At 35.4% G+C, this 72,089-nt stretch overlaps 1 protein-coding gene across 1 annotated transcript; it reads left to right on the forward strand.

The window, feature by feature from the left end:
• Nucleotides 1-9,643: 9,643 nt before the first annotated feature.
• LOC145681490 (uncharacterized) lies at nucleotides 9,644-31,029 on the forward strand. The gene is made up of 2 exons (XM_081753140.1): nucleotides 9,644-9,839; nucleotides 30,565-31,029. The coding sequence occupies exons 1-2, from the start codon at nucleotides 9,810-9,812 to the stop codon at nucleotides 30,868-30,870; spliced, it is 336 nt and encodes a 111-aa protein (XP_081609266.1). The 5' UTR covers nucleotides 9,644-9,809; the 3' UTR covers nucleotides 30,871-31,029.
• The last annotated feature ends 41,060 nt before the right edge of the window (nucleotides 31,030-72,089 follow it).

The raw sequence follows: 72,089 nt of genomic DNA on the forward strand, positions 1-72,089 counted from the left end.
GATGTAGGGTTCTGTCTGAGTGCAGGTCTTTGACTCGAAATTCCTAGGGCAAAGTAAGCCCATGATGGTTTGTCATTGCCTTCCATAGAATGATGATGACTAAGTTAATGAATGAGTATGCGCTATTTAAAAAAATAATCAACATCACAACCACTAGAAAAGTCTCAACCTGGGAATTGGATTGACTTTCTGACTAGGAATATATATATTAATATTTCCATCAAATTATCGGAAATTTTCCGTTCTTACTTTCTCCAAAGAAGCCAATATTGAGGTTTGTAGAGGTTATTGAAGCCTTTGCAAGTAGCTACCCACCGATAACTTCACTCAAAACGTGTGAATGCAGAGGTGAAAATATTACATGGATCAAGAGAGAATTCAATGTATTATATGAACCTTGAAAATCCCATCTTTTACAAGATATTAATATTATGTACTTTTAATGTTTTACTAAGGATAGTGTAGCCAATAATTTTCTACATATTTTATGTTTCTTCTTCCTACAATATTGTAATAAAAGTCCAAAAACTCAATTTTTCACTTCTGTTCTGAGACATTTCGTCGAATTTCCCTTTTTTTCCCTTTCGGAAAATGTAAATTTCCTCAATTTTCACACAATAAAAACAACTATTTAAATATATTTTTAACGAGGTATGGTTTATATCTCTATTGTGTTTACAACCTGTATTATAATCAGTAGGTCTCCACGAAAACTTTTGGCGTTGGAAATGGGCTATCCAATATGGCGGCCATAGTGACTAAACCCGACCTGAGATTTTTTGGACTTTCTCTGAGCTACTGAATAGAGTATCATGATCATTTTAGAAAAGGTTTCGGCTTGCTTTTTTTTTTTTTTTTTTTTTTTGAATGTTCGGGTTTTGCTCTTTTTTAGTCTAATTGCACTGAACTATATCCCTATTAATTCATCATTTTTCACTTCCTGTTTATGTTCATTGCTTGAATATAACTAGCTTGCTGTAGAATAATTCAATCTTCTGCGGTATTTATATGTAGCTTTAGTGGTTATAAATATATTTTTAAGTTTTTAAGCGCTAGAATGTGCTCTATTGCACTTCCTAGACTCCACTTTGTCTTTGTAAGACCCTATTGCATTTAATTGTTATTTACGAGTTCGCAGATAACTATACTTGTATTTACTTTTAGAGTTTTACACTCTTTTTTTTTTTAAAAAAAATGTTCTAAGTAAAGAATTATATTTTCGGCGTTGGGCTTTTAGTTTTTGTTTATCTTCTTTAGTCCATCAGATCAGTTTATCATTTCCATTTCATTCCCTGTATTCGAAGATTAACATTGATTGTCCATTTGTTTGTTACAGAGCGGACCTAGGGCGGACTCTCGAGGGTGGGCAGGTGAAAGGTTCTCAACTTTCTTTTTCATTGATATTTTGTAGCACTGATACCTATGATGCTGGGTGGGGGCGAACGACCCTTCCCCCTCTTATCCCCCTATAGTTTGTTATTGTCTGATACTGGCATTGAAGTCTCTCATGATACCTTTACGTGAGAATTTCTGTTTGTTTCTGTTATAGTCCATCAGATCAGTTGTTCATTTCCTCTTGTACGTGAGAATTTCTTGTAATTTCCGTAGAGAATATTTAAATATATTCACCTCAAAGTTATTATTCTTACTTGACATGTTTTAGTGAGTGTAGTCTCTATTTATCACCATATGCTTCATTTTACCATCAACTTCAAAACGATATCGAGCATGCTATTAGAAATTTTCTACATGTTCTTTTGTTCTGACCCTATATTGTCATTTTACGATCTTCTAAATTCCACATTCAAATAGCTGTTTACGTCTTTCCTATAATAGTGTTTTATAATTATCTTTAATTTTAGAGACGTTACTTTGTTCGATATATACCTGTATAATTCAGAAGAATTGCACAGGTTTCTCAATGTTCACACCACACTAGTTGTTTTCGCTAAGATATGTCTCTACTAACATCACAGTGTTCTTCGGAATTCCAAATTCTTCCAAAATATTATTGTATTATTTTTTTCTACCGAACTTCAGATTTTCTTAAGGTGGTTGTAAAGATGTGTCTGTAGTCAATGAATAACAGTATTTTTCTCCTACCTTTCTAATGTATTTCTAACGGAGTAACAAACATTTATAATAATTCAATTAAATACAAGAGATGAACATTGAAACTCCTTACGGACAATTTCAATCAATAATTAGATATTAATCCATGCATTCGTGTCATATTTTCTAACATTCGTTGTTGCAAAAGTATTATTTTAGAGGACATGTTATCAGGTCGCACATAAAAGTATTATCAATAATGAATGAAACACATTAAATCCAAAAGAAATACATGGATTATACTCTGAAAATTGATTCAAATTACCTTTGAGTGAAGTGTCAACATTCATATCTTGAATTTGATTGTGCACAATCGTGAACGTTGTTGCCCCGAATGTAGCAAACAGTATTAAAAACATTAGCAGAAACGTGCTACCATCTATTTGCAACGAAAGTGACTTTACACTCACCTTAAAATCAATGAACACTTGCCACGTTTTCTCTAATACCTGTCAGACATGGAATATTTGACCAAAATTAATCGATTATGTCTGAAGAGAGGTGTACCCATGGCGGAATTGTCCACCGGGTACGGACCCGCACCCTCAAAACTTCGAAACTCAAAATATATTTGTACACTTTCTTAATAAAACTATATTGTTTAGCAGAGAAATACTTGATAGATTAAAAGTTTGACCTTACCTATCATGTTTTTTTTTTTTTTGGTTAGTGAGGAAGAGACAATATTGGTTCACTAGGAGAGTTGAAGTTTATGATAAACGATTTTCATCCTCCTGCCTCTCAGAGGGTTACGCCCTCTCTTTGGCATGCGATTCTTATACATAAAATAGGCACAAGGAAAGGTAGGTGATGGGCTAGGAGATATTCTTTATTAACTGCTGAAGTGGAACATCTATTAAAGGGGTTGTGAACTCATCATCATTTAATTTTATGTTATCGTTTTACAATTATTTTAATTTATGCTGAAATAGATAATACATAGTGTAACAATAACTGTAAGATTAAATAATTATATAGTGCAAAAGGAGAAATATGAAATAAATGCAAAAGAAGAAAAGAAAACAAACATGTTTAATCATCAGTGCAACAAAATCAAAAATATAGAGTAGGTGCAACATGTGGCCAATGAAATTATGAGAAGTGAAAATGAGATGAAGTGCTAGCACGTCACAAACATAAATGTGTTAATCAGACAGATGAAGGGTTATATCTTCCGTCCCGGGGTGACTCGGGACTAATGAACACAGTGGAAAGCCCTTGTTAATGGTGAGGCTCTTCGTGCAATAATGGAAAAAGATGAGGAATGTGATCGGCAATGAAATAAATGTTGTAGATTTCTCGTTCGTCCGGAGTCAAGTGTGTGCTGTTGATATATAGAGATATAAATATGTTTAATGGTGAAAGTATGAACCGGTAGGTGGAGTCTGTGAGAGCATCGGAGTGAAGAATATCTAAAAAGAGCGGATGACCTGTGTTTATCCGAGAGGTGATATATCTAATACGGAGGTCTGCAAGTTGTTCTGTAATTTTCGGAAACGAGATATATTCATAGGTGAGCCATGTGGGATATGGCCCCAAGTTGTTCCAGTGAGTCGGCGTAAGAGATTCAATCGATTTTTAGCCTTAGCTGTTAAGACTCTTCAGGTGGGCGTTCCAGGTGAGCTTAGAATCGAAGACCACGCCTAAGTAGGTGACAGTGGGTCTAGGATGGATAAGATATCCATCAATAGTGACTCGGAGAAGAGTTGGGTTCCTGTGAACTCTGGAACGTCTTTTAGGTGGTAAGAACACTACTGCTTGTGTTTTTTCTTCGTTGATAGTCAGATGCCACTTCTTACACCAGGTGATGAAATTATTGAGTGTAGTTTGAAGAGCAGTATTAAGTTGATGTACAGTTTTGCCAAGAGCGAGGAAAGCAGTATCTTCTGCATATTGAAAAGTGAATACATTGTGCGGAGTTGAAGGTATGTCGGAAGTATAAAGTATATACAGTAAGGGGCTAAGTGCTGATCCCTGAGGAACTCCAGTAAACGGAAATACAGGCCAAGAGAGCACATTACCAACAGTGACATAAGCAATACGATTTGTAAGAAAAGAGTGAATGAGCCTCAAATAGCACACGGGGAGGTTGAACGACTGAAGTTTTTGAATTAGTCCATAATGCCAAACCTTATCAAAAGCCTTTTCTAAATATATCATCTGTTCTATTTCTTTTCTGATAAAAATAATCTAATTTTATAATTTTTTGTGAGAATATAGATGTCAGTACTTAAAAATTACGTATAGTTTTTTTTTTTCGGCTGTAAAATAACTGCAGCCTTCAATACTATATAAACATAGCATATTGTATTACTCCCCTCCCCTCCAAAAACAATCTTGGACTCCGCCGAACAAACATTTCACGGTGTGCGCTTGTATCTCAAGGTACTGTAATGATTTCTAATTACACCTGGGTTATCCGTACTACAAGAATTTCCTAAGCTTATCCCAACTTTTTATTATAACAAATTAAAGATAATGAACTTAAGTTGTTCAAAGAGATTAGAGAACAACTTAAACACAATAAAGAACGTTGTTCAAACAGATTAGTGAACAACTTAAACACAATAAAGAAAGTTGTTCAAACAGATTAGTGAACAACTTAAACACAAAAAAGAAAATTGTTCAAACAGATTAGTGAACAACTTAAACACAGTTAAGGAAGTTGTTCAAACAGAATAGTGAACAACTTAAACGCAATAAAGAAAGTTGTTCAAACATATTAGTGAACAACTTAAACATAGTTAAGAAAGTTGTTCAAAGAGATTAGTGAACAACTTAAAGACAACAGAGAACAATAAAAAAATGTAAAAAAAAAAAAACTGAACAAGGTAGTATCTGCAAAATGGTGGGATTTTTCGTGTAATCTATAAATTTGGATGTTGACGTCATAAACTGCTCATCTAAGTTAGTGATCCATAAGACAAGAAACAGTTATCAACTTATTTAATAGTGCTTTGTAGATACTACCTTCCTTATCTTATACAGTTGGACCTCGATAACTTGAATTCCTTGATAACTCGAACTTTACTACATTTCCTTGAACTCTCCATAACACTCAGTGGTAAAATAACCTCTATAAGTCAAATGTTTAAAAATTACAACCTCGGTAAGTCAACTTTTAAGGGTTTCATGATCATATTAGAAACCTCGGTAACTCGAACTTTCGTATCTCAGAACCTCTACTAGCCGAAGTTTACCTCTATAATTAGAATTTCTCTTGTTGTGACCTCGATAACTCGTAGCTATAGCTTTATGCTTTTACATAATCGTCATTGTTGCTAGTGCTATCATTGTTGATAATGTGAACTGTAATTGTGTTTTATTCATGTGTAGACATAAATGCCTCCCGCCCTAGTATTGAAGTTTTACTAGCCATATTATTTAATTCATGGAACTTCCACAACTTTCTAGTTCTAGAAGTTGAACGAATAAAACTTTGAGTTATAGAGATTATATAATCTTTTAATGAGGAACAAGGAACCTCGGTACCTGGAATTTTTGTTGTGGCCACTTTGATAACTCGAACCTTGGTTACTCGATAACTCGATTTTTTCCCTTCAACTTCGAATTATCGAGGTCCCACTGTACATTGTTAATATAAGTTATTCACTGGGGATAACCTTAGCGCACAGCCTTAAGAATTTCTACTTTGTGCTACACTCAGCAGATTAGTCTATGAATCTCCTTAGATTAAGATGATCCTTGGTTTGATCCCAGGGCATACGATTTTCTACCGCATACCATTGTGTCTGTGGGTTAACTTAAAAGTTCACCCACCATTTCATATTCCATTAATTATTTCATTATTTTTCAGTGTCATAAATCACGCGTCTCTTTTAAGCATGACTTTGAAACGTAAAACTAAAGATTTCATGTTTTTTATTGAAGATGTTCCTCTGGCCTCAAAATTGTTCACATGGAACTAAATCTTACCAGCTCTTTCAATTTTATAATAGCGGATTTAATCTCTAATAGCGTCGGTTCTTCAATCCGTAATTCAACTGTGTGTATTTCATTACTCATTTCCTTATTATACGTATTTAAGTTATCGAACCGACCATTTTCATCTGTGTGAAATGTTTCCGGGCAGGATAGACGAGGATGTTTCTTTTCTTTTCTTTCTTTTTCTTTCTTTCTTTCTTTCTTTCTTTCTTTCTTTTTTCTTTCTTTATTTTTTCTTTTCTTTTTTTTGCAATTAACTCTGTGTAAATATCAGTTATGCGGTTTGGAACAGATCACTATTTTTTGCTTTTTCTTTTCTTCTTTCTTCTTTTTTGTATTTTTAAAAATATTTTCCTCAACGTTATATTTCACAAGTACTTACTTCTTGTATCTGAAGCTAGCCTCTCTTTTCCGCCCATTCACTCGCTGCTACATTCGTGATCGAAACACTTGTACGTACTTACACTGAGAAAAATCCGTTCTCCGGACAGTGGTATATTGTATATAAAAATATACGGAATTATCTTGCTTACTATAGAAATCAGCACGGAGCATACGTTATCCATATGCTACATAGGCACTGTCCTTAGTTGTTACATCATGCCGTTGCACAGTGGTGCCCACCCCCCTCCTATCCATGACGCATTCCCCTCAATTGTCTATCCGTAGGTGTTCTTCCATGAAAAAAAAAAAAAATCTTTTCGATTAATTTTTACACTCCCTCAAACATATTTATATAGATTTTCAACCCCCCCCAAATATTTTAATGACGCAATTTGCGTTATAGCCCCCCTTTGTGGGCACCCCTGCCGTTGCAGGATGTCTGGTATCTAACAGTCTTCCTTATATTAAATACATGTATGCATGTTACCTTTGTCAGCTATATGTTATATACGTCCATTTGTTATCGATCCTGACCGCCTATATTGTTTCATACGGAAAGTACATACAGGTGGAACATTTATACAGATACTATTATAAAACAAGCGTTTTCAGTTATACGTTTGCTGTACGTTTGCAGCCCAAAAACTACAGAATTTACAAATGTAACATAGGATTTTACGTACACCACATATAATTCTTTTCTCAGTGTAATACTTCCTAAACCTCACATATTCTATACTTTCCCCCACTGCTCGTTTCACAGTGTTGGAAATGTTTTCTTACGTTTCGAAACAACGATTATTGATTATTATCTTCATTTTAATTATGGCCTACGCCCTTAGTCTTCAATAATCAACTTTTTTCACTAACGGCTTCCAAAGTTTACTGTTTTGTAGGTCTATTTAGCCAGAGGATTTGGCCCGCTGTACATTACCGATTACTTGGGGCGATATAGCTAATACACCTTAAACACTTATATACCTGTTGTTTTTTATTTAAGTTAAAACATACGCTTATAATTTAACCCTAGGAACGCCAAGGTATTTTGGCTTCCATTAAAAACTAATGGCTGTGGTCCTCAGAGCCCCCTCCCAGGTGTACCTAGAGTTAATTAAAAATAAAAAAAAAAACTTCATAAGTAAGATTCTTGGGCAGCGAAACATCATCAAATTGGACGATGATTAAATTTATTATACTTTACATTGAATATTAATTGAAAACATCGAACTATAAAACCAATTTAAAGGTAGATAAATTTACAAATACGAATGAATAATCCACTGATAGTGTACACAGGGTGTTTCAAAACAACACCGACAACGTTTGGGAGGTGATTCTTGACAACAAGATAAGACATAGACCTACCCGGGTACACAAATGCTTCCTTTCGGAGTTATAGGCTGCCGAAATCACGAAAAATTGAACATTAAAGGTAAATAGCTCCAAAACTATGGGACCTACCGAAGTCGGGTCAAAACTTCACTTAGGAACTAGCATGCGCTTTATCCAAATATCCATGTTTCAGAATCCCGTGGTACTTCCGCAACAGTTTTTATAGAGGGAGTTTGGCTACTGGCATATAATTAGAAGTACTCACCAACTACCTCTATAAAAATTGTTGCGGAATTACCGCAGGACTCTGAAAGACGGATATTTGAATAGAGCACATTCTAGTTCCTAAATAAAATCTTGAACCGACTGTGGTAGGTCCCATAGTATTGGAGCTATAGACCTTTAGAGTTCATTTTTTTATGTTTTCGGCAGCCTATAACTCCGAAAGGAAGCATTTGTCCACCCAGGTTGGTCTATACTTTTCGTCTTATCTTGGTGGAATCACCTCCCAAACGTTGTCGGTGTTGTTTAGAAACACCCTGTATAAAAATTATTTAGTTATATTAAACTAAAATCAATCAAATAAAAACACAATTTTGGATTAGCTCTAACAACTTTACAATAATACATAATAGTCTTGAAATGTATATATATAAAGAAGAGAAAAGAAAAGAGAATCGTAATAATAAAATTACTTTATGTTATAGTCTTGACATTATATTGAAACAAGTTTCCTTGAAAATTACAAAATGCATACTAGAGTTTCCTGATATTTGGAACTAAATCTGGACCCAGTGTTTGAAGCAGGAGCAGGGGGGAAGGGGTTATAAGATTGTAAATCAACATAAGAAGCTTTTTATTAGTGCATTAGAACACAAGTTGTTAAAATGCATGTGTTTCTCAAACTCAGTTGTAAATTATCACCCTACCCTCTCCAAGTAACACCCCTAGTTTGAAGTTGAGGGAGAACATGACAGAACTTCTTTCTCACTTTTTAAAATGCTGTAGGGTGCATGCAACTCCGTCTTTTAGGTAACTTCATAAGGTAAACGTTAGGAAATAACTACGATGATGCCGTTCTCTCCGAGGAATCAATAACTGCTAAGGCAAAAGACCCATCAATTTTTCTGACCCATTTCGAACACTCATCTGGATTCAGTATTGAAACGAAGAAAAAGCATTTCAAGCAGATACGACTACATTTCCAATCCACCATGCTTTGTATACTTTAAACTCAATATAAATTTGTAAAAGGGGTCGCATTGTCTTAGTGGTATAGCGTTCACCTCTGGTGCATGAGGTCCTTGGTTCGATCCCAGTGAGTTTTGTGGTGGACTAAGACTGGTTTTCTCGGGGCTCTCCTATTTCTTCTCAATTTCTTGATTTTCAATTCATTTCTCATCATCACCAGTCTAGCCGGCATAATCGTGGGACGTAAAACTGAAAGATTTTAGATTTATAAATGACTCTAGTTCTTTGAACATTCCTCTGACTAGACTACGCAAGTGCCTAAAAGGCATACAGGCTCCTCCAGTCATAACGACCAGTTTAGACATTTATTTAGTATTTTAACAATTAGATGTATCAAGTGTCATAATCTAAAATTAGCTTTATAAGTTTTCACCATAGAGCTTGGAATTTTGAAATATATAGACCTTATGTACAACAACTCATCTTCCTTCTTGGAAGAAAACAGTTATTCTCAAACTTTTATGATTCATATATCATATAGCCTACGTATTTGGAAATTGCTGGGAATGTGAGTTCCCGTGACACACTGCTAACAATGGGAATAGAGATGCGTTATCAGTGAACATCCGAGAGCCCTCTGTGACATTTTCACATGAGTTATCCTCTTTTTCTCTTCTTTTATGTGAGTTTTCCCTTTTCTCTTTGCAACTGTTCGCCTTGACTGACATTCTGTTACCGCTTGTGAAAAATCAAAACTGAATTCATGAGTTGTTATAGAGAAGCTTTAGCTACTTGCCTTACTCAACGACGGTTCTTCTTCTTGCACGTTCTGTAGAAGCAACAAAATGGTGTTCTCTATTGATCTTGTCAAATTCGTAAGTATGCTTTTTTTTCACTATTATTTTTATATTAGGATCACGCTAGTGGACATTATGAGATTGTAATATTCTAACTCTCCGTTATTCCATACGGTAATTTTTGAACGAGAACGAATTTGTGAATTCTGTTTTCTGCAATAGACAGAGGATTATCTCGACCTAACATATTCACGGTAACAATGACTTTAAAGGTGACTATCCATTTCCTGTATCCGTATCCATTTCCTATATCCGTTTTTCCTGTATCCATTTCCCATATCCTATTTAAATGTGTGCTCCTGTGAAAATTTTTTGAGGTCAAAAATGGTTTTGAGCTTAATAACAGATTTCTTCCTTTTGGTTAAGCCTTAATAGAATATTGGTAAGATTAAAACTTCACATATTTTGCGCGTGAGAGAGTTATACATAGGGTTACAAAAATTTGTCACAAAATTTTGGGAGTATATTCTTCACACCAAAATAAGAAAAAAAGTTCATACCCCGTGTGCAAAGTGCCGCCAACTATAATCGGTCCGCTGTCACCTTTTGGCGGATAGCCGCCGAAGTGAAGGAAAAATGACTGTCGGCATCGTTCTGCTTTCGGTTCCAAGCGGAAAGCCATCGAAGCGGAAGCGAAGTGGCTGCTGTCGTCGTAAAGTTAGATGCCAGTTGTCGTTTTTCCGCCAGGAAGTTTTAGAGACTTTTCGACTATGACCGCTGCATGATTGTGAGAACTCGGTGAAAATGAAATGAAATCTTTGAGTTTTACGTCCCATGCTTATGCCGGTTAGGCTAAAGGAGACGGTGATGATGAGTAATGAATGAAATGTTGGAATGAAGAAAGTGGGAGGAAACGGAAAAATTCCGAGGAAACCCACGCACACGGTGTTTGTGAGAACTCGGTAAAGTTTGCTGTTAGGATATAAGAACAACAGCTGGCAGCACTGCGACTCAGAGACAGTTCAAGGCTTACAATACTATTTTCGTGACCGATCAGTAAGTACGCCAGAATTTTTTACAGGGGGGTGTTCAAAATAAAAGGGCTCTCAGAATAGTGATAAATTTTTTAAACAAATTAAAACAAGAAAACAGTATATTTTGTTACGCGGCTATTGCAATATTACTACTATTACTACTACTACTACTACTACTACTACTACTACTACTACTACTACTACTACTACTACTACTAATAATAATAATAATAATAATAATAATAATAATAATAATAATAATAATAATATCAGCTCTTCGCAGTGGTAGGATCAATAAAGTAAGTTCACACATTTGAGCATTTATATTTATTATTATTATTATTATTATTATTATTATTATTATTATTATTATTATTATTATTATTATTATTATTATTATTATTATTATTATTGTTATTATTAAACTAAGTAATACAATGAAACTCTCAAAACGGACATCGGTGGAAGCGATTATTTGTCCGTAAATGAGAGGTGTCCCTAAAAGAAAGGGTTCTCTCTCATAACACTACACCACACACATTTATGGCATGGAAGAATAAGAAAGTTTGTCCTCTTATGAAGGTGTCCACTATTGAGAGATACCCGTTGAGAGAGGTTTCATTGTATCAGGAATTAACCTCCACTATTTTACCCAGTAATTACATGTGAAGTGATTACATATGAATTATTGTAATTATTTTGCAAAATTCTGCTATTATTTCAATGTTTTCACCCCCAGCAAGTTTTAGTGGGTGATTTTGTTTTTCAAAATATTAATTGGGAAAAAATTCCCTCGTTCCATGCTGAAATCACATTCGTTTAGTAATTAATACTGTACATAGTTCCAATTTCATTATTTTAATATTCTAACCCTGTTGTTAACGTTAATTGTTGTAATATTATTTGATCTCTTTATCTACGTTCCTGCCCCTTCCTGGCTATGTTATTGATTCTGAATATCTTTCATAAGAAAATTGTTCATTGATTTAGTTGTTTCCCAGAAATCCAGTTTTTTCAATTTACAAATATTTTGTATCTTTCTGTTTTGTCTTCTTTAATATATCCTAATTTTAATAATCTCAGGTCTGATAGTGGTCTAGTCTCTTGTAAATAGTTGAAAAGTGACCAAAAATGGCCAAAAGCACACGAAAAAGAGACCAAAATCTCATCATGCCCCTTTTTTCCTTTGTCAATTTCTCCATCATCTCTCTCTTCGTTTGTTGTTTTGTTTCTTCTTTACTTCTTCTTTTTGAGCTTTCTCCTTTCTTAGGTTTTCAAAGTATGCTTTGTAGTTACGGTAAGCAGACTTAGCAGATGTAAAAAGCTTCTGAGTAAGTGGAACCAGTTCTGGTCTATTTCTGAATTTCTTCATTCCAGACATTATATTTAACTTCGCATTAAGAGTTCTCAAAAACGTGAAATATTCAAATTCATCACCTACTCTTAAGAAGAACATACAAGAAGCATAACACAATACGAACATGATGAACCATACAAACACACACACACACACACACAACGTTGAACGGAGCGTTAACTATTACGAGAGAAAACTAAAAGATTATTACGATAGAAGAAAGAATAGACACAGAATGGTTCTCAACCCCACCATGAGAGCTTAAGCATCCACCAACCGTCCACTGTGCTTTAGAAAGAATAAAAGCTGAAGTGAGAATAAAGTTGACTGTTTCACTTGTGGCAGCAAGTACTGAAGCTTTCCGAAGAGTAATGAGTAACAAGTTTTTGCTTTTTCCGTTGGTTTTTATATTTTTCTTAGAAAACTGCCAATGTAAAACGTAAATCACACGAAAAAGTCACTTTACCTCTGAAAAAAGTAACTTTTAATGACATTTTTTTTTTTTTAAAAAAAGTAACTTTTAGTGACCAACTTGAAAAAAGTAAATTTTAGTTTTAAAAAAACTGACTCGCTATGAGCCCTGTTCTGCTTAATGAATTTACGTGAATAAAAATATACTTTACAAAAAATTAAACTAGCGCCAAATGCGATCCTGCATAACACTAGACTCAGTCTAAAATATATATAATTCTTACTTCGATCGATCTCTTCATTTCTAAAAACGTTTTGAGTACACCCATCTAACGTCCGTCCGTTGATACACCACTTGTAGAACAGGCTCGAAACTAGCCACAGAGCTTTGGGGAGTCATGAATATGTTAGGAGGGGCCAAATCATTACAAATTCTCTTACAAATATCTAAATTGTGCATTTTGTATTGAGGTCTGGAGGGGACGTGAAAAATTTAGGGAGTCCCAGGCCCTCCCTAGCCCCCCTCTGGTTGCGAGCCTGTTGCAGAGTAGCACTTACACTGAATCTGGTATAGGCTTATTACTATATTGTCACACTTTTCCTTATTGAGGAGGAGGTAGGTGATGACCGCTCAAGACGTTGCCAATTTCAGTAATCTGCATCTGTCCATCAATCTCATTTCTCGGAAACGACCGCGGAGCAAAGGAGAGTAGGTATCAGCAGTCTGTTTTGTCAATTGTTTCGATGAAACACCGCCCGAAACAATGAGGTCATGTGGTTCTCGAAGCCGTACATGAAAACGAGGTCGCTTCGTATTTTGAGGTGAAATAAATAAATAAGAATATTGCCTTCTTTCCTAAACGCTAAACCTTTTTTAACCTATATGATACTGATTGATATAATTGGATTTGGGGGAGTATTCCTTTTCCATCCAGGGGTGTGTGTAAAGAAATTTGGATGGGTGTTAGGGAGGTGTTGGGGGGTGTAGATTACTCCCTGTCAGAGCCGTAGCTAAGGGGGGGCCAGCGGGGCGCCCGCACCGGGCGCTGATAGCAAGGGGGCGCCGAACGAGCGAGGAGAAAGAAAAAGTGGTGTTGGACATGAGTAAAATACGAGTCGCCCCCAGAAAGTATTGGCGCCCTATTAGATCAATATTGCTGTCGGTTATCAATGAAATACGCAGATTTCTTAAAAGTTTTCTTGCTCGCTTCGCTCGCAATCCAAAAGTTTAAATAAGTCATAAGTTTTTACTTATTACTTAAAGGGTTTATTATAGATGATTTCTTAATAACATGTGGTATACAAGGTCCCGAATAATGACTTATAGTGTATGCAGGACAGTGGCGTATTTACGATTTTGTTTCGGAGGCTTTGCTAACTTTCGGGTGGGGCTTTGCCTGAAAATGTGAAAATTCTGCAAGATATTTCATATACTTTACTATAATAAGTAAGATTTCGGGAGGGGGGTTAAGCCCGGAAGCCCCTTAAATACGCCACTGATGCAGGAGCATTTTTAAAATCAGAAAGAATCAAAGTCGTGTTCGGCATTTAACAGCGATGAGTTTGCTTGTTCAAAACTTTTTTTTTTCATCTACCCAATCGGATTAATCATGACGCACAGTGGGGCGAAAGCACTGAATTCTTGGCAAAAATAAGAATTCGCAATATGAAGCAGAAAATTGAAAGAAAACCAATTAGTTCGGTGTGTGCAGTGGCTACAATAATGTTATTTCGACATTATTTCATCAAAAACATAGTGTTTTACATCATAAAAGGAAATAGGTCTATTCCTTATATTCGCGCCTAAATTATATAGCAGATTATATGATTGGCATAAACAAACGCGTGGGCAATATGCTTTGATTTGGCAATTTACGATTGGCTTATATTCTTACGCATGAAAGGAAAAAGTGTACTTATTCATTTTACAACTGAAGAGTAATAAAATTGAAGAAAAGTTCTTGCTTCTCAAAATTATTTCAAACTTGTGGAGGATTCGTTATGACAATGAAGATGCAAGGACGCTTCAATACATAAAAATTATCTCATCACAAATTCTCGATATGGATATATTATCAGATATATTAAACATATTATGATTTACAAGCATCAGTAACTTGTTCAGTTTGTTTTATATATTGCATCGTGCATTACTTGAGCTCATTTCAGGGCTTGATTGGAACATTCTCAGTTGGAGCGAGCGGAGGCTCATTACAGTTGATTCCAATGTCACTTCTGTGCACGCATCACAAAAAAAAAAAAAAAAAAAAAAAAAACCTAAATTGATCAACACCAATTTTAACATGGTTCTACCTTATGGTCCATAGATTGTTTAGCATTGGCGTTTCAAAATGTCACCACCATTAATCAAATATATTTGACTAGAGTTTAGTTCTGTTGGTGAATGCCAGAGAAGTATGACTAGATGTTGGAAACAAGATGGGTCCTGGAGGCGAAACCCCCAACGAGGTCTGGGGGCAAAATTCTCAGAATCGACCTATATTCAACTTCGTCACTGCGTGCATGGGGATCACACGTCTAATAACCTAACACTTACTCTCACATTCATCCCAGCTAAATTCAAAAGCAGCAATGCATCCAGAATGCGGTTTTCTTCAAACATTTTCATGCGCTATACTTCCCAAAAGTGCAAATATGTGCAGGTTTTCTCTTTGCATACAGTAAGAACAATGTTTCCGCTACGGCATATTAAAAAATCACAGACATTCGTATATGCCATATTTTCTACTGAAATGCCATTCTATCGCTTGACGATAGTTTATATGCTTTCAGTATCACAGCATTTTCCAAATATGAAATTAAGTAGGAGATTATCATAGGGATATGATAATGATATTAGCATCATTGCAAATATGACTATTGACTACACATCACATCAACATTCTAAATATACAAAACGATACATACATGTCGGTCGTGTCACCATGTTTACCAGCCACTGAATATCTACACGCAATGTAGGAATAGTCGCATTCAAAGTCAATTTCCTATCTTCTGACGCTAAGCAGCGCCTCTCCGGCTTCGGCGGATAACCAAATTTACACGTCCCATGAGTTCATTGTAAACTGCTATCACTTCTTTTCCTGCACACTATCTTATGTGTACACTATTAAGCTTTTATTATAACAAATCATATCAAGTCAATCTTTTACTTCATTTTTCGAGTTTTTGCTGAGAATTGCCTGGTTTGGGCCCAGTGTGCGATGGTGAGAATGAAGGTATGAAAATGAGAAGAGTGAAGGGACATTCAAGCTGCTGTTTGCGCGGGAATATTAAAAATAAACGTAACGAAGGGGAACAATAACATTTTCGAACTTCAAGCAGTTGTAGAATAGGGGCTTATCCCAAGGAAGTTCGACTTTTTCAGACACTAGTCACTATCTATGATTTATTTTAAAATTCCATTGACATATCAAATGCTTCCAATTTGGAGGAATTTATTGGGTTCATTTTTTCATAAACTTTTTGTATCGCAGTATATTATTTTGTGCATACGTGTTTAGTTGTGTGATGTTTTTATCTATCTACATACACACATTCTTTATATATGTACGTGTTAGTGTATTAATTAATAATATGTTAATTAATATGTTAATAATAATATGTTAATTAATAATAAGTACCTTAAATTCGGAACTTTCATTCATTAAGAAATTAAGTACTAAATAATTACTATAATTTCAGACATATGTAGTAGCCAAAGTATATTTTGGATTTTAAGTACAAACATTGAACATATTCTTCATCTCCATCGATCAATATTTAGAAATTCACAAAGAAGGCTCCTTCTGAATTTCCATTACATTTCACAAAATATTTTTTACCGTAAAAAGATCGAAATTAAAATGCTATTGATGTCGTCACATACAGAATAAAATTAAATAGTTTACAATTATTACTGGCAATTAATACTATCACCCATTTCGAACGATTAAAAGAACATAGTCTAAATGTATTGAAATTTCATTTCTTATCGTTAGTACGAAACGTTGTAAATAGTAGTAACTTTTAGTAGTATTAGTAGTAACCAAAGGTAGTTTTAACAAGTTTAACAAAAAAGTCCAAAATAACACTCTTGAAAACAACTCTTATTTGAAAAAGGTACATAATGATCGCGTTTGGTTTTTGCGATGGTCTTCCCAAGAAGATTAATAAAAATTCAACTTAGCATAACAACAATAACAACAAAAGCTGTTTTGCTTATATATATATATATATATATATATATATATATATATAATGATTGGTAAGTAGAGTGTAGGGGCGCCGAATTCTACTTCGCCCCGGGCGCCGAAATCTCTAGCTACGGCTCTGCTCCCTGTGACCGATTATAGCAGAAGATGTTACTTTATTCGTTACTTGGCAAGAATGTCAAATATACTGCACAAAGCTTCCCCATAGAGTTAGGTTAAACTAGAAATACAAATCACTGAACAAAGCAACTTTTTTTTTTTTTTAACTAATAAATGTGTAACAGTTTCGCCAACTAACTAAACATATTGGCTTCATCAGACACTAACAAAGAACAGGGAGTTGCGTATAAATACAAGAAGATTCTTTTATACTTCCACGCAACTCCCTCTTGTTTGTTACACTGTCTGATAAAGACAATATGTCCAGTTAGTTGGCGAAGCTGTTAAACATTTATTAGTTTTAATTAAACTTTGCTTTCTTCAGTGATTTGTATTTCTAGTTTAAGTTATTGAAGATAGCAAAACTAGTATAAACCAGTTAGAATTAGGTTTCTTTGGCTAAGCTACGATAATTAGGTTTGATTTGTTTCGATTACCTTAGAGTTTCGGTTAAGAGGAGGCTATTAGGTTTTAGTTTCGTTTGATTAACATTCTTGAATACCTACAATGACGTAACTAACGGGGGGGGGCAAACGGGGCTTGTGCTCCGGGCTCCGGATTGAGGGGAGCAAAACTGAGCAAATATTTATTTTTACTATAAGACAGGGAAAGAAGTTTTAGCAAACTAATGGTCATAAAAAAATTACCTCAGAAACAGGATAACAACGACTCGCCGATCTTAGGATCATATCCATAGAGCATAAGTTACTTTCAAAGCTATCTTTTGAGGACAACTTTTGCAGTCAATAGAACCCACAAAGTTAAATTTCAGTTCCACCTTTTTGTGTTTTCGTTTAAGGTGGATCACTACCCGGAAGTCAGTATAAGCATTAGTTTATTGCCTTAACCAACGCGTAAAGAAATGGCACATATTATAAGTATTACACTATAAAATAGAGTTATGCGTCAGCTACAACTTGAGATACTATTTTCTGTGCTTATGTATTCTGTTAGCTAAAAAAGTAAAATATAAGAGGAAAACTTGATCAGTTTTAAGATGAGTACGCAAGATGGCGCTTGCTGTTAGATTTTGCTACTCCTGTGCTCAGTTTTACGAAATTTTTACTTACAAGCATAAATTATTTTACAAGTAGTTGTCTCATTACGAAACATGGATATTATATTACCGTTTCTCGTGTTATGTTTTACATTTTATCCAAATATTATTTTGTGTTTACGGAAATAGTTTTAGCGGCTGAATCTCATGCTTACGCAGGACGCCATAATGCTTCGTTGCCAAACTTACATGTGTACTGTTGCAGTCACAGTAGTAGGGCAATTCCTTGTTAGCGTTTGAAGTCCAGAGGCGGAACCTGTGAACTGTGACAAAACTATTACAAATAATAAAAGTGGAAAATGGGGAAACGGAAGGAATCATACACAAAAAAGAAGAATCCAACTCAAAGTAAAAGATCGAAGAGCCAAGGGAAGCGAAGAGAAAGGGAGAATAATTCGAAGAAACAGCTAAGCGCTTTTCAATTTTTAACTGTTTGTTTCCACGTAAATATTATACACACGTGTAATACGAAGATAGTTTATTTTGACGATCATTTTGAACGTTAAATATGCAATATGTGTTCTTTCATTTTCTTCTTTTCTTTTCTTTCTTTCTTTTTTCTGAAACTCATTTTGCTTAGGTAAAATATTATATCTTCTTGAAAATAATTTATATATGTTTTTGAGCTTTCATACATACCCGTTAGTGTCTGAACCCGTTAGTGGAAAATAGTAATTAATTCCACTTACTAGGGAAGGTCATGAGGTGTTACTCTGACTTCATTATGATACTATGCTCAGTCGTCTCCTTTTTACATATGAAACAATTAGGCAACCGGAGAAAACCTCGATCGCAAGCTTGTTCGAATTATGGACGTTAAAATTTGAAAATTGAACGGATTTTGAAAAAAGTTTGAAGAAATCATTTTTTAAGATACACGCTTCATTTTTGCTACTGGGGTGTTTTCTTGGATACCCGATGGAATGGTGAAGTCAAAATGTACGCATTTTGCAAGATAAGGGAACTTATTGGGGAAGGGATGAAGGGTAATGGCGTCTTACAACTTGCAATTGCACCCTATTTGGTACACCGGATAAATGGGCTAATAAAATTTATTTGAAACCAACTGTATTGTCATTCAAATGTCCTTTCTGTGTGGCCATCTAAACATTAAACAATGACATGTGTCTCCGAAACGCTTTGCCGCGGGACTAACTTCAACGCGACACTCAACCCAGCCGGCCTCTGTGCATTGTGGAAAAAATGAAATATTTCAGTTTAACATCCGATGATTATACCCTTTAGGCTAAAGAAGACGATGATTAAGGCAAGTGAATGATGATGGAAGAATTGATGGAATGAGAAGAAGGGAGGAAACAGGAGTACCCCGAGAAAACCCATGGACATGATGGTATCCATTGTGGAAGACGGTGTTTCAGTATTTCAACGCTAGCCATTTTTTTAAAATTTTCAACGGATTTCAATGGCGATTGTTTGAAAATAGTGACCAAACTTCAGACAATATTTTACGTATTTCGCGAGAAATGTGAACAAAAAACAAACAATCGGCTAGAGGTGATGTATTGAAACAGCGGTTTTCTCGAGAATAAAAGTCACCTAGTTCACAACTTTGAGCGCACATTCCCGTTAACCATTTTTTTCTTCTTTAAATTTTTTGGTCTATTTCCTCATTGAATATCTTAAAATATTTCCTGGAGTTTGACCAATATTTCCCAATAATACTGACATTCTAATAGCTGAAAACTAAGCACATGGCTAGCGATGATGTATTAGAACACCGTATTCTGCGATGCATAAGCATAGACCGACGGTGCGACAGTGCAAGCCTGTCTGGCGCTGCTCGAGCTGTTTGGACCTAGCTACAGAAGGGGAAGAACCAGGCCAGTAGTCAGTCCAAAAATGCGGGGGAGCGATAGAAGTTAGGGGGGGCAGATCCAACCATAGATCCAGGTTCATCACCATATTATTGTTCATTTGCAACCTTATCGTGAAAACTTTAGGGGAGCAGTAAAAATTTAGGGGAGCTCGGCCCCCTAGATCCCCAGGAATACGGGCCTGGGAAGGACCACAATATAGATAATCACAAGTTTAATTATGAATATCTTCATTGAATTTTGCACGCCTGGCAAACTGTTCCCAAGACAAATGTGATTGTTCAATTTGAAGGTGGCCACACAGGATAGTGATATTTGAATAACAATATAGTCGAATAGGAGTATCAAATACATTTTACTAGCCTATTGGCCCCAGGGGTAAAAGCAAAGGGGAATGCGCGGACGCCGTACCCCACCTCGAAAAAAAGTTAAGGCGTCCCCCAGTTCTGACACAAACTATAATGGGTATAGATAGGCAGGGGAACGGCGTGGCGTCATGCCGCTACCTACCGTCCTCCCATCCTTTCAGATCCACTTTTACCACTGGTTGGCCCAGTATGTCAAATGGGAGGCAATTTGCATGGTGTAAGATGCCATTACCCTTCACACCATTCCAAATAATTGCCCTTATCTTGCAAAATGCATACGTTTTGAACTTACTACTGTGTTGAGTATCCAGGAGAAATCCCTGATATCAAAACTGAAGCGTCTATCTCAAGAAATGGTTCTTCAAACTTTCTGCAAAATCTGTGCAATTTTGAAATTTTAACGCTCATAATTCGAATACGCTTGCGATCGAGGATTTCTCCGGTTGTCTAACTGTTTCATATGTAAAAAGGCGTCGACTGAGCATAATATCGAAACGAAGTCAGAGTAATATCCCGCGACCTTCTCTAGTAAGTATTTAAAAATTCATAAAACCGTAAAGGTTTATTTTTTTCTATAATGAAAAGAAAGTATTCAGACCCTATAGCTTCACTTGAGAAACGCAACCACTCATGTAGAAATCCTTTTTCTAGTCCGGAGTTGCAGTGACCCCGTGGTAGAGCATTGACATCTTGTATGCGGGGTCACTGGTTCGATCCCAGCTTAGCCAGGTGAGCTTTTTGGTAGACACACACCATGTGTGTGTGTGGATTTTCTCAGAGTTTCTCTTTGTGCTCCTACTTTCTCATTCTACCATTTAATTCATTCTTATCATCACCGTCTCGTTTAACCTATATGGCATAACCGAGAGACATGAATGTTTTTTTTTCTGTAACGTCCTATCATTGTGCTTCGAAGGAAAGATAGAAGGTGATGATAACAACGAATGAAATGGTTGAATGAAAGAAAGGGAGGGACCCGTAAGAAACTCCACTCATGGTTTCTTCACCACAAAGTTCACTTGGCGCGAGCTGAGATCCAGCCAAAAACCTGACCCACCAGAAGTGAGTGATCTATGTCTAGCTCTTATTGATCCAATATTCTGACGAATATTGTCCGTGAATTCCGATTTGTAAGTGATACGTTTACCGCTTGCGGTTTCAATATAAGAATAAGGAGCGGAGATGGAACCCATGCTTGGGACGCTGAATCTATATCAACAAATAATTTCTTGTTATCGCTTACCGTTTTGCTCTATGTAAATTGAAAATTTGATAAGGGGCAATGCAGAATGACTGGATGAAGTAGTTACAATCATTGGCATAAGTCACTGTTCAGTCTGTAATATTATCCACGCTGTACTCAGATTTCGGAATGTGTGTGCCAGAATGGTATCACGCCAGTTGATAGACGAACTGAAGCAACGATGGGTTGATGTGTCACGAGATTTTGCTACGCCGTAAATGAGAAGGTAGTGACTTTCAGAAGAGATTAGTTACTGGGTATGAAATATGGGTGCACTACTACATTCCGGAAGTAAGTAAGCGAGCATGCAATGGCAGTATCCATTATCGGACACAACCATCTACAGGGAAGTTAGTACTTTCTTCTGGGACCAAAAGGGTGACATTTTGGAGCGTTACAGCATAGGAAACGCATAGTAAATAATATCTTGTATTCCGATCGCCAAAAAGGTCCTAAACTTACTATACGACGTAATACGGACTTCTGAAAACAAATTTCCTCTATAACATAACAATACTCGGCCTCATACTACTGCCTGTGCAATGGCTGTGATCATTGAAAATCTTCATTTCTTCCTCCTTTCGTACCGAATCTCGCCTCAGTGGTGAAAGGCACTAAAGATAAAGAAGTTGCAATCTGATGAAGAGGTGCAACGATTGGTGTATGACTGATTGCATATCCAATAATAAAAAAAAAAAAAAGATCTTTAGAGCCATTGGGACACTTTGGAAGTAATGGGAAACTTATATTGAGCGTAAAGTGGATTATGTAGAAAAATGAAATTCATTTGTTCCATGCTCTGTCAATATTTTCCTTTTTTAAGTTTTAAAGGTTTTTTGAAACCTCGTAACACTAGAAAATTGTTGTTTCCGTAAGTACCGGATATGGAAGTGGAGATACGATTGTAACAACCGGTTCCAAGAACCTGAGAAATTTTAATAACCGGTTCGGACGAACTAGGTGAATGACACCATTGAGTAAAACAATAGACCCGTATGCTCTGTCAACGATCAGACTATGAGCGTACGCAGTGGAGGCAAGGGAACAATCGCTTTACCCTGCATTTTCGAAAGGTGTTTGGTTGTTTCAAAACGCTTTTACCCAGAAACACACATGAAGGAACATTATATTTGGTTACACATACTAAAATATTTAACATAAACCTATTTAATGTAGTCCACAAAGAAATACAATATGCCTGAATAATAACTGTTTTGCATCATGCGTTATGCGCATCAATGTATTTCAAATAGCGCCTTCGGCACCCTAACACCCGTGCTAATCGCGTAGTTTTACTCGCTGCGAGAATTTATGCAGAGTCATTCTGACGCGTGATTACTAAAGAGTTCGACTAATATATGTTTCCTGCAGTAGTCGGGCCTTTAGTATGACTCTAATCATACGTCAAAACGACTCTGCATAAAGCCCTATCTCAGTTTCCTTATTCAACCTGGATTGTGGAACCAATCTGTATGTAAGTAAGGAACCTAGTAAAAGTTGGTGATAGTTTTCATTTAACGTAGCCATGTTTGGCCCAGAAAACGCAGGAATTTTAGCCATAATGAATATCATCCCAGTAGCCACTCCAAAATTGTAGGGGGGCCCGGCAGAAGTTAGAGGGGGCTCGATCCAACAATATTATAGTTCATTTGCAAGCCTACGGTGAAAATTTTAGGGGGCCCGGCCCGCCTAGACCCCCCTGGATACGGGCCTGATGATTATACCATCTAAAGTAAAGTTACACTAAGACATTCAACTTACAAAATATATGCACTGGGGAACACAACTTACAAAATACCTGCACGGGAATACAACTGACAAAATACCACGCTTGAAGGAACTGAGTCTGTTTTGTTGAAATGATCGGATTTGTTTAATGGTTTTGTATTTGGATACTTAATTTTTATTTTGCATCTTTGAGACATCTAGTTATAGATAAACGTATATCTTTGTAATTTGCAAAGAAAAATTTTACCATGTTCCAACGTTTAGTTTTCGTTACCCCTAAATGCAGTTTGAGTCGAATTTTGACCCAAAAACGCTGGAATGTTAGCCATGATGTTTAAACCCCTAAAGTAAAGCTGCTCCAAGGATTGCAACTTCGCCTATAAAATAACATTTTTGAACCTACCTACCATACGTTTTGTCCTATCTACCTAGGTAATGATTTTGTATTTGTACACGTATCCTTAATCTGCACCGTAGAGGCATCTAATAAATAAATGTATAACGTTTAACTGCCGTTTTCTAAGAAACTATTACCATAGAAATGATATGATTTCCCCCTAAATGCAAATTGAGTTGCTCTTTGACCAAAAAACAAGGGGATTTTAGCCATGATATATTAAATCTCTAAAGTAGAGATAAGTTTTACACGAAGGATTACAACTAGGCGTATAAAACACCATTTTTGAGCGTACTGAGAGTCTGTTTTGTCCAAAAGACGAAATTTATGTAATGATTTTGTATTAGTATAGGCATTCTTAATCTGCACTGTAAAGACATCTAGTTTGAGAGATCCACATAACGTTTCATAAGTTAAAAATCACTTTTGATCAAAGAATATAATTAATTCATATTTTAAAGCAGGCAGTATTGAGTAAAATGGAAATAAAATCTCTCATTTCTCTTTGTTGTAAATCATGTATAAAATGCGGCCGTGTCTAAACACTTTTCTAACCGTAACTCATGTGGCAACATCGCATGTATCGCAATGAGCTCTGCCATCTAGTGAGAAAGTTTTACCCTAAAGGTGACTAGCGATCCAGCTTAACTTACATCGATTCAAGAGATTTGTAAAATGTCCGGGTATAATACTCGACGCAGCAGCTTGACTGTCATAATTAAGTATTCTATTCTAAACCGACAGACTCTTGATTCATTTTATACATATCCACTCTGACATAATTCCAAAGAACATTCTGATTTGCAGTTATTATGATAAGACTATAAGAATATGTCAAGCACGCTACTCTCAGATTATTTGGCAATCAAATACTAATTAGTTTGGTGCTTTATCTTGTACTAAAAATTAAATTATGTACTGCAATTTTGAAAGCAAGCTTCATCACTGAACAAAAAATGGAATAGGAGAATTACTGTGTGATGCCAATATTAGGTATAGTTAGGGAGCGTTTTGGCTTGGTTGGTCAGGAGGGGACGCTAAGGCGAGTTCCTGCCCTGGGCGACAACTAGCCTAGTTGGTTCGCTGAATACCTATCCCATACTTGTATTTTAGCCTACTGGTGTATATGAGGAAATCATCTTTCTGTTATCTTTGAAATAAATTGGAAATTTAATAACTTGAAGTTACTGATTTCCTCTTGAAATCTATTTAAATTTTGTTTACTTCGTCAAAATTATATTTTTTTAAATAAATAATATTCAATGTTCACTTTTTATTTATTTATTTTTCATAAAAAAGCAAGGGATACTTAAGTAAACGAGAAGAAGAAATTAATAAAACTAGATAAGTAAAATTCAAAGAAGAAAAATTAATTTCAAAGAAAAAGAGTTCTGATATAATCAATGAGTTTCAAAAATAATAATAATAAAAAAAAAGACAGTGTAGGTACCCAATACAGGGGCGTCGTTTGGGGAAGACAGGGACCAATTGTCATTCCTCAAGTTTGCGAAGTAAATATTTTTAATCTATCTATAGCGATCAATGTTAAAACCGGAACCGGTTGATTTATGCTTTTTCCTGTTAGAATAGAGAATTAAGAGGGGGGAAATGGTAGCTATTCTTAGAATGCTAAATTGATTCCAAAACAAAGCGCTTCTCACTACCTGTTACCATTTTTGGACAATGTAGATCAAGATTGAAAGCGGAAGTTGTTATAGATTTCTATATCTTCCAATTTTAGTAGAGAATTAAGGGTGGACATGAAATGTATTCTTGACACGCTTAATCAATTGCAGGAAATAGCTTCTCGCTGTCTATTACGATTTTTGATCTAATACTGCCCAACATTAAAACCGGAAGTTGTTGACTAATTTCTACCACTTCCGGTGGATGGATCACCTCCATCAACGAACTCGATTTCGAACATTTGACTCTCAACCTCCTGGCCAAAATTGATGGGGATCCATCAAATAATTCTAGAAATTTTGTCTCCCTGACGGACGGATGATCAAACCCACGTACAGACTGTGTAAATATACTGAATAAAGGAGTTTAGGTAAGCCAAGCTACTTAACAAGAAAAATGAAGATCAAATTAAGAAATCAAGTTGTGGGAAAAGTAAGCTAATTCTTACTTAGGAAATAAAATGACAAGACATAATAGATGCAAACAAGATGGAAGGAAGAAGGCTTCTGGAGGAAGAAAGAAAAAAGACTTCGGACTAGAAATATCGATATGAAACTGAAGGAAACGTTGATGAAAGAATGTGTCGTACGGACGTCGGATTCCAACGTGTGACACTATAAAGGAACATTGAAATTTGGATCCGATGAATAAAATATCAAAATGAAAGAGTATCGGAAATGGTAGAAGCAGATATAGGATTATTGGGCACATTATGAAAATTGGAGGAATGATGCTACAGGTTATGGAGAGAATAGTAGAAAATATTCAGAATGTAAGGCAGAGATTGTAATATACGAGCCAAATAATACGTACAAGATGAGGGAAGCAATCTTCAGAGAAGCAAAGAGTCTAGATTAGGATAGGGAAATTGGAAAGCTACTTTAAACAAATCGAGAGATTGCTTAGTCAAGAAGAAAGAGGAGGGTGTATTTGTGGTGGGAAGATTATTAGTTCTTTACTTCCTGTGGATAACTCCTCCAAACTACTCCTGAAACCGGAAACCGGAAGTGGTTAATTTCTGGCACTTTTCATTTGAATAGAGAGCTATCCTTAAAACACTGAATCTATTCCAGAAAAGGGCTCCTTGTTATCTTATCCTTTTTCGTTATACGTAGATCAAAATTGATACCGGAAATTATATTGGATTTTTTATCACTTCCAATTATAGTAGATAGTTAAGGAAGGAGATACAATACATTCTTGGGACGCCTGATGAATTGGAGGAAACATTTTTTTGCTATTTATTACCGCTTTTGCTCTATAGTGATCAACGTCGAAACGCGATATTATTTATTTCTAATAACTTTTAGTTTGAACATCACCTCCATAAACGTACTGGATCCCTAACTTTTAACCATTTATAATCTGGCCAAAATTGATGGTTATCCATCAAAGTACTTCTTCAGATTTTCATCTCCCGGGACATTATATAAAGGCATTAATAATTGGTAAATGTAACTCTTTAAAAAAAACAGAGAGAGAACACACCCACACTGAAAGTGTCACTGGATTCTGTATGGAAACAATTTAGTAACCTTACTCTGAAGTTTTCCAAATCGCTATCTATGCATTCAATAGTGTTCGTGCTGGGTAATCTCAAAATTCATTTTCCAAAATATCGTAAAGTTTATAATTGAGAAACAAAGAAGATTTTGACTTTTGTTCACATTGATTTCCTCGAAATCAACCAAGAAACGGTATACTAATTTCACCAAAGAATAAAGTGGTTAAACAATGAAGATTTCCATAATTTATATTTCTGTTTGAAAGTGTTGTACAATGTTTGTGTAATGCAGCTTCTGATACGTAGATAATAATACCTGATGTGCCCGTTCTTGGCATGGGAATAATACGCTTATAGAAAATATTTGATATATATATATATATATATATATATATATATATATATATATATATATATATATATATATATATATATATATTTGAATCCTCCTTCTCCCCTCCCTCCGTTAGGATGCATATTTGAATCTAAAAGAAATGATAAAAACTCACGACAACCTAAACGCTATGTTCCAATTTTTATTTTAAAATGATTTAACTGTTTTGTCGTTTTCAGCATTTTATAAATTAAAAAAACGGGAAATTATTGTAGAAAATGCTCTTTTTCCTCCCTTGGAAGTGAAATTTTCGAAAATGCTGGGCAGGTGTCAATGTATTTATTAATAAGAAGTTTGTGCTACGAATCTCTATCTCGAGGAGCTCGTGAGATTTCTATTTTTATACAATAAATTTTAGACCCACGCTATCCCCATATAGGATACGCATTCTAATGTAATTGACATGATAAAAATTCAGCTTGAGGCAAGTGTTATGTTCAAAAATTAATTTCGAACGGTTCCGCCGTTTTCGTGTGATAAAGAGCCAGCCAACGTCGATTTGAATGTCAGAATACAAATATAGAAATTGATCAATGTGAAATTTGCTATTACGCTTCTATACGTGTTCGCTAATTTTTAATGAGAAGTTTACATAGACAGCTCCATCTTAATAACTTGAGGGGCTCGTGAATTTTGAACCTTCTAACTCCCTTTAGAATACACATTTTAATAAAAATAACACGATATAAACTCAGTTCGAAGTAGTTACTAATTGTATTCAAAACTTCATTTCACACGGTTCAGCCGTTTTCTCGTGATGCGATTACAAACTAAATCAGTTTCATTTTTAAGTATGTTTTCTTTCTTACGTCGCGTTCAGCAGCGACGCCATACGAGACGTGGACCTACTGATTAACTCTTTCGCTACCACCTTGATTTCAGTATCCCAACCAAATGTGCCACCAACACTTTTGCAACATTTAGCCATTTGCAACAAACTAGCTACATCTAGCGAAAACCAAGCACACTACAGAAAATGACCAGGCCAACACTGCTTGCCACCAGAGTATAAAAGCTCTATACCTGCTAGAGGTCTGCACGGGCCGGAATTTCTTGCCCGGTCCGTGAATTTATAATGTGAGGCCCGATCTAAGTCCTAAATATGTTTTTAGGCCCGAGCCCGACCTGAGCTCGTGTGATAATCAATTGAGCCCGAAATTACAGAAACGTAATCATTAACGCAAAATTGTATTTTTATTTACAGCAATTACAAATTTAATTTTGCAGTTGTGCCTTAAAAGTTCTCCAGAAAGAACGGTCCAATAAATATCGTTGTTCAGTATATTTACAAAGTTAGGTTCGAGAAATATGGTTGTATATTTAAAAATTTACTGCCCGAGCCCGGCCCGTGCCAGAAGTGATATATGCTTTGTAGGCCATAGTCAGGCTCGGGCTTAGGGCCGAGGGCTCGGACCCAGCCCATGCAGACTTCTGCGTGCCATTTTACAGAGACTGTCTAGAATGAGAACTACCTCTTGACGCCAAATGGCGTCAATATCACACACCAATAGGTATGAATGACGTCATATGGCGTCAAGTGGTACCGAACGAGTTAACGTGGAATCCGAACCACATGAGCTCTCGCCGGGAATCGAACCCGGATCTCCTACCCCAAAGGCGGGTACGCTAACCACTTAGCTATGAAGGAGCTCTCATTTTTATGTAGAGTTTACCAAAACGTCTTTATATATTTGTTCTGTCCGTGTGTCCGTCCGGGAGAAAAAAAATCTCAAGAAGTACTTGATGTATAACCGTCAATTTTGGCCGGGATATAAAGGATCAAATGTTAGGAATCAAATTCGTTGATGAAGCTGATTCGTCCAGTTGAACGCAACATAAGGGCAATCAAAAATCGGTTCACCATTTATTCCTATGGTTATGTGTATCATACTTGCTTGATAGACTGCCCTAATTTCATATTTTGTCAGGGGTGGAGGAGGAGCAATTATTACTTTCTCTTTTTTATTACTTTATTAGTAAACAATTGATTAAAAAGTATGGACTTCTCAAACTTACAATCAATTGCCCCTGCTCTTCCCAAATGACGCCTCTGAACTACCCGCAATGCTGTTGGGATCAACAGATTAGTATAATGCTCAGGATGCAAAATGCTAGTTTGTCCGTGGGATACAAGGCCAAACTGAAACTAAATTATTTTCTACTCGATAAAGCTAAAGTCCTCCTCGATAAACAGACTTATGTGTCGGGTGGGGAGGATTGCTTGCGAAAGCAAAATTTAGAATTATGCCGGTAGTAGTAAACTGCCAGAAAAGCCACCTCTACCGAATTGGTCTAAATGGAGTAGCCAGACGAAGGCTGTTCTGGGAGAAGGCAGTTCTCCAGTAGCCATGATGACGGAAATCATAGTGATTGGTACGGCAACTTAGACATTATTCCTAGGTGTTGTCAGAGTGACGTGAACGGCTAGAATTCTGCAAGGTGGAAGGCAACGGGAAACCACTACTTTATTTTTTCCTAGTTTGCTGACATCAAAAAGAGAACGTTTATGTACAATGGTCTTTCACAGGTTAAAATATAGTTCCGGAGGTAAAATATCCTCTGATTTGCACCTCCGGGAGGTCTAGGAAATGACTTTATACAGGGTATGTCAAAACAACATCGACAACGTTTGGGAGGTGATTCCTGACACCAAGATAAGACAAAAAAGTATAGACCAACCTGGGTGCACAAATGCTTCCTTTCGGAGTTATAGGCTGTCGAAAACATGAACTTTAAAGGTCCATAGTTCCAGAACTATGGAACCTACCGTAGTAGGGTCAAGACTTCACTTAGGAACTAGTATGTGCTTTATTAAAAAATACATGCTTTAGATTCCTAAAGTATTCACTCTACAATTTTTATATAGGGAGTTTGGCTACGGGCATATAATTTGAAGAACTTACCAGCTGTCCCTATAAAAATTGTTGCAGAAGTACCGCGGAATTCTGAAACGTGGATATTGGAATAGGGCACATATTAGTTCCTACGTGAAGTCTTGACCCGATTACGGTGGGTCCTATAGTTTTGGAGCTATGGAACTTTAAATTTCAATTTTTCATGTTTTTGGCAGCCTGTAACTCCGAAAGGAAGCATTTGTGTACCCAGGTTGATCTATACTTTTTGTCTTATCTTGGTGATTCCTGACGTTGTCGGTGTTGTTTTGAAACACCCTGTATATCAAAACAGAAAATTTTTACCTGAAGACGAAGAGGTTAGCGGAAGACCATGGAGTATGGAAGCTTCTCAATTGTGGCAAGTAACGTACCAATAATGGCAGAATATTTTCTATTTTCAAATATTCGTGTATTATGTGACACTGTTACTTATATGATTTTCTTTTCTCATTGTATTTATATGATTTTCTTTTCTCATTGTATCACTAACTAATTTCTTTTCTTTTCTTTGAATTTTTGCAGGTATTACTGATCACAATAGCTTGTGTGTTGACGCATCCTGCACCACCTCCGAAGTCAGTTGAGAGTCTTAGTTCCGGAGCTGAAGCCGCAACCACCACCACCAATGCCACTGACACCGCTCTAGAGAAAGAATTCAAAGCCATCAACAGCACAGGGAAACCTTTTGTTGTGAGCAAACGAAAGGATTACTTTTTGAAGAAAGTTCTCATTGCTGCTGCTCCGTCGGCTGGCGTGGATCCAGAAGTACTGAAGGCTGCCTTCCCGCTTTTTACTCCAAATCTTCCAATCGCTCATGACAATTACTAAAACTATTGCTGTCATTACCATCATCATCTCAAAACAAAAAAGGCTCAAAATTAATTTATTTTTGTCATGATCTATTATGTATAATTTTAATAATTTTGTGTTACATTTCTTGGAGAGTAAACTGTGAACACGACACTCAATACATTTTATGATAACTAGCTCTTTTCGTTTGTCAGTTGTTATTTCTAAGAAAATCAGTAATTATCCCCTAGAAATATTGAAGGATATAACGACAAACTCAACAGAGATTACTCACATTTTGACTACAATTACAGACTAACATTGTGAGGAGGTTTCTGGTCATGCATCTCTTTTATATCCTTGCAAACTTACGTAGTACATTTTAATGTTTTCACTTGAAACAATGAACGCAACTGGTCAAACAAGGTTCGATTTTAACTTAATTCCGCCTTTGAAAATGAATATTGGTGTTCCAAAGTGGGATGGATGCCAAATTAAAATATTAAAATAATAATAATACTATGTAATGGCAAGTTGATTAATTTTAACAAAATCAACTGTGAAACATTTTATGACTTTTTTTTTTTTTTTACAATAAAAAGATGTATTAACTTTTAAACGGAGGGGTGAGGGAATTACACACAATAAAATTGACACAAAATATGTAATTTTAAAATTTTCTCCTGCCACAGGTCTTTAGAATTTTCTTAACACTAGGAAATTTCTAGATTGCAACTCTCGTTCGAACTTCTCTACCGAAATAGATGTTCGATTTTTGAGGTATCTTCTGGTAAAAATAGAAGATAAATGAAAAATAAAACAACTCGTATTAACCAAAATTGTAAGATTTTTCTATTTAATTACTATAAAATTTAACTTTTGATATACGGCAAAGTGATTCACGAATTAGTAGCCCGTCTACGCGTTTACAAAGTTAGTTTAAATTATTGGTTTGTTGGGATCTTTGGCAAATTGTTTTACTATCAAAATAGTAATAGGCTTAATTTTCTTCGAACCAATTGTGGATACCAAAGTACATTTTGACATAGCTGAGTAGTTTTACAGTCAAGTAACACTAAAAGCAAATCACCATCTAGTTTTACCCAACAAGATGAAACAAACATGCTTCACCTTACGCAAATCATTGTTACAAGTTCATAATGACATATTTTCAGAGGAACGAAATGTCAACAAGAGCTTATGGTTGCTGCAGTCCCCTAACTCATGTTCTAACTTGTCTAAACTTTCTCTCTGGTTAAATTTAAACGGAAAAGTGTATACCAATAATCCACATATATTGGATGAACTTAAAGAAAACATGAAGAACATTATTCGCAAAATCATTATGGAAAAACTTCCGACAGTTTTAATCAATATGTTACGACGTATATAGAAATGAACGGAAATGACTTTCAGCAGTTTTTATGAGACGTAAACATGTTACTAAATCGTCATAATAATAATAATAATAATAATAATAATAATAATAATAATAATAATAATAATAATAATAATAATAATAATAATAATAATAATACAATTGCTTAGTCTTGAGCTTTTTCGTAGGCCACCATATATAATCTCGGTATAAACAACTATTTGCGATATTCATGTACGTAGCAGTGGCTTACGGTACGTTGTTATTTTAGTCGTGAGATCCCCCTAACGCATGCGTTTGAATAATTTTCCGCGACACAGCAGTCGGTAAGGCACCTAATCGGTCGACCTGGCATCGATCCCCGGTTGGGACGGAAATTTTTCCTCTTTAAGCTTTATTCCACTCTGAGATTCGTCCAGCCTTAATATGAGTACTTGGGACAATCATGTCAGATCGAAGTGCTGACTACAGCATCTCCGTGAGTGCCGAAATAAACAATAATAAAAACAGTTTAAAGACTTTACTTCCACACACAACTCTTGCGGTTTCAGAGCCTATCCCAAAATGCTGAAAGCCTTAACTTTATTTGAAACACAACAAGTGCAACGGACAGAAAAAATAATGTAAATATAGAAAACAATTTTTTCAGTAAAAATTACGGTATTATTGTTGCAATTACATATCTCTAATGGGATACAGAGAACAAAAAGAAGAGACAGCACTGGGTAATTGAGAAGAAATCCGGAGAAAACATTGCCTCGAATGATAAAATATTGTAGAAGCTGTGAGATACTGGGCCATTTTTTTTTTACTTCACTTTTAGTTATCCAGTTATCTCCCACAACTCTGTATGTTAGCGTATGTAGCCTATATAAAGGAATTTCTTATCCTTGGTTACGCATCGTTGAAACTGTATGCATTGACTGGAAAAAGAACCTTGACTGATAAATTCTCACGTCCTTTCCTACTTTCTTTGCTTTTTCTTTTTTACATTCTTCTTTGTTTTCTCATGACGCAATCGCAATATACAGTCATTGCATAACTGAAGACACGTTGTAACAAGATACTTGAAATATATGTAACACTACACCCATTTCAGTATAATATACTATATATATATATATATGAGCGGCTCGGGTGAACATAATGGTATGTCACATTTTCTAACTTCGAGTAAACTGTAAAAGAAGACTGATTTCCATGTAATTCAATGTAATGACACATAGAAAACCAACTCCCTCTGCCTTCTAAAGGTGCATTTCCGAAATAAAAACACCTATATACTCTTCTGTGGTTCGATCACAACCTATTCCACCAAGGGTAAAAGTGTATCTGGAAAGGTAGGGGGACGCATGACCCGGGGCGAGTGGTTATTTGCATCCCTGGTTAGTAGTAGGTTTAGGAAATCCATCTCCATACTGTATAAGGGTCTTAGGCTAGTTTTAGACGGAAGCATTTATCGCAGCATTTCGAGCAAAATTCATATCATCGATATCCTACCGTGTAAAGTAGCAAATGCTATAGCATTTCCCATACCATGGGATATGCTATGGCATTTCTTGTCGATAGAACCTGCTCTATTTGTAGCATTTTCCCCAGCATTTCTGGTCCGATTGCAGCACCGTGATGTGTTAAAAGGAAGCGAAAGATTTTGTGACAAATATCCATGCTCTTTGTTTTGTGTAGGAAATTGAATTGTAGTAAAGAAAAATGAGCTGAAGTAGGGATGCTGTTTGCCCACATATTTCTTTGTGGTTTTCAATTTTTAATATAACCGATGAGAACTGTTGTTACAACCACTATAACTTTAGCTACCTCACGCTTTAGTTTCGGGGCCATAATTGCGCTCTTCTCCAGTGATTTGTTTCTTACGTCATGACAAGATACTTATCAAAATGCTACCGTGTAAAGCATCATGTACTTTTGATGCCATAGAATATTATACGAGATTATTGGCAGCACATCTGCTACGAGAAATGCTACGATAAATGCTTCCGTCTAAAACTAGCCTTACGCAGAGTCGTTTTGGCGTATGATTAACGTCATACTAAAGGTCTGACTACTGTAGGAAACATTAGTCGAATTCTTTAGTATGGCACTAATCACGCGTCAGAACGACTCTACATAAAGCCAAACTGTTTAGCGGCTAAAAGTATGTGGACTTTCTATACCAAAGGTTTTCCAACCTATTTACTTGCATAAAAGATATTGTAAATAAATATGGATTTATACATACTTTCTAAATATAATAAAATATTAATAAAATAACATAATACCATTCAGAATATACATTTTAAAGAATCCTCTAGAGACAACAGTCATAAATATAATGTGATTTTAAAAAACTAATTTAACTTTGAAATCATAATATAGAAATAGAATACAATTTTCTTTGTGTTTGTACATGAATTTCCGGAATATTCCCATTTTGGGGAATATTCCGGGAATATTCTCAGGAAATATTCCCAGTTTTGGAAATCTTCCGGGAATATTCCCATTTTTTGGAATCTTCCCTGGAAATCTTCCCGAAAAATATCTTCCCTGGAATTTATCCATTACTACTAATAACTGATTTCACTTAAAGTGGCGCTTACCATTATGTTCGCTCGAGCTGTTCAATGGACCGTTTTGATGCCAAATGGTCTTAATTTCAAGATTGAAAGTTTCCGGGAGAGGACTTCGAACTTCAACATCTCACGTATATCACATCAAGAGAATGTTGTTCATTATCAGTATTGCAAAATAAACTTCATAATTAAGTTTTTGGTTTGCAACCATAAAAGAAATATGAATGTGTCATGAGATTTTGAACTTCGAAGTTCTCTCCTAAAACATATCCATTTTGGAGTCATATCAGTTGGAACTCAAGTGACACACACACACATTACACACGTTATATATATATATATATATATATATGTGTGTGTGTGTGTGTGTGTGTAAGGTAGGGAGTATAATGCGTGTATGAAGGGTATTCTTGAAGAGAGTTTGGAATGTAATTGAGAAGAAAATTACAATATCTCTGCAAATATATATATATATATATATATAAATGTCTTAACTGAGTGATTGACAACGTCTAATAAGTCACTTGAAACTTTGAGAGAACATAGGATTTCATAGGTACGAATGGTACCACTAAGAAACAACGTTTAGAAATTTGACGTGGAAGGGGATTGACATGGAGGTTGTAATTATTACAATCGGAAATCCATATCTTGAATTCCCTTAAGGTTAGAAGCATGACATTTGGCATTTGTACTTCTCATTTAAAATAATTAACCCTTTCTCACACGAATTCTGAAAACAATGAGGAAAAATATTCCTTGCTGTCTAAGTATATAAAACCCAATGCAAATAAAGCACTTGTTTTGATATTTGCTTTTTTGGTATTCATTGGTACGAAAACTGGAAAGGTCTCATAGCAGATTCAATTCTTACAAAGCAGTTTTACTACATAGATTCAATTACAGATCATGTATTTATTTGAGAACTATCATCTGAATGACATTCTAATGCAATATAGACTATACATTACGAATACATACAATGAAAACATTATAAATATAAACGCAATAGATACATGATGTTTATAATAATTAAGGACATAGTGGTTATTTTTCACTACCTTGACAGAAATAGAGATCCGAAAATGGGTCTACGACTATTGGTGCTTGCTATTGCACAGAATGAACCATTCTTGATGCTAGTGTTAGTATTTCGTATAAGCTCCCTTATGCAGCAAATAAATATTTAACTGTTCATGGCTTAATGTATAGATTACATTTTATGACAGATGATACCATTCATCGCATAGTGTCATAACTGTTGTTTGTTTGCGTGTCCCTGTGGACGTTTATGAAAATTACCTGCAGAAGGTGTCAAACAATTTCTATATGATTCATGTGCTGCGACTTTCGGGACACGCCAAATTTTGAATCTCATTTAATCTCCTCTAGCGGGTACTCACCTTTAACTTATGATATAACACACCATCCATAATTGCACAGATGTCCCGCGACATTTCGCCTGCCTTGAAGAAGAATGGGAATCCACCTTCCAATACTTCATTATATTTCGCAGCATTGATGTGTCCATACCAAGAAATTAAAGTTACAACGACCAACTTAAAAAAAATAAAAAAATCACACTGTATCGTGACACACCTCCAAGTTTCGCCATAGAATCGCGGTCTTTCGATTGCCTTCCGAGAAGTGACCAGGTCTGGTTTCATCAGAGAATACATGTTTTGGAAAGTGTTCTGACTTGAGGAGTGAAGCAATGTCATTACTATAGGGATGAATCGAATCACCATGACCACCTACTACTACATCAATCCGCAAACATTTACGAGACTCAACTAACTAATAATCCGAAAAAAAAACATGTTATTTAGCATAATTTCTTACTGTTACTACATATAATTGAACCTGAGGTTCCTAGTTCAAAATTTATTGTCGAAAGAGAGATTCAAATTCTCAAAATACTAAATATTACATCATTGAGAAATGAAGTTGCAATCACATTATTCTCTGATGCAAACAGTTTTCCCAATAAGTTACAAGGCATTTCAAGATTAATAGAATAAATACTGACTCCACTAGTGGCAATAAGTCTTATATGAGATAGTTCATTCTATGCGCCTTCTTTTCCAACAGACGAAAGATTTTGTCAAAATCTTTCAACAAGTTTAAGTTTAGACATGAATAAACATGACTGTAAGTTTACCTACTTAAAACCCTTGATATTAAGATATAAAATATTTTCTATATCAGAGCGTCTAAGAAAGCATGCTTCATTCACCCTTGATATCACTTCAAACAAGTCATGACATCAAAGACCATTTACGCAATCTAATTTTGAAAAGTTACCAGTATGAATAAAACTCACATGATTCTATTCGGCAGGAACGAGTCAGACCAAGAGAATATATTTTGTAATACTACAGACAGGGTAAAACACATGTTTTAGCGTTTTTTGATATTTAACCTAAAAGACAAGAAAGGAAGTGAAAAGATAAAGGAACAGTGGTTGCAATTGTAATATGATATTAATTTCTCCATATTTTGTAATCCCTTAAGGTTAATGCATGAAATTTGGTATCTGGGCTTCGATTTAAAATAATTAAACCCGTGTTTCAGCGTTTTTTGATAATCAGTCTAGAAGAGAGTTTACCATTTGATATTCATAGGGGGATTACTAAGATGCCCATTCGAAGTGTTAGAATTTCATGCAAGACGTACAGTTCAAACAAATGCTTTATGAAAGACGCAGAATCTGGCACTCACAAAATTATCCTCAGTAACATGTGGAGCAGTTATAATTTTAGAAAACAATTTCTCTCGGGAAGAATCAATACGCAAGGGGTTAAGTAATACTACGAAAATACTGGTAACCCTTATTGAGCACGATCGGAGATTTGCCTCCCGTGGGAAGTTTTTAGCTTCGGGGGAAAATTCCGCCCTGAAGTTACCAATGCGTGGTAGAGGCATTTGCTATTATCCAATATACCTTGAATTATATTTCCGCATATGTAGCTAGAGCTCCGTAGTTATGTGGTTAGTCCAGGCACCTCTGGTGTGGGAAACCGATTTTAATTCCCGTGGTTAGAAACTCACGTTAAGATGTGCATCCATGCCTTATACAGCCTCAATACTGAAAAAGAAAGTCAAAATCTCCCAACCAACCGTAGATTCAGCCGTCATTATTGTAGAGAGGGATTGCTACCTACAGAGGAAACCTTAAGGTGAGATCTCTTTTTGTGTCTGTCCATTATAACCACGGAGAAAACTGATGTCAATTAATGAGTGAAGGGGATTTATTTATTTATTTATTTACTTTGTAAATCATAAAGGTACAACTCCGCAAAGTGCTTCGAAAACGACTCCTTAAATAAATACTTGACTGAAGGTTCACGCGATTCAGCAACTTCATTGCAACATTCTGGCATGGAGCTCACTATAGTTTGCAATGTTCTAATGAAATGCAGTGTTGCGAGACGTTTATTGTATAAATTAAATTAATTATTATTGTAAGCTTTCTTGCACGAACCTTATTCTTCGAAACACTTTATAAATTTTCGATTAGATTTTGAAGTCCGCTGGGCCAAGGAGATAATGTGACATGACGTGGTGTCAGAATATTTTCTATAATGCTTGTAACTCTGGCATGGTGAAAAGGGGAAGATTTGCCTTGAAAAATACAAGATTCATTGTTAAATAAATCTCTTACCGAAGATATCATTTGCATCTTAAGTATAATTTTGTATGCTGGTGTATTAAGAACACAATCACAAATGTGGATTAAAAAAAAAAAAAAACTGAAATTCTTTGTAGGGCACTTCTTGATTCCAAAAGTACACGCGGGACTAACTACTTCACGAAACATAAAGTACACGGTAACATCAGAATCATTTTCACAGACGTTTATTTTTTTCTAATCACTAAATAATGTTTTGCGCCACTGTTCACTAGTTTACCCTTTGTAAGCTTTGGTTCTGTCCTCATGTTTTCTACGTTGATTATGTGTAAAGGATGGCTGTTGACAACTCTGTGTGAAATCTGAATTTCAACTCGTTTCTCATTTTATATGAACAAAAATTGACAGCAGAAATTTCCAGCCAACTTGTTGCAAGATCTTGTAATGGTTGAAACCTATCTGCAAGATACAATCACTGCAATGGATTGTTCTTACTAGAAAAGGATTCATGTTTCGACAACATCTGCCAGGTTCTACCACATTTTATAATTCCCACTTCACGAAGCTTAGCTAACTGTCTTCTTCCTGTGCTTTTATGAACTTCAACAATTCGGACAATTTCAGCATTGGTTTGTCCACTCTTACCTAATGTTGCAATTTGTTTGTATGCTGTTGTTACTTCATGTTGCACACCTTATTGTTCTAGTAATTCACCAGACTTATTCACATATATTCAGAATACATTTACAGTCAATAGAGAGGGAAAATGAAAAGTTAGAATAGTTAAAGTTATTGCTAGACGACGCAAGAAAGAAGAAAGGAAATAACAATGTATATACAAATAACTATGTTCATTACTAAGAAAGAAAAAAAGAAGAAACTGAAATCCAACGGTGTTGTCCACATTTAGGACCTATCGCAATGAAATAGTGTCCAATTTCAGGATTCGTTTTTAGAAAGGGAATGGAACTTTAACGGAGTTGGAGTGTCTACAGTAGGGTGAAGCGAAAAAATAAAAAATGTGCAATCAAATAGCACTAGGTGCCAAAAGTTGTGTATTGACTAGTATAACATTCGTGAATTTTTTCATAATTTTTGAACTTCATCTTCATTCCCCGCAAGAGCCTTAAATGTTTGCGATTTTGATGAAAATTTGAATTTTCTTGAAAATACTGAAATTTTTTAAAGCTGCCTAATGAAATCGAACTAGGAGACAAAAATTGCATTATGAGTAGATTTACTACACCATTCATGATTTTTAAAATAATTTACATCTTCATCCCCCGCAAGGGCCTGAAATTTTGCAATTTTTATGGTAGTCTATATTCTAAGGCATATTCAAGAGCATTTAGATGGCGCAACAGTGGGTCCTCAAAAACTCTAGAGAGCTATAGAAAAACGTTTAACTAATTGTGGGGGATTGTCCCCTCTAATAATATGATTTGAGATGTGTTTTTGGGGGGAGAAATGTGATAATTAGTGTCCGATTGTCACAAAGGAAAGTGACACAAAATTGACGTCCTTCAGAATAAGTCTCAAATATGCCCGCTTTCCAACGTTGAAGGTAACTCTGCCCCCTGATCCTCCAGAGCATCGCTTTTCAACTTCGTAAGTATTTTGAACATCGCTAAAAAAGAAAGGAGGGTATTACTCCCCCCCCTCCAATGTTAAAGACAGATATACGCCGGTGATTGAGAGGATTTACCAATCGTTAATTTTCAAGCGATTGAATGAAGAAGACGGCAGAAACCTTAGCACTATGTGGGATATTTGCAAAGCAATCTCTGCTGGTGAGTGTTCACCAAACTTTGTATAAGAAGTTTCAGGAAAATTATTCTATGCCAGATGGATAATTACTGCCAACCAGGGCCGTAACTTGTGGGGGGCAACTACCCCCCAGGGAAGCTCATAGCCGTTCGAGGGAGGCCCATTTAAAGACAGAATTTTCTTACTCCATATACGATACGAACGTGAAATTATAAATGAAGCATCAAACAAGTTCACTACATTACATAAACAAAACAGCACACAAAAGATACATAAAACAAAAATGTGTCGTGGGCCAATTTCAGTAAAAAATATCTACTATTAGGGGCCCTAGAAATAATATTTATTCATGTGGCTTTGAAATTTGTCAATATTGTCCTCTTAATTTATTTGTTGTGTATAAAACGGGTCCAGAGGCGTAACAAACGGCCCCGCAGACTTTGCCATGCGGGAGAGCCTACAGGCTCCGGGGGCCCATAAAGAGTAAGAGAAATATGAAAAAGGAGACCCAAGAATTAGAAAAACAACTTTTCTAGGGGCCCAAATACGCGTATTAATGCTCCCCCCCAGAAAAAACTAAGTTAGGGCGCTGCTGCAAATAGAGTGCTTAGAGTGTACATAAACACTACTAACCCATCTTCGAACTTGAAGGAGCTGGTTACACTCATAATGAAAGTGTATGCTCCGATATGGTTTTACATTAAATGTAATCCTGCTATTAAGGATGCTTCTGTGAACTTATATCGTACTATAACCTTTTCATGGTACTTAGACAATGAACTGAAGCTAATTGGAAATAGGAAATTCATCTTAATGATTTCTTCGCGTATCCGGGGAATTTACTGGTGATCGCCGCTCGCCGGTGATCGAAAGCATATTCGAAAACTAGCTATGAGTAGAATCCTTGACACAAGGTCGAGAATCTCAAACCAAACACCTCCTGAACGTAAGTTCAGTATTCCAGCAATACAATTTAGTACTTAGGATTACACTGACCTAATCAACTGGAAGGAACGCGAAGTAACCGAGCCACCCCTGACGTGCCATTTGTTGGAGGAGGATCTACAGAAATGTGTAACGGAAGATTCATCTGCCCTCCTGTCTGTTTTCCATTTGCCATGTCATTCCCAAGCAATCGAGAAGTGCGTTAAAACTATTACCGAAGCTTCGTCTGAAGTGTGTAACCTTCGTGTGAAGGGTGTTTTAGCTCGAGATGAATTTATCAGAGTAATAATTTTGGATAGGTCAATTATGCCCACATTTGAAACAAAATTTGAATATAAACCAAAGAGTTAAAGAGATAATTTCCAAAAGTAGGGTGGATGGGTGGAACTCTACATGCAGCCACCTTCTCGTGGTGAGTTCAGGGAACCAGCAAAGAGCTGCATATCATAAATAAATTCAATGCAAAATTATTAAATTTATATAATGTATCTTAATATTATGCTCAATGTATTTTTAGATATTAGTGTGAAACCTCATTTTGAAACTTATTGGAGGTAACGAAGACAAAGAAAACATATTTTTAAAATCATCGAAATTATACTAGTCACGCACAAGGCTTGATATCTAGCAGATATTATCTGACAGTTCTTGAAAATTGTCAGTGTCTTCAATGAATTTTGAGATTTACCGTATACATTCCAAAATTTTAAGGTTCCTGCAGGCAATAAGATAAAGCACGAAAATTATTTTAATACCATGGGTGTTATGGTAGTAAACACAACTCTTCCTTAAACTAGTGTGAAGTGATTTGGCGGATTTTAAAACTTTTATAATATTTGAAGTGAAATTTCGAACTTTACCATAACAACTGAAAAATTTCAGGCTCTTGCGGGAATGAAGATGCAAATTATTTTAAAAATCATAAATGGTGTGTCAATCTAGTCATTATCCAACTTCTGAAATCTAGTTCGATTTCATTGGGCAGCTTTAAAAAGTTTTTAATATTTTCAAAAAATATCAAATTTTGATAAAAATTGCAAAATTTTAAGGCCTTTGCGGGGAATGAAGATGAAGTTCAAAAATTATGAAAAAAAAATCACGAATGTTATACTAGTCAATACACAACTTTTGACTCCTAGTGCTATTTTGTTGGACAACTTTTAATAATCGACCCCCAATTCGCTCCACCCTAGTCTACAGTCTCAGAATGCGTCCGAAAATAATGAGGGAGAAGAGATTGCATTCAGCTTTTCTTTTTTCCAAATGTAAACTCCTTTTCTGATTTTGATGTTATGTAGTGAAGAAGGCCTTAAGGAAGAAAGTGTAGTCGTCAATTATTGCATTCGTTTATTAATAGAATTCTCTCGTCTATGCTTATTATCTAGTCATAGATTCCTTTGGAATTTCTGCATTCATATTGACATGATAGAAAATATATTTTTATTATCTTTGATTCTTTCGCTTCCCTCACTACTACTCGATTCTTCAATTAGTCTTATAACGTAAGACCCGACCGCCCACCTGTCTTTAAAAGCTATCTATTATTACCTACAGATGAAACTTAATACAACAAAAGTGAATGTTTATTGGCTGACTAAAACTTTTATTAGAAGTCAAGGCATTAACATATCCTATGTATAATTACTAGAATATGGGCTTTCAAAGGGAGTAAATGGCCAAATATTTTGAATATCTTGTAGGTGCAGCTGATAACATTTGTACTTTGCCAAGCATATGTTATAAAGAATAATTTACATAACGAAATCTGTTTACATCTTGTTTTACATGAATACGTTCTGTTCTTTTTGGTTTTGCTTCCTGGATTGTTACGCAAGGTCAACTTCAGATTGTCTTTTACTTCACGAAAGTTAATCTATTATTACTTGAACTTAGATGATAGAAAATAAATTTTAGTTGTTTCTTACTTGGTCCAGGAATAGAGTGTCATCAATGACTCTGAAATAGTTTGTGCATTTTAATTAGATTGCATGCTTACAATGGTTGAAAACAATAATAGCTAATACAGGGGAAAGAGATTCATCTATATCCAAGCAGTTATTGAGTAGTAAAAATTTATTCTAGATTTTTTTTCTTAAGGAATAAAGTAAAGTTTTAAAATTTAAGTTATTCAATAACAACAATGGAGGCCATCTAATTCTTGTCAGCAGAAACTAGTACCAGACAACTCGAACAATTATACGTGGTAACTGTTTGTTTCACGGTAATATTTATTTTAAAAGTTTCAGTAATGGCAAATGCTGATCCAACATAGTCTTGCAAATTACTCAATAATTATCTCAAATGAACGTATCTTTTCCCAACGGGAAATAAGTCCGTTGGAATAAGTTGAGCGTACTTGTACATTCAGTTGTCAATTAAGAATTATTTGCACAGTACTTAATTTTTAAAAGATTTATATATTTTTCTTAATTTTATTTTCGGTGTATATTTATTTAGAATTTACATTTAGTTTATTATCATGCATAATATAGAGATTCATTATCTGCAAATCATATAACGAAGTTTGGGAAGGTATGCTACAAACACCTTGCAAAGATAGGGAAAATATATATATATATAATTAAGAAACGACAGGAATAGCAGATTTTATAGTAAAAGTCAAAAAGTAGTGAAGAGAAATGGGGAAACCTAGTTATGCTGGCATAAATATTATTCGAACTCCTTATTAAGCTATACAATTTTCACGTCAGCATAACTAACTGCTGATCAACCAAATCAAAGAGCCAAACCGAAGCAAATTCCAAGCCAAGTTTGAGATGGATGTACCTTTTGGTAATTACGACTAAAATTACTCTCTACTACGGTATAGGCTAGATATTATAATATCATTGTTACCATTGCTTTGTCACAGTACTACGTACAACATTTACAATGTATAAGAGCCATACATTTTATACATTGTCTTACAACAAGAACTTAACTCCTTATCATATTATTCTATACAAATCATACAGTTGTAGTAGAAACATTTTAAAGTAAACCCCAGTTCAGTTTGCTGATTATAAAGAAAGAAAGAAAAACAAGTCAGTGTGAGTACTGGGAAACCGTAATGTTTAAAATAAATTCGTACTTACAATGTTACAATAAAGAAAAAAATAATAAGGGCAATAGGATAGGGCATAAAAAGGATACTGCTTCTAGAATTTTCCAGTTTGTATTGCTATATCAGATATTTCTTTGTTTACTAATCATGACCAAGCTTAGTAAAACAAATTCCGCTGATTTGGATCCAGAAATAAACTAGATGTAATCAAAAATATCAATTTACATTTTTCATATGCATTTCTAATGGTGGAATTAACAATTTTTTCTTTCTTTTTTTTAGGTACTGTGTTAAAGAGCTTAAACTTAAACAAGTATTATATTAAGTTTAGGAGTTGAAAAATAAATGCGAAGAATACTTGTTATATATATAATACAAGCAAATCTATTCCATTTAGAAAGCAAAGTAATAAGGACGATAATGATAAGGAGAAAACGCTCAGGAAAGGAAACGTCGATTACTCGCTTCGCTGAGTTGAAATAAAAATTTTAAATGCACAACTCGTTATCTCATCTTCGAAAACTATGGATTCAACACTATTATCGGTCATTTTCAAACATTTTTATATATATCTACCCCTCCCCCTCCCCCTTCCAGGTTGCGGAGCTAAATTTGGATTTAAATGGCATCGGAAATGTTACTGTTCATCTCAGCGACTCCGAAAACTATGGCTTCAACGCTAATAAAGGTCATTTTCAATAATTTTTATATATCACCCCCGTCTCCCACTCCAAAATTGAGGAGCTGAATTTGAATTTAAACTTTAAATGCACAACTCCTTATCTCATCTCCGAAAACTATGGGTTCGACACTAATATTGGTCATTTTTGATCATTTTTATATATCTCCGCCTTCCCTGTCCCCCTAGTTGCAGGATGAATCGGGATTTAAACAGCATCGGAAGTGTCACTGTTCATCTCAGCGACCCCGGAAACTATGCAATCGACAGTAATATTGGACATTTTCGATCATTTTTAAATATCTCCGATCTCCCCCTCTTCTGATTGCAACGTCGAAGTGACATGTTAAAAATCATTCCAGGCGAGAGTTTCATCTACATTGAAAATTTGATCGAGATCGGTCGGGTGGTTCAAGAGTTATTCAATCACAAACATAGTCACTTTCATTTTTATATATATATTTCCATAATAAATATATATAATGTTTATCTTTCTCAACCGAAGGGGAATTAACTCTGAAATCCCCCTTGGGTAATCTACTGGTTAGATCATTGCACAATAAAGATATACTGGTAAAATGGATATTTGCACAACGAGGTTAGTCTTTTTACTTAGAGGTAAAGTAACCAAACATTATTGTTTGTCATTTAGTAAGTTAGCAGTTTGCAACAATTAAATGACTTCATTAAACTTAAATATGATAAACACAACAACTAGATTTGCTTGTTTTGTGTTTAATCTCTTCTTAGTATCAGAACAGAAGCATTATATTTTCACATTTGAATCGGAAAAACGTTTTGACCATTGGATTACTTGAGAACATCTCAAATTTTATTGTAAAAGATCTTGCCTCCTATATATTATGAAATAGAGAAATAATATATAATGGGATTATAAAAAGTAATACATTGAAGTAAACACAGAAAACAGCCAATTACAGCTGTATTCCAATGTTGTTATGTTTACTCTTCGTATATTAATAATAAAAACTAGATTACTTCAATTATATAGATATGTGTACATATATATTAAAGAGTGAAATATCCACTTATATTCTTCGTTTTATTCATAGAAGTTTTACCACCAAGTTCTTGCATTTATTACGAGAAGTATCTTCGAGAAGGAATGTTAATCATACTTTACAAACTACAACCAATCGAATTATAAAAACACCAGAAACAATTATCTATATCTATATCTAATTTACCAATTCTATATTTTTCTGTTTTTAACCTCATCTAGAGGTTTTTTTGTTGTTGTATTTTTTTTTAAAGAAAGGTGCAGACATAATTATCCAATTTTCTTATAAGATATCATTCATTTTAGATTATTCAGTGAATCTCCTGTATTCTGTAAGATCCACCATGATGAATGACGTTGTGGTGAGCCGAAATATTCCTTATATTAGAATGGAAACTTCTTCATAAAGGTTTTGAAAAAAGAATAAAAGATAAAAATAAAATAAAATAATAAGTAAGCTTTGTTCACTTCACTTAGGAGTACTTGACGTGGGCTAAAATTGCAAAGAAAAGATAATTTTAATTAGTATTATTAGAGTAATTATATCACAGACGATATCCCAACGCCAGCTGAAGTAATATAGATCGATGTCAAATTACAGTTTTCTTGACTTGTTTACACTTTCTTGAGTCCATTCTTTGTCTGAATTTTCTTTATCTGACTTGGTATGATATTCTCAAACTTCTCCTTTACATATATATAAAGGAGAAGTTTGACAATATCATACGAAGTCAGATAAAGGAAATCTAGACAAAGAATGGACATAAGAAAGTGTGAACAAGTCAAGATTATATTTGTATAAATAGATTGTTACTTAAGTTAGTTAAAATATAATGAAATTTGTGTTAACGTTTCCATGGATCATCATTTTCATTGTTATTTTTGAAATGACAAGGAACGAAACAAACATCAGTCACTGTGGATACACTATCTAAAGTTAGTTAGTACAAAATAATTTAAATATCTGCTTACAGTACAAGAAGAAAAAATGTGAACATCATTCAAACATAAAAACATAGTTAACAATTAATTTGTAATATCTCACAACATAAACATTTTGTTAAATTTGCTAACGGATTGCAGGAAGTACAATAAACGTGAAACCAAAAATAAAATCCGTATTATCTTATATATATATATATGCTTATATTTGCTCTCTATATACTCACAAATAAAGCTAACCTGCCCTGGATCCAAGTAAGGAAAAAGAAAACACTTACCCTTTATAATACTCGTGGCGATGTAAGAGGATATTATTTTGTTTGTTGAACATATATTATTAGGCTATATCAGTAATTCGCTCCAGTCAGTTCTTATGCTTGTACTACTTGAAGTTGATGAGTATAATAGTAAACCACTTTATCATACTTAATAAATGTTTTCCTTGTCCATTCTGTTTTTTCCCCTCTCCCCCAAATATTTTATTTGGAGGTGTGTGAAACATTCATTTGATTACAATGTTGTGTTGTTCATTTGATTACAATGATTACAATGTTCAACACATTTATTGAATAATTGCTAAAAACGGGCGTGAGTGGAGAAACGCCACCTTATACCTTCTAAGTATAAAGTTATAATAATAATAATAATAATAATAATAATAATAATAATAATAATAATAATAATAATAATAATAATAATAATAATAATAATAATAATAATAAACCGTTTGAAAACCAATCTTACCAATAATATAAATTCAAAATGTACTAGCCTTTCTCTTCTATATCCTGTGGTTAAGTTCAAGCGAACATGTTAAATGTTAATGCATTTTCACGTCCGAATATACAAGAATTACATAAAGTGCAGGTATCATAGGTGAATCACCATCCTATATCTTTCAAAATACAGTATTTAATCAGATATTTTAAAATATTCACACAAACTTTCAAGTATGCAGTGAATAACTATTAGATTTTCAAATAAGTCATATCGTTCATGAGTTCGAATGATATCAAATTGGCGTCCTAGGATGTAGAAGATATGTAAAAGACACGTCAATTCTCTTATCTTTGGCCGTTATCTGTAAAAGCAAAATCGATTCTCATAATTGAAGTTGGTTAAATACTAGCCCTCTCGGAGTACTACCTTAAAAACGATACTTTTCAATTTTATGATAAAGTTTACAAACTGACCCAAAGGTACCCATTTCTCCCAAGGGATTCGGACCAACCCCAAATTTACCACTCTACCCCCAAAAATTACCTTTGTCTTCCTAAATCTACCATTCTCTAGTTTATTTTACCATTTTCAATGAAAAAATTATCGTTCCTAATAATCTCATGATAGCAACCTGCACCCTAAACCTTGCCTGTGGGCACCCCTGGACTGATGAGAAACCCTTTTTATCCCCTTTCTTAACAAATACAGTGCTGATTCAGTTTGTCTCCGAAATTCTAAAGTTTCCAGAACTACAAAGCACAAAATACTACCGTTTTGTGGACGATACGTTATTTTTATATAAGGAAGATACTAAGAACTTCTATACGACAGTCTAAATTCCATATACAATAATATGAAAGTAGCAAGGAAAAATTCACAATAGCGTATAATTTCTTGGATCTGGCCACATAAGAAAACAAACAAATTCCACATCAAAGTTTACCACAAAGATACAAGAGCCACCCAATGGATGCAAATTCAGTATGTTCAACTGAAACAAAAGCTAAAGTTTGAAAGAATTTCTTTTGAATAAGAACAATTGTTAGTTTCAGTAATTAGTATAGAATTGAAATCAAACTTTTAATAAACATTGGGAAGGGAGAATAGTTATAGGATTGACAGAAAAAAATGTTATAACATATTGAAACGTCATTCAGAGCTGATAGAATTAAATAATGTTACCATTCAAATAGATAGGCATCTATTTACTTAATTCTGTTTCAAGTAAATCACAAAAGGCTTTCAGCAAACATAAGTTTAACACAGCATTAGTGCTGCTAAAGAATTACACAAAAATTAGGTTAGGTTTGTTCACTGATAAGCTAGATTCTGCATGTGCCTATGAAGTCTTAGGTACAAGTCAAGATATTTGTATGGACAATACAAAATGAAATACATATTATACTGAAAGAATATATTTAGTAGAGGCCTCTGCCATATTTAGCAGAGGCATATAAACTCCGTAAGCAGTGCATAATATTTAAAATTATGGAAACAATAAACTTCTTGCAAAATTGAGAAATCTGGATTATCTAGTGACGAGAGACGGAAGAACGAAGTAATTAATTTTATTTCGTAGAGGTTATTGTCTGAAATTTAAGTAACAACAGTTTAGCCATTATAATAAATGAAATCATGACAGAACAGTAAGGTTGGATTGCCAGTGGAAGTTTATGTCGTTCAGCGGATCCCACGTTAAGCTATAGGTCCACGTCTCATAATCGCGATGCTGAACGGAACGATAAACTAAATCAAAAATCAAACCAACGAAACCACGGTCATAACTTACAAATACCCAATTTCCACAAAATTGCAATATATGGGAAGATACGGTAATATTTATGAACGTTTTATTTATTTATTTACTGAAATGGTAGCCAGGACCACACTACAAATATACTGAAGGAACACTTTCAAAAGCTTTAAACTTGCAGATGTGAGGAAAAATAGGTAACACAGACTTATGATAACAAGCTAGAATCAAAGCTCAACATAAAAGTGCACAGGTGTTTGTTTATTGCTATGCGCATAAAATGGTAAATGGTATTATGATTTTTGAAGAATTAAAAAAGAAAATATCAGACATGGGGTACTGTCAAAAGAAGATCGAATTTTTTTTTTCGTTTTTAAATAGGAAATGATTTTGATACAAGTTTGTCACATGCTAAAAAATATGTGAATGAAGGCAGTTGTGATTAACTTTCCCACTACAGTAGAAAAATATGAACTTAAAAGTGTGTATAAAGATAAGAAAAAAATACGAGAGACTTTACTATGAAATCGTTGACATATATCTGGTAAAAATAAAGAAGAGAATTTCGAAGTCTAGTAAAATTTTTTGATTGCCCTTCTTGACCCAAAAAGTTTGCTCACTTTTTATTCTCATTTCCTGTGCATTATTATATCTGTTTGAAAAACTTATTGAAACAATTTTATTATTTTGATCGCTTACAAAGTGAACTTTGTATTGCTTATTCACGAAAACTATACACAGGAAAGTTTAAGTTTAATGTCCCACGATTATGCACTAAGGATAAGGGAGACGGTGATGATAAGATAGATGATAATAGTGGAATGAATAAGGTGTGAGGGAACAGGAGAATCCAGAGAAAACTCAAGCACACGGTATTTGTTCATCACAAATTCATTTGGTGCTGGCTCAGATCAAATCAGGGACCCCATCATGCACCAGAGGTAAACTCTCTACCACTGAGTTATCTCACCCCACCCATAAAGGGAAGTGTAAGAGATATTTAAATATTTACATTAGCTTAAATTTTTGCTACCCTACCGCAAAAAACTATTCTTTATAGTGCTTTTAATTGAAAACTAACTTCTGTCCATTATGAAACATCATCTAAACTTCTATGACAAAGTGATTGATTTGTTTGCTATGAAACCAAGATATTTTGAACTCAGTTATAAGTAGTAAAATGGATTCTTCATATCAGAAGAAACATTATTTTGAATATTATTGATGATTTTTTTTTTAAAGTTAGCGTCCCTTTCAGCAACGATGCTATATGAGACGTGAACCTATATTTCAAGATGAAATCCGAACCGTTGTAATACATTCCATATTCTCCTACCAGAAATTGAACGTGGGATTACGTACAACAAAAATGCACTCTCTAGCCACTATACTAACAGGGTGGGTTGATTCTGTTTGTACCTTTTACAACGTTAAAATAATTTTTATCAATAAAACATGTTCACGACACCATTTTTCGTTAAATAATAAGATGTAGTTTTTGATTTAACATTTATTATTTGTTTATTATTCCCATTTTTAGGAAAGAAATTTATAACTAAAAATAGTAAGTAATACAAGGGAAATAAAAATAAATAATCTCCTTCCTATGTTGACATTCCAGAATCATCAGTGCAGAGATAGACGGTGATGAAGTAAGGGTACACACTTTCATAACATGAAACACACAGGAAATTATGTTTAGTGCCACACTCTGGCCACCTTTATTCCAAAGTTTTCTCAAATATCAGTTTGACAAGGATGGACGAAACCCTGAGTTATATTTCGACAAGACTATTCCGAGAGAATAAATTCCACTCCACCAGACGCCTTATTGAGTTGCGGATTTTACAAAGGAAAGTAGATCTAGTTTGATGTAAAGGAATTATAAACTATAACAATTTCATTGATTAACAGTTTATTACTAACAAAAAATGGATTGAAACTTCAATATATCTGTTTACTGTAGCTGAATTAGTTTTAATGCGTTTAAGGTGTAAATGAGGATGGTATACTCAGTCCTACCTTGCCACTTACACCCGGTGAAGCATGCCTTACTATTGATATTTAGGATGCCCAGACACAGAGATATCCCACCAATAATCTCACAAAATATCTGAAAATTACAAAGCACAAGATGATAAAGTGGAGGTGATCAAAAAGATCTTCATTATTTACAGAAAGATGGGCATATGAAACCTTTCTCAATTGAAAGAAGAAATCAAAATTAAATTCCAACATGAGTATTTTAGACAAATATTGGAATATCATTACTGACACATTCGCTATTGTCATCAACCATAGAAAAAGAAGAAGCACAAAGTTTTAAGATATATCTGCTTTGCAGTAGCAAAAAGCTTTTGTTAATCACATCTACTGATTGAAGCTGTAGGGTATATATTAATAAGAAACATGGCTTAACTTGTACCTCGATTTTCTTATTTTCATTTAAAATTTCAATCTACTCGGAGATCTTCAGCAACAGCTTAGGCTGCGTCACTGGACCATTTTCTTTACATCTCCAATTGTAATGGTTAGCTTCCCTGTGTTTACAAAAGTTACAAAAAGTAAATTTGAGTGATAAACAACTTTATAGTAGCAAAAAATAAAGAGTAAATTGTGAAATGCCATTGTGGCCATTGTGACGAGTGGAAATTATTATACTAAAATGTCCATATCTTTGAATTCCTGAAGGTTAGAGACACGAATTTTGATATAAGAACGTCACAGTTAAAACAATAGGAAACATGTTTCAGTGTTTTTTGATACTGGACTTAAAAGGGAAGAAGATGAGTGGGAAGAGAAAAAGGACAGGGATAATAAGAGTCCATATTTGGAATCTTTTAAGATTTGAGACATGAAATTTGGTATGTGAACTTTGATACCTCCCAACATGGAGTTATCATGTTGAAAATTTTCGAACGCCCTGTATAATAATGTAGAATAATATATAATATAGGATATGTAAGGATGTAATGTTGTCATTTAATTTTCTCGTAATATTAGAAGGTAGGATTGAGTTAGGACGTGCATTAAAATAGGTTTAGGATTTTATTTCGTATTTAATGTCTATGTTTTGTTTATTTCTATCTTAATTTCCTATATTTCTTTAATAATATTCTGCTTATTTCTTTTATTTTCATCTGTAGAACGCTTTTCCTATCTCCAATCATTCTGAAAACTCTGTCAAAATTTTCTTTAAAAATTTTATTCAAAAATTATTCTTCATAAAATTCTTTAGATTTTCAGCCATTTTGATAGAAAATCGTCAAGATTCACTCGGTTTGGTGCATCATCTTCAATCTTGTCTTGTGTGACGTCAGTAGCACAGATTTACAGAATTATTTATAATTGGTCGCTTTCCTTTGAACTCTCTGATAATTAGCTCATCTTCAATCTTCAGACTGTTACGTCACATTGTTGTTGTACTGTAATGGCGTCAGCCTAAGAAAGCAATCCTCAGTTATCGCCCGTCAGATATTATCGGCATAAAGTGGTAAAGAAAGAAGCTCCAGAACGGTTTTTTTCTTACTAAAAGATCTAAAAGATTCGATTGCAAAATTTGCGATAAATTTTGTGCTATTTATTGAACGGAACGGAGCGAGTAGCGAGGGGAATTAGTGAAGCGAAGCAGCCCAATGTTGTAAGTTGTCTGTATGCACTATGGACGAAATCTGATTTCTACATAATTGGATCCTGATTTTGTGGAAGAACCGTGATAGTTAATAGCCTTTAACTGGTTCAGGTTGGACTGTATATTATAAAGGATGTGAGTGATAGTTGTTTCTTCTGGAACTATGAAATCCATCACAAAAATAAATAAGAATGGTTAACAGGAACGGGTACTTGTAAGGACAACATTGGATTCTGCTTGCATACAAACTCATCCGAACTGTAAGTAAGATTTACTTTATTTCTAAAGTGGTTTCAAGCGAAGTAACTTGGTAGCCTGGATTTATGAATATTTTCTTTTTAACCTCGAAATTCACCAAGTTATACCGTTGGAATATGGTGTTTAGTGAAACATAATAATATAACTATGTCTTCGTAAATTCATTTCCCGTAGGATCTATACAATTACTGAGACAATATGTGACGGCTTAGGCTTATCTATAAAGGGGGGGGAAATAAAGGTAGAGCAAATACTGACGGAATATACCTGCGAGTGTAAAATTTTCATCTAGAGTGACCATCAAAATTCCTGTTATTCAAAGAAAGCAAAAATCTTGTGAAAGGCTATATGCAGTATTCTTTATTATTGTTGTGATTTTTTTTTATTTGGCTGTGCATCATTTGGCTGTACATTAGAACCAAGCTAAACAAATAGGATAGGAATGACGTTCTCCGGTATAGAACATATATTCAATATATTTTATTCTTTTAAAGTTTTTTTTTAATCTTAACGTATCCGTAAAATATGAGAAAGAAACCGAAGCTGTACTTTGATAAAAGAAGCACGATGGGTCGTTTTGTCACCAGTTTTCGATAGGGGCAATTGGTTTCCTACACCGTGCGAACATTCATATAAATTTAAAAAAAAAAATCCATTAAAAGAAATGTGGCCTGGACTGCCAACCAAAGCGTTTTTACGTTATAAAACAAATTTGTTGGTGTGAGTGTGTAGTGTGAAGGTGTTTTAGGTTAGTATAGGTTAAGGATTTAGTGATTTCATGTGTATTTTTGTAATAAAATGTGTAGGCAAGAAATGAATAAATATAGGAAAAGGGTGCCTAGTAATTGTAGCTGCTGTGAACAGCTAAAACATAAGATTTTTTTTAAAATGAAAGATATGAATGCCAATGAGAGGCACTTTCCTTGTTATAGTCGAAAATAAGTGACTATTAATAAAAGTAATAAATATTGGGAATATGTGAAATAAAATTGAAAGTTATGAGAGTATGTGTGCATGTAATATTTTAAAATGGTTGGTCACGAATTGTGACACGCACGGTAAAATGATTCTTTAAAGTGTAATGCGATGTATTGTTGTGCCCCTAAACTAAATGTAAACAGTTTGTATAAAGCTTCGGTGAAACAAGTAAAGCTTCAGGTTGACAATTATGTTTTATTCCATATAACAGAGATACAGTAGAGTAGAAATTTTATAGTAAAACATGATTTAGTCGAGATCAAAATAGTGCGTCTTCCTAGCAATCCGATAAAGGAATCATCGAGGGGAAAATGATATGAGTGAAACGTTACGGGGAACCCATCAGTGAATGTCACGAATCCTGAGATTTTATTTTTTTATTTACTTTCCAAATTTTCGAGTTTATTTATATTTTTTTTCCGTTGCGCAAACTTCATTTAGATAATACACTTGTAGGGCAGGTCTTCTGAGTTCGATCCTTTCTCCCATGACTATGGAGCGAGTGAGTGCATCCCCGGTTGCGAGCTATTCTTCTGTGATGGCCACATAGACTTGTAGCTGGTTAAACTGGTGATATAATCAAACGCACCTTGGTCCCGAGAAAGCGAACATCTGAGAACAATAGTAGACACGAATACACACTAAACAAAAAAAAATAAAAATTCAAAATTTATGTTTACTCACAAATTTGGCTACGCCAGCCAGGATGATATTCGGTGATGGAACTTGTAATGTTTCGATTATATCATTCTCAAGGAAGGATGGTCACAAAAAAAAGAAAAAAAGCGAGTTGAAGAAAGTGGTAAATCTTTATAGATGAGCAGGAATAGTTGCATATTGTCTGAGTAATTGGTAGATCCGGGGAATTTTTTGAAAGTTTGTAAAAAAGGGAAGAGAAAATATGTCGTGTAAAAAGTTAAGTGAGACCAATCAGTCTGTGGACAAGTATAGTTGTTGTGACGAACTAATAGAAGGAGTAAGCGTGTTTTGTGACGATTGCCAATTGTGGATTCATTCCCAATGCCAGGGATTATCGGAAACGGAAGTCACCGAACTGCAACAAAGTGTGGAACCGTGGTATTGCAAATATTGTACTGTAAAACGCGCGGCACAGGTAGACTTGCCGGCGTCCAATGGAGAAAATGACACGGAGAGGGGTTCACTTGTAGTTCCTCCGCAGGTGACCGAGGTAGAAAATGATACTATAGTGCAGGACTTGGTAGAGTCACAGTCCACGTCTAACTTAGCTGAACTTTTACAGCAATTTACTCAAACATTAAGTCTAAAATTTGATCAGAAATTTGGTAATGTTAGTACTCAGTTAGAACATGTCAATGCTAATATGAACACTCAGTTAGAACAAGTCAATGCTAATATGAACACTCAGTTAGAACAAGTCAATGCTAATATGAACACTCAGTTAGAACAAGTCAATGCTAATATGAACACTCAGTTAGAACAAGTCAATACTAATGTGAATACTAGATTCGAAAATGTAAACTTTGCGTTAGGGCAGATAAATGACAGATTTTCTAAAGTAACTGATAGCGTTCAAGATCTCAATAATCGGTTTGAACAGTTTAAGTTAGAGACAAATACCACTATCACAGAGAAGTTCGAACGTGTAAGTAAAGACGTGGAGGAGGTACGTCAAGACGTCCAGGACCTTCAGTCCACTTTCACAAATTATCGCGAAACAATGGATGAGCGCGTAACGGGTGTGGGAAAGGAGTTGCGTCTCTCGGAATGCACCGTGAATCGTAGATGTGACTCTCTAGCTAAGGAAATATCACGTCTCGAATCACAACAAAAAGACGACTATCGGCAACTTGAGATCAAAGTACAGACCCTTACGAACCGCGTCATGAATAGAGTACCTAAGGGAAATAGGAAACGTTTGTATACTGGATCCGTTGATTCAGATGGCTCAGATTCTGATGCTTTAGTGGAGGTTCCAGTATCTTCGGTTGGGGAAACTGCAACCATCACTACAGTGACGGTGTCAGGGTGCCTGTCAACGGCCAGGGATGCAATTTGTGGAAATGTCACCCAACTTCCTAGTCATATGCCAAATGAGGTGGTGAGACGGATGAATGAAAGAATTGATGGAAAGAGAAACGAAGGGGTAATTAGTCGCGTTCCTTTGACAAGTGTGACCTGTCTGCCACATCAGTGTTGCCAACTCACGCATGTTCCACTAATGTCAGCTCAGGTTATTCCGAGTGGGGTGCGTACGAGCGTTGGAGTTCTGGAGGAGGGGCACAATCATACGGGGACTACCATCTCCGAGAAATCTTCATTAGGTCAAAATTTAAATAACCTTGTAACTTTTGGACAAAATTCACCGACGGAAAGGGGCCCCGTATTAGAGTGTGGCACTGCTCAGAACACCAATGGACGTGCGGACACAGCAAACGGCAACAAACATATCAGCATCCGATTGTCAGAAATTCGGAACTTACCCATGTTTACAGGGGAATTCGGACAAGCTAGTTTATTCCTCGAAAACTTGGAACAGACTTTCCAATTGTTAGAGGCTTCCGACCGAGAAAAATTATTATTATTGCCACGTTGTTTGACAGAGGGGGCTAGAGCTTGGTATAAAACGGTCGAAGAACAGATACGAACCTACGATGATTTTGTTCGATTATTCAGGGACAGTTTTCTCTCTTTACGGATGGAGCGCCTACAGAAGAAATTCGTACAAAACATGCGATATGACCGGTCGAAATACCCTCGTTTGAGAGACTTCGCCTGGAAGGTGATAGCGGAATATTATGCGGTCGTGCATCATCCGGATGAAGGGGCGCTAATCGAAATTCTGCTTGACTGTTTGCCTCCGAATGAGTCTAAGATATTAAGAGCTGTGGAACTCAAATCCACACAACAGTTAATTTTAAAATTAACCGAATTAGAGGGTTACCCAGAACACACTGGAGCCGTGACTGAGAGAAAATGGAGGAAACCTTTCGTACGACAAGTAATGGTCCAAAAGAAGTTTGGAAAAGGAGGGAAACAAACCAAGGAGTCGTCCTCACAAACCGAAGAGACTAAGGAAAAAACTCTGATGAGTAATTCACGAGATTCCTCCAGTACGGAAGGGTGGAAATCCCGATATCCTTACAGGAATCGATGGAGGAATGGAAATGCCTACAACAGAAATATGAGAGGTCGTGGCCCGGGAAGACCGCGGTATGACCCATACCGAGAGGGACCAGGAGTAGCCTATGGCTATGGAAATAGTGGAGAATACGGGAATTATCCAAGTGGATCCCAGGTTTTCCCAAATGGAAATGGAACTTCTGGTGGGATGCGTGCGAGTCCGCCATATGCATCGGGTGTACCACCACCTGGAGGGGGTAGTGTACCCCATACAACACCTTCCCCAGGGGTGAACATGGCGGCTGTGGCGGGATCGTACCCATCTCACCCGACGTTCGCACCAACGTCAGTCGGAAGTCAAACGAATGAAAACTGGACGGGAAATGCATATCGCAGTTCTCAGTAGGGGAGATTGCGAACTGCGAGATGGATTCCCTGACTCCCCAAGAAGAAGAAGAAGAAGAAGACGGTAACACCACTTTGTGTAAAGTTTCGACCTATCAAAATTCATGTTTGGCGGATAATCTTGTTTTGGATAGTAAACCTTTAGTCAATTCAAAATTGAACGTTTCGAGAGATATAGAAATTTTGGAACATCGCACAATTGCTCCTGTGTTTTCGATTTGCTTCGTGATCGATGAACGGGAATGTGAGAGTGATGGTGACCGAGGGGTTATTCTCACATACCCGTCACCGACATTACAATGCTCGATTGGTGATTTATCTCTCATCTGTATCCTGGATTCTGGTGCAGATATCTCACTTCTGTCTATGGATGCGTGGAGAAAGATTCAATCAGTGTATCCATCTGCTAAGTTACGCCCAAATACTAACTTAACGTTAAAAGGATTTGCTGGAGATGAAGTTCATCATGTTAAAGGTTTTCAAGTGTTGAATTTAACCATTCAAGGTCATATTTTTGAAGTGCCACTATACGTGGTTGCCAAATTAAAACCCGATTGTATTTTAGGTTACCCTTTCTTTATTAGATACAAAGTTCTCCTGGATTGTAAATCGCGAAAAGCTTCCTTGGAAACAGATTCATCAGAAATGGTAACGTGGGATCTAGAACAACCAAATCGTTGTCTGGTCGCAATTGCTGATACTTCAAAGGAACATCTAGAAGAGACTTTATTCACACCTTCGGTTACAGTAGATGATATTCAGGCATACATCTCAAAGCGTTCAGATCTTCAACCCGAACATAGGCAGCAGCTGGCTAAATTACTCTTAAAGTACCGACGTTTGTTTACGGAGAATCCGCGAGTGGTTAAAGTGGAACCGTATCGCATACAGCTCTCCGACGACTCACCAGTGGTCGGAAAGATGTATCCGGTACCAGTTCATCTTCAAAAGGAATTTGAAGAGGTTCTAGAGAAATGGTTGCGTCTTGGAATCATTATTGAGGGACCATCTCCCTATCGATCCCCAGTTCATGTGGTTCGGAAATTCTCGGGCTCACTGAGGCCAGTTTTGGACCTGAGAGGACTCAATGAGAAGGTCATCTGTCCAAAAATCCAAGTTGAACCCATTCCTGATCTTATTGCTCGAGTCAGTGGCGCATCTGTGTTTTCGAGTTTAGATTGTACCCAATCCTATCATAGTATTCCTTTGCATCCGGACAGTTACAAGTACGTCAGCTTCGTTTATAAAGGTCATCAATATCAACTAACGCGTTTAACTATGGGTCTTAAATCATCACCGGCGATATTTCAATCAGTCATGTATTCATTGTTCAGGTTGTCATCGTTTAAGGAATATCTCATTATATACTTGGATGACGCTCTATGTTTTTCATCTTCTTTCGACGATCCTTTTCATCATCTGGAGACTGTTTTCAAAATTCTTCATTCAGCTAACCTCTCGTTAAATTTTCATAAATGTAATTTCCTTGCAACAGAAATTCCTTTCCTCGGACACATCATATCTGGGACTTCAGTGAAGATACATCCTAAGAGTAACGAGGCCATCAGATGCTTCCCTCTTCCACGGACGAAGAAAGCTCTACGGAGATTTCTTGGTCTTGTGGGATGGCGGAAGCGACATTTCAAGAACTTCGCTGAATTAACCGCTCCTTTTTATGATTTATTAAAGAAGAATCGAAAGATTGAGTATTCTCCAGAATTGTTACAGCGATTCGATCATCTTCGAGATCTATTAAGTAGTCCACCAGCACTGGCTCAACCAGATTTTTCGTTAGATTTTCACATTTACAGCGATGCCTCTGCGGAATGTCTTGCCGGGTTCGCGGCGCAATTTCCTCCTGGTCATGACGACCTAGAGGTGATTGCTTACGAGAGCAGGCGGATCAAACCACATGAGATCTCTTTATCCATCTTCCAGCTTGAATTAGCAGCGGTCTTGTTTCTGTGCGAGAAATTTTCTTATTTCATTCTAGGGCGACGGACGATTGTACACTGCGACAATGCCGCCGTAACCTATGCTTTTGGTCTTCGTAACCTTGACGCCCGAACCACTCGTTTGATCTTAAAACTCCTGCGTTTCGATCTCCAATTCGTGCACATAAAGGGCTCGGATAACGATATTGCCGATTTACTCAGTAGGTCTCCTCCTGAGATACCGGAAGTGAAGGAAGAGCACTTCATCAATTTTTTGACGTCTGCAGATTCGACCTTCTTGGATCTTACAGAGGTAGAACGAAAACAGAAACAGGATGCATATTGTGAGAAGTTGTATAGCATCTGGAAGGATTGTCATGACAATACACGAATTTGTAAAGAAAATGGTTTGATTTATTTTCGATCTCCACAAAATTCCCATTGGTTACTGGTCATTCCTGCCAGTATGACAAAATCAGTTGTTTCGGCGATTCATAACCGTGGACATTTGGGAGTAAAGCGATGCTTATCTTTCGCCAAGGCTATGTTTCACTGGAAAGGAATGCGTGAAAGTTTCACTCAGTATATTCAGGAATGCCTTTCCTGTGCACGCACCAAGTATTCGTATCGGGTGATTCGGAAGGGATCCAATCATGTAGAGGCCTCTTCTCCTCATGAGAAGCAATGCTTAGATCTGGTAGGACCACTCCCGAATAGTCAGGGATACAAATATATTCTCACAATTCTGGACGTTTACAGTCGCTTTGTGTGCTTCTTCCCACTGAGAACGGCGCACGCAAAGGAGATTGTGGCGGTCCTTGAGAGGAGATATTTTTATAATCTACCATATCCCAAATACTTGGTGAGTGACCAGGGCCCGCAGTTCCTCTCGCGAGTCTGGAAGGAGTTTTGCCAAAAACATCGAGTACAACATATACTGACCACGCCTTATCATCCTGCTTCCCATGGCATTGTCGAAAGAAGGCATCGAGACCTCCATCGGATACTTCGTCTATATTGTCATGATAATCAAGCCAGATGGAGCTATTATCTCAAGGAGGCGCAAGACTTATGCAATCATTCAATGTGCGAATCCCTGGGATGCACTCCGGCGGAGATATTCCTCTCTTACTCAGCTTCTCAGGATTTCAAACGAAATTTCTATTGGCCAAAGGAGTCTGAATCTGTACCTGACGATAAGAAATTCGTTATTTCCATACCTGCGATAAAACCGAAAAGGGAAAGGAAAGAAGAAGAAAAGAAAGGAAAAGATGAGATAAAAGAAGGTTCTCTGGTAATGTTAAAGACCCATTACTTATCATCGGTACCAAAGAAGATATTCTCAAAATTCATGTTCACATATCTAGGACCATATTTGGTAACTAAACTTTTTAAGAATTCAGCTCAACTTCAAACATTATCAGGAGAGAATATTGGAGTGCAAAGCTACGACAACCTAAAACTTTTTCGATGTTCAGATCTCAAGCGACGACAACTTCTTGGCGAGGCAGAGAATCCATAAAAGCTCAAAGGCGAAAATAAAACATTTTAGGATTTTAATTAGGTTAAGAGATTTAGATTAATATAAATGTCGTTTTTTTTCTTTTAGTGTAGATAAATGTTGTTAGTGCATTCATGATGTAAGAAAAAAAACTTTTTTTTCTCCAAGGACCGCGGAAGATGATACCTCCCAACATGGAGTTATCATGTTGAAAATTTTCGAACGCCCTGTATAATAATGTAGAATAATATATAATATAGGATATGTAAGGATGTAATGTTGTCATTTAATTTTCTTGTAATATTAGAAGGTAGGATTGAGTTAGGACGTGCATTAAAATAGGTTTAGGATTTTATTTCGTATTTAATGTCTATGTTTTGTTTATTTCTATCTTAATTTCCTATATTTCTTTAATAATATTCTGCTTATTTCTTTTATTTTCATCTGTAGAACGCTTTTCCTATCTCCAATCATTCTGAAAACTCTGTCAAAATTTTCTTTAAAAATTTTATTCAAAAATTATTCTTCATAAAATTCTTTAGATTTTCAGCCATTTTGATAGAAAATCGTCAAGATTCACTCGGTTTGGTGCATCATCTTCAATCTTGTCTTGTGTGACGTCAGTAGCACAGATTTACAGAATTATTTATAATTGGTCGCTTTCCTTTGAACTCTCTGATAATTAGCTCATCTTCAATCTTCAGACTGTTACGTCACATTGTTGTTGTACTGTAATGGCGTCAGCCTAAGAAAGCAATCCTCAGTTATCGCCCGTCAGATATTATCGGCATAAAGTGGTAAAGAAAGCCGCTCCAGAACGGTTTTTTCTTACTAAAAGATCTAAAAGATTCGATTGCAAAATTTGCGATAAATTTTGTGTTATTTATTGAACGGAACGGAGCGAGTAGCGAGGGGAATTAGTGAAGCGAAGCAGCCCAATGTTGTAAGTTGTCTGTATGCACTATGGACGAAATCTGATTTCTACATAATTGGATCCTGATTTTTTGGAAGAACCGTGATAGTTAATAGCCTTTAACTGGTTCAGGTTGGACTGTATATTATAAAGGATGTGAGTGATAGTTGTTTCTTCTGGAGCTATGAAATCCATCACAAAAATAAATAAGAATGGTTAACAGGAACGGGTACTTGTAAGGACAACATTGGATTCTGCTTGCATACAAACTCATCCGAACTGTAAGTAAGATTTACTTTATTTCTAAAGTGGTTTCAAGCGAAGTAACTTGGTAGCCTGGATTTATGAATATTTTCTTTTTAACCTCGAAATTCACCAAGTTATACCGTTGGAATATGGTGTTTAGTGAAACATAATAATATAACTATGTCTTCGTAAATTCATTTCCCGTAGGATCTATACAATTACTGAGACAATATGTGACGGCTTAGGCTTATCTATAAAGGGGGGGGGAAATAAAGGTAGAGCAAATACTGACGGAATATACCTGCGAGTGTAAAATTTTCATCTAGAGTGACCATCAAAATTCCTGTTATTCAAAGAAAGCAAAAATCTTGTGAAAGGCTATATGCAGTATTCTTTATTATTGTTGTGATTTTTTTTTTATTTGGCTATGCATCATTTGGCTGTACATTAGAACCAAGCTAAACAAATAGGATAGGAATGACGTTCTCCGGTATAGAACATATATTCAATATATTTTATTCTTTTAAAGTTTTTTTTAATCTTAACGTATCCGTAAAATATGAGAAAGAAACCGAAGCTGTACTTTGATAAAAGAAGCACGATGGGTCGTTTTGTCACCAGTTTTCGATAGGGGCAATTGGTTTCCTACACCGTGCGAACATTCATATAAATTTAAAAAAAAATCCATTAAAAGAAATGTGGCCTGGACTGCCAACCAAAGCGTTTTTACGTTATAAAACAAATTTGTTGGTGTGAGTGTGTAGTGTGAAGGTGTTTTAGGTTAGTATAGGTTAAGGATTTAGTAATTTCATGTGTATTTTTGTAATAAAATGTGTAGGCAAGAAATGAATAAATATAGGAAAAGGGTGCCTAGTAATTGTAGCTGCTGTGAACAGCTAAAACATAAGATTTTTTTTTAAATGAAAGATATGAATGCCAATGAGAGGCACTTTCCTTGTTATAGTCGAAAATAAGTGACTATTAATAAAAGTAATAAATATTGGGAATATGTGAAATAAAATTGAAAGTTATGAGAGTATGTGTGCATGTAATATTTTAAAATGGTTGGTCACGAATTGTGACACGCACGGTAAAATGATTCTTTAAAGTGTAATGCGATGTATTGTTGTGCCCCTAAACTAAATGTAAACAGTTTGTATAAAGCTTCGGTGAAACAAGTAAAGCTTCAGGTTGACAATTATGTTTTATTCCATATAACAGAGATACAGTAGAGTAGAAATTTTATAGTAAAACATGATTTAGTCGAGATCAAAATAGTGCGTCTTCCTAGCAATCCGATAAAGGAATCATCGAGGGGAAAATGATATGAGTGAAACGTTACGGGGAACCCATCAGTGAATGTCACGAATCCTGAGATTTTATTTTTTTATTTACTTTCCAAATTTTCGAGTTTATTTATATTTTTTTTTCCGTTGCGCAAACTTCATTTAGATAATACACTTGTAGGGCAGGTCTTCTGAGTTCGATCCTTTCTCCCATGACTATGGAGCGAGTGAGTGCATCCCCGGTTGCGAGCTATTCTTCTGTGATGGCCACATAGACTTGTAGCTGGTTAAACTGGTGATATACTCAAACGCACCTTGGTCCCGAGAAAGCGAACATCTGAGAACAATAGTAGACACGAATACACACTAAACAAAAAAAAAAATAAATAAATAAATAAAAATTCAAAATTTATGTTTACTCACAAATTCTCATTTAAAATAATTAGATACATGTTTCGGCGTTTCTTGATATTCATCCTATAAGAGAAAAAAATAAATGTGAAGAAAGAGGGGTGGGGATTGCAATTATTATAATAAGATATCTCGCAATGAGTTATGGGAACCCCAGGTGGAAATAGGTTAACAATGGAGATATGTTTAATGTTCGACAAAGATCTTAAAATTTTATTGCCACCAATTACAGTTTTAGAAGTTAGGAGTAGTATAAGAAGCATACTTACGGTTTCTTCCTCAGACTTGGATGTACTAAGGAAATAAAGAAGAAGTTGTGTATAGTTTAACCAAATTTACATTTTATTGTGCAGGAAGTATATTCCAGGATCATGGAGAACTTATCGAACTGTTTTGGTTCCAAGCAAAGCAAGGATATGGCAGAAGTTAAAAAAATGGCACCCAATAACAATTTCTTCATTGTTATGCAGAATATTTACAGGTATATTAGATGTTAGGTTAAGGAAAATTATATAGTCAAACATAGCTCAAAAAGATTTTATTCCTGGCTGTTCCATTTTCATGAATTGTTTTACTCGGGATAAAGTAACCAAGCAGCTGCAAAAAGGGCAAATTGGTATTCGATAGTGCAATAGACATCTCATAGACATTCGACACTATGCCTCAAAATACTATCATTGAGTCCTTACGAATTGAGGAGTGCCCAATAACTCAGAATAATTAGTAATCTGTATGAGAATAATTGCACAGAATTTAGCACAACTGGAGTCAAGGTGAGTGTTAGAAAGGGAACCCTTTGAGTCTTCACCTTTTCAATTTAGTTATGGACACTGTAATAAAGCAAATAATGCAGGAGAAATGAGGGATACAGTGTTGATACTGTAAAAACACTTGTATTAGCATATGCAGACGATATTATGTTAATAGCAAATTCTGAACAAGGGTTGTGAGCGTGTAGCCCCCCCTCACTCCTATTCCATTTTAATTTTCCCAGTTTTTCTTGGCTGAATTGGAATAAGGCTTCATGTACCGTACGTCGACGCAAACTGTGTTCTAGTTTTATCTTTTTTTATGAGTTGGCAGTCCTGTGAGTGGTGACTTGTGCTTCCTGTTCACCGAACAAAAGAGGTGTAATGTGGTCATGATAATGTAAAATATAGTTCCTTAAACTCAGATGTCATCGTGAAATGTTTTTACTGTTTTTAACACTTTAATTATTTTGTTTTAATGGTGAACTTATTTAACGCCTTTTGATATGTGTATTTCTCATAAAGGATATTTATTATGAATATTTTTGAAATCTTTCCTGGCGTGCTGAGCGCAAACTTACTGACGCTGAGGCTAAAAGCCGCGAAAGGTACGCTAAGTAGTGATGGCGGTCTGAATTGTCCTACTTCTGTGGCGCCTGTGAAAAATATCTAAGTTTTCCTTTGCAATCGTTGAAGACTTTGTAAATTTGATTATAGGAAGAATAAGTTAAACCTATACAAGCATTTAAATGTAAAACTAACACAAAATCTATGTTCGTGTGTTAAAAAAAAACGCATAATATGTGAAACAACGGAAATCAATGAGGCATGAGTAAGGAACCTGTACAGGTAAAAGGGTGAATTGCACTCACAATTGAAAAGTAATAACTACCATGGAACCTAAATAATGACTATCCGACGAACAACAAGAAGCATGGAGAAATCTTATTCCTAAGAATAACTACATGACCCCCCCCCCAAATCCATCAATTTATAGTGCAGTTAATTGTGATACGAAAAATAGCGTGTGTTTTATGCTAGTACATCGTGCAATGTAAATTTTAGCCGGCATTCGTAGTGCGTCGTCTTCTTTAAAGAAAGAAAGAGAAAAATAAATATATATAATAATTTCTTCACATAAATTCCACATTAATAAAATTTTGGGCTCATGGTGTGTTGGTACATGTTAAATAAAAATCACTAACAAAATGTTGTAATGTTGTAAACGTAAGTATTATACATAACCTGTGGTAATTGAATAAAATTTACATACTATCTATTTCTTTATGTGCAATTACCTTTACAGTATTTCTGCACAATCACTACCGAAAAGGTGGATGTTCTGTCCGATGACTTGTACTTATTCTGCTAATGCCAGCAGGCGTGGCAAGGACGGTGGGTGCTCGCAGTCGCAACCTCAATGAAATAGTATTTTGGTTCGAGATCCAACTTGGGGGTTTGCGCACTCTCCATTGTAGTATTGTCATTTGTATTGCGAATGTCCTTCACCCACCAACTACTAAAATCCACCACAGGTAAGACGTACCGAACAGAAATTGCATCCAGCGGGGTTATAAGAATTGGTTATCCCGAATGTGATCAGGTAAGGATCGGACTCTTCCAGACACAAAAATGGTTAGCTCGAACAGGAACCAGACCCTGCAGGTCATAGGGTGGGAAAGTATTTTTAACAAATCCTATAGTACTGTACTGCAGAATCCCTGAGTACGAAAATCTCTATTGATAAATGTGTGACTTTTGGGTTGTACCGAAAGGTCGATCATGGATGGTTAAAAATTGTGAGCTGTCATGGCAAGTGGACAGAATAAAAAAAAAACTATAAATTTATGAGTATTTCGAATATTTAGGATTTAGCTATATCCCTCATAAAGAAACAGAAAATAAATATCACATTGGAGAATTAAGTAGGATGCTAGACCTGGTGGATAAATTAAGTTTAAAACCAAGGCAAAAAGTAGTACCACACTACTACAAACTTATATTTTGCCTGAATCTTTCTATGTTTAAATATCTAGCTCTGTACCACACACTTTTTGGTTTCCATTGATGAACTGATCAGAAGATACCTAAAAAAGATACTAATAGTCAGAAGATACCACCTCCACGGTTCAACCATGCATTGTTTATTTTACACTAAGAAAAGATATAGAGGACTGGGTTTTATCTGCGTTGAAAATGTTGTACTGCTAGCCGAGTTTAAATTTATTTACTCGTTCAGAGCTTTCGAAGAGGATCAATTTCTACAAGGTTTAATTGAAGCATCTCAGATTAACACTATCAAAGATAAGCTGATTGCTAGACTTGAGATTGAAAAACCTTATAACTAAACTGTTTTTCTAAAAAGAAACAGCAGCTTAGAGATAATTTTTTTTTGACAAGTGGACTACCAAGCAAAATCAGGATAAAGGCATTCAATATTTTAGGAATGATCCGGTGGCTAATAGTTGGTTGTTGGATAACACGCTATTGCAGGATAATACGTTTATAGATGCCATCAAAGTTCATACTAATATGTCTTTACGAAACTTGGGGTGCTTGAATTTACATATATATATATATATATATATATATATATATATATATATATATATATATATATATATATAAAGTGCTTTTGTGATTTTAAAGTCTACAATTGAGATTTGAATTGTCATCTTGGTTACGCAAGTTAGTGAAACGTATTATGTAAAAAAATAAATAAATAAATAAATAAAAAATAATGATAATTTGAAATGTTCATTTTATCTTAAATGTATTAGAATTATAAGTATTAATTAATTTTGAAGATTTACTCGGCCTAGGAAATTATTGTAAATATGATTTTATTTTGTAAATATGTTTTATTACGTTGTATATTTTTTTGTTTCAGTAATTTTTAATCGTGTGGCTATTAGGGAGAGTGTTTTATTAATTTCGGAAAAGAAAATAGGAATTGCATGGGCATTTAAGAAAATTCTAAAAGAAAGAGTATTTTTTATATTGTAATATATTGACTAGGTTTACATATTTTTACAAAAACTGTTTTACTAGCGTTAACTATAATACTTTAAGTGACCATACATTTGATAACACTGGACATCAATTTCATTTTAGTATGGTCCTGTAAAACTTTGTGTAAATATGTTTCTGAAACTATTTTAATTTGGTATGGAGTATGTGTACCATTTATGTATGAAACGTGTGTCATAAAATTATATGTAAGTACAAGAATGAAGTAGAGGGAGAGGGCGAGTTAAAGAAATCTATCTGTGCTGTAGACCGGGAATACCACTAAAAATAAAAGTTAGAGATGTGAAATTTGGTATTTGGACCCTTCAATTAAAATAATTAAATACACGTTTCATTAACTTTTGATATTTTTTTCCAAAAGATAAGAAAAAAGGTGAGAAGAAAAAGGGCGAGGGTTGCAATTATTAAACTTCCAAACTACGCTATGTATAAGTATCGGAAGTATTATAGATTGGTTTTATCCATCTGTCGACAGGTGTCAGAGTAAAAAAAGGGTAAGAGATATTTAGAAGCGGTTTCTTGGAGTCAATTGAGCATCCAAAGAATAGATTCCATTTCCTCCATTAATCCTCTATTCAAACCGAAAGGGTTTCAAATTGACCATTTCAGATTTCAACGTTTATCACCATAGAACGAAAAAGGCAAGAGGTAGAGCGGTGGCTCAGTGGTAGAGCTTTCACCTCTGGTGCTTGCGGTATCTGGTTCAATCATAGCCAGGGTTGAATTCAGGGGTTAGCCCGGGGAATCTCACCCCGAAGAAAATTCATCCCCCCCGGAGAAACTAAAAAAGAACAAGTCACAAATGTAGAAATTACTTCACCCAATTATTTGCTTTCTTTCCGTGCACGTGCAGACGAAATCCGATCTCTCAATATACATATAAATCACGCAGACCCATTCTATATAAATATTAAACATGTAACATCTAAGATAGAATACCAAATAGTCAATAAAATTTGTATTTCTTAACGTTATGACCGAGTTTGGCAGAACATGAAATTGTTAACTGTTGAAGAAAGGTTTGTATTTTAGTAGGTAGTATACTCTCGCCCTATATTATATATTAGTAGGTAGCACTAGCACAGGTTGAGATAGGAAAGGAAAGATAGGGAAGATCTTTCGATCATTCCATATGATCTCTGATGTCAACAGACTTCAGTTCTTGAAAATGTACAGTTCTTGCATTATTTGAAATAGGGCGCCTAAATCCCATTTCTCGCATCGGAGAAACAGACGTAAATGTGTTTTACGATTGTTAAAGTAAACAAACCTTTCTTTAATTAAAAACAATTCAGTGGGCGTCATTTAGAGGGATCAGGGAGGAACAGTTATCCCTCCTGGATTAGAGACTTATATAGAATTTATTAATACGATAGTAGTATATAAGTGAAAGATTGCTATTGAAGGTGATGAAAATCCTGCTCAGTGCCATGTCATGGGGGAGGGGCAAGCGGGGCGACGGCCCCGGGCGCCGAAGTAAGGGGTGCACAATTCGGGAGGGAAAAAGAAAAGAAAAGAAGGAAAGAAAAGCAGAGGAATGAAACACATGGGCACATATATAAAGTGAAAGGAAAAAAGTAATGAAAAGTGCTCAAAATCAAGGAAAAGCAGGGTTTACTTTCTAAAATTTTCTCACCTTTCGCGGCTGGTCTGTCGACGTCACTCATATATACGGGGGTGCCGTCGTATACTTTCGCGCCAAGCGCTGATTTTCCACGACACGGCAATAATCCTACTGAAGATTTCGTAAACTAAACTATTGATGTGTATGCAGTGAAGAAATCAAGGCTAATATGCTTGATTTAGATCAGAAATGTGAGAAAGAATGATAACTTTTTGTTAAGATATTCCTATGTATGTTTGTTTTAGGACAAAAAAAAAATTGAGTTAATTTAGATCTTGTTAAAAACTTCTACATTAGTAACAAACAGTAACTACTGAATATAGGAAATAATAACAAAAAATAGCGACTGTAAATAACAGTTAAAGTTTAGTGTAAAATATTTTTGCCAGTCTTTATTTAATGTTTTAGATGAAATCAAACGATTGTTTCTTTTTTTTAAATTATAATCCTACATTGAATATTTATCAGCAATTAGTCTCAATATTAGGTAAGATGTGTATGTGAATGGAATTGTTAAATATGCTCCTTTCTTGCAAAAATACAGAAAAACAACCTTCCCCCCGAGGTGTTGACATTTCCCCCCGGGTGAAAATGTCTGAATTCAACACTGATCCCAGCTCGCGCCGTGTGGACTTTGTGGTGGACAAACAGCATGCTCCTGAGTTTACTCGGGGTTCTCCCGTTTCCTCCCACTTTCTTCATTTCACTCATCTCTCACCATCACCGTCTCCTTTAGCCTAACCGGCATAATCGTGAGACGTAAAACTTAAAGATTTCATTTCATTTTTTCATCTTTACCTTCGCTCTCAAAATATCACATGACCATTCATTGTAGGTATGCTTATTGGCTAGTTCGATGCTTAAGTCTTGTGCGGTGTTGTGAGTCGAATATGGTGCTCGAGCTATCTTTAAAGCTGAGGACGCAACAGTTACTATACTTTAAGCAAGCAGTTCAACATGAACGAACTAGTTCTTTACTACTTTAAATGAATATATTGTTCAAGAAAGTCAGTTCATTCATGAACGACCCATCACTATACGACATCTTTATTTCCTTAGACCATTGATTTACATGGGGGGGGGGGCATTTATCCACTTTTTTGCAATGAACTAGATTTTTTTTAACAGACTTCTTCAAATATATTTAGTTAAATGTCCCTATCTTGATGAAAATAAAATTTTTGAAATATAATTTTAATGATAAACAATTTTAATGTCAGTAATATTAAATCATATGTAATGCAAATTCATTTTCAAAGTACGAGGGGAATTTAACTACTTGTATGTAGACTTGAAGAAAGAATAAGTAAAATCAAATCATTAAATTCCAGTCCATTTGAAACAAAGGAAGGAATAATAATTCTTCATGCAAAATAATGAGCTAAAATAAAAACACAGATGGTGCGGGTATTCATGGGTATTCAATACCGTTAATAGTATCTTCGGTTAGTTGCTCATTTCTTTCTTGTACTGAGTAACTGTTTTGTATTTATTAAAAAATTGTTCCCTCCTCAAGCTTTCAGCTTGCTGTACACAGTCATCATAATCAACGATATTCTGCCATTATTGGCAGGTCACTTGCTGCAACTGAGAAGAGCTTCCATGCTGCACTGTCTTCCGCTAACCTCATCGTCTTCAGTTTTGATATCATCCATTCATTGTAGTATCCTTCGCCTCTCCCTCTTTTTTCTGCCACCATAGTCTATAGCACGTCCCTCATGATACAATTCTTTCTTAGCCAATGTCCCAACCAGTTTCTCTTCCTCTTCTTAATAATATCTAAAATAGTTTTTTTCTCCCCCATCATTTCTAACCCTCTCACCCCAGCTAGTTTCCTTCATTCTTCTCCACATCCACATTTAGAAAGCTTCCAATCGTTTTCCACCATTTTTGTGTAATGTCCATGCTTCTGAACCATACAGTACAATACTTCACGCGAAACATTTCATGAGTCTCTTCTCAACTCTTTATTCAAGGCCCCACACAATAGTATTTTCTTCCTCCCAAAAGTTTCTTTCGCCATTCCTATCCTTGCTTTTATTTCATGTTTAAATTTCATATCATTACTAATAATAGTACCCAGGTATCGAAAACTAGTCATCTGTTCTATTTTCTCCCTACCTACTTTTATAATTGACACCAACTGCTTCGTTCCAATCACCATGGCTTTTGTCTTTCTCACATTTATTTTCATCCCATATTCTTCACAGCCCTTCCTCATGTTTTCTAACATCTTATTGATTTTCTCTTCAGATTCTGCAACAAGCGCTATATCATCTGCAAAATATATACGCCTAATCATTTTACATTCTACCGTAATGTCATTTTCATTTTGTAGGCTTTTTTCCACTATATCTTCTAGATAGATATTAAATAATGTAGGCGAGAGATAGCACCTCTGTCAAACTTCCCTTTCAATTGCATTTTCCTTTGTCATATCCTCCCCTATTCTAACACTTACTTCTTGGTTCATAAATAAGTTTCTTATGAGTCCTAGATCTTTCCATTCTAATCCAACTTTCTTTAGAACTTCCAATAACAATTCCTAATTCACGTGGTCAAAACTCTTTTCTAGATATTTAGAGATAATTAAATTGAACATTGCTGTTTCTAAGTTGGAATTAAATCGTCACAATAGTTTAAAATCTGCAAATTCCGTGGACGCTAGCAACATTGGCGTCAAGCAGTCAGGCAGCGCAGGTAGAGACAACTATTGGCTTGTC

This window comes from Thermobia domestica, chromosome 3, assembly GCF_964235325.1.
Source record: "Thermobia domestica chromosome 3, izTheDome1.hap1.1, whole genome shotgun sequence".
Classification (NCBI taxonomy): Eukaryota; Metazoa; Arthropoda; class Insecta; order Zygentoma; family Lepismatidae; genus Thermobia; species Thermobia domestica.

Bases quoted from the DNA above. Each gene is read 5' to 3' on its own strand.
- LOC145681490 (XM_081753140.1), top strand. From the start codon at position 9,810: ATGGTGTTCTCTATTGATCTTGTCAAATTC. The intron at 9,840-30,564 runs GTAAGTATGCTT...GAATTTTTGCAG, and splicing joins CTATTGATCTTGTCAAATTC to GTATTACTGATCACAATAGC.